The following is a 72,089-nucleotide window of genomic DNA, read 5'->3' on the forward strand; positions in this document are numbered from 1 at the left end:
ATCTCTTTTTCCTGTTGCTGAAACACCAGTTTCGGCCATTGCTGAAACACCAGTTTTTGTTGTTGTTGAAACACCAACTTTTCCCCATTTTCCCCGTTGCTGAAACACCAACTTTCCCCATTTTCCCCGTTGCTGAAACACCAACTCTTCCCCATTTTCCCCGTTGCTGAAACACCAACTTTTCCTCATTTTCTCCATTGCCGAAGCACCGACTTTTTCCATTTTTCCGAAAAAGCGTCAATTTTCCCATTTTTTCGTAATTAAGGCATCAACTTCTCTCAAAAGTGATCAATATATAACACTTTCCAGTTGAGAGAATCAGCCATTCATCCTGATGATTGAGTTCCTTCACCATTACCTCCTGTGAATAGAGAAAGCCTTTTATATAAATACCCTCATATCTTATAACCCTTTCCAATAACCATTGGTGATCCACTAAACGACGAAAATATACTTTCAGCACAACAATCGAAGGTAAAACGTGAGGTATGCATGTTTATGTGTAAATATTAAACTATAGTTAATGAGAAGATTCTGATATGATTGCCAAAATCACTGTACACTCAAAAATTATCATTTTAGCCGCAGTTGGGGGGAATATCAAAGTTTTGCAATCATTACTCGATATGCCAATCACCGTCATTTTTTTAACATGATTGAGTCTCGTCACCCCGTCTCTGTTTTATTATGTCATAACCCCATTCGCAATATCTTACTCTATCTCGGCTACGGTAACTCGGCTCTGTATTGTGCATTTTACCGAGCCAGTAACTATGGGAGGTAACGCTGTCCGAAATGAACCTGGTTCAACGACTCTATTGGAACTTTACCCAGAAGCATATCAAATTTTTCTGCAAGCGGGCTGGGTGGATTACTTTCGGAGGCTCCAGGAATTTGATTCTCAGCAAGTCCTGGAATTTGCACGTAATTTAAAGGAAGATTATTCTACTATTCGGGGAGTGCGAATTCCGGTAATAGAGGAGGATATAGCGCAGGTTTCAGGATTACCGGCCAATGGCATCCGCTGTTTCAGCCGTAAACACATAATTCTGAACACACAGCATGATTTTCTTCTGCTTGGGGAGCGGGTCGAACCTAAAGGCAGAGGTGTTGCACTGCGTTCATTACCACCTCCATGGCCAAAGGTTGTAGAGTTTGTCAAGCACTATCTTATCTGCGAAGGACATTACCAGGTAGTGTACCAGCATGACTTTGTGTTGTTGAATCATTTAAGACATGGTCTTTTATTAAATATGCCATACTATCTGCTTGGGTGTCTAAAGAATATGTCACATTATTCCAAGGATGCAAAGTACCTACTCCTCTCCATTACTCACCATCGCATGGTTCAGATCTTAATCCTGATGGGCTTTGCCCTGCAGAACCCTCCTCACCTTAACAACCCACCCCAGGATGCTCCTGAAATCCTTCAACCAGCAGCAGAAACCCCTTGGAAGCTGCTGAATTTACTCAACCAGTAGCCGAAAACCCTCAAGAAACTGCTGAAATTTCTCAAGTGGCAGCCGAAAATCCCCAAGTGAATGCTGAAAATCCTCAGCCATTCATGACAGCCAGTCCAATGGACCCCGCTAGTGCATCAACCCCGTCCCATAATTTACCTGAATCATCCATTCCCACTGTCCATATCCCCAGTGGTGATTCAGACGACGACATTCCCCTGGCTAGGCTGAGAAGGAAAAGGAAAAGGCAAGAAACGGTTGTTCCTTCATCAAAAAGACAAACAAGGGCCTCAATTAAACAAGCTATTACCTCTGATGTTCCTCCTACCCCAAGGAAGGCCATCCATAAAAGAAAAACCATTGTTTTTCCTGCCTCCTTACCTCGAAGACGAAGGAGGACGTCTTCTATAGCAGCAACAGAGATCCCCACCCCAAATTCCCCACCTATTATCCTAAAACCCCATACCCCACCAAACCCTGAATCCCTACCTTCCTCACCCTCGGGTACCGAAATGCAAAACGTCCAGGATTTTGAGACATCATTCCTTTCAAAAGACACAACTGCTCCACAAGAACTAGCTACCGACTCAACATGTGTTACACAAGAACCACCTGCTAAGGAGCTAAAAATAGACGACCTAGAAGTAGCTGCCCCACAAGAACCAGCTACTGACTCAACACCTACCTAGGAACAAAAGATAGATGACATAGAAGTAGCTACCCCACAAGAACCAGCTACTCACTCAACAGGTGTTGAGGAGCAAAAGTTAGATGACCAAGAGGTAGCTGTCCCACAGGAACCAGCTACTAGTCCAACAGGTGTTACACAAGAACCACCTGCTGACGATCATGATCTGGAAACACATCAGGACATTGCAGCTATTGATTCAGCAGGTGTTACACAACAACCACCTATTGATAAACAGGAAACGGGTAATCAACATACAGCTGAATCAGCTACTGTCTCAGCAAGTGTCACACAAGAACCACCTGCTGATGACCATGATCAGGAAACAGAGCAAGACCTAGTTGCTACTGACTCAACAGTTGATACACAAGAGCCACCTACCAACAAGAAAAGTGTAGATACCCAGGATACTGCTGCTACAGAAGAACTAGCCACTCAGTTGCTTGATATGCAGAATTTGCATGTTCAGGAGGATATAGCTGTTACAAAACTAGCCGATGGTCCAGCAGTTGTCACACAAGAACCACCTACTGGAGAAATAAATAATGAAGCTACCACCAAACAACCATCCTCCCATCCACTTGAACCAGCTACAGAGACTGCAATTGCTACAGAAGGCCCTGTCACGTTAGCTTCCCTTCAACAAGAGAATGAGTTTCTGAAAGCCGACATTGAGGCTTATAAGAAGGAGTTAATAATAGCAAGGGAAGCTTATGAAAAAGAACTTAATCTATATACTTTAGCTCAGGTAGCATCTGCAGCCGAGAAAAGTGCAGATAAGGATCGGTATGAGGAATACATGTGCAGCCAATGTGGTGACCTCTATTCTCGAGCTGGTTATAAGGTAGTCGAAGTACCATTTTCTGGACCCACTCATGCAGTTACTCCTGTTGTAGTTAAAAAGGAACGCCCTACCGTTACACAAGAACCAGTAGGGCCATCAAAGATTTCTGAAGAAGAAGAGAAACCGCAAGTACCCCGGCCTACCACAGTTGTTAAAGCTGAGAATCCTGCACCAAAATCTGCAAAGATGATATTTACACAGACTAAGCCTCTTTGTGCAAAGACTGTCTTTACTCAAACTTTAAGCATTCAAGAACTCAGTGATATATGGAAAAAAGAGTATGTCTTGTCGCAAGAAAGGGCATTTCAGGCACATAAATCAGTATGGCAGAATCATGCATATATAAATTGGGAAGTCTTGGAACAGTTCCATGCACAGCAGAAGGAAAATAAAAAGTTAAAAACTAGACTGTCTCTTATCTTTGAATTAGTTCAAAGACTTTTGGCTACTAGGAAACCATCCTTTAATTATTCCGTGTTCCTAGCAGAATGCCTAGCATTCCTCCAGATATAAGCAGTCAAAGATGGATGACCTCACGAAGTGTCTACACCCCAGCAGTTTATTGAAACTTTTGCAGCAGCGTCAGTCAGTGAACAGAATCTCTTATGTGAACTTTATATCCGTAATGAAGCCATGCCGAAAGATAGAAAGCTTAATTTGATTCCTGTGTCTGGTGACATTCAGATTAGAGCCTTGGTCTCTTTTATGGCCAATCAGCTCACGTGGAAAAATGCTTTTCTTTCAGCAACAAATAACGAAGAAAATTGCCTTCTGTGGATCCGAGTTGAACCATAGAATGCTGCTATCTTCATTGCTGAACATCATAGTGTTATAAAAGAACTAGGAATGACTGAGCATATCAGGGAATTACAGGCAGCAGTGTTAGAAGAATGTCAACAGTATATTAAGAAGAAAGGACCTCTTGCCATACAAACAAACAATTTGTTTTGGGAACATTTCCATAAGGAGAGAAGGGAATACCATCCTTTTAACCCTCTCAATCTTCATGCAGCAATTTCACGAGTGCCTAATTATGTTAAATGTGTTCAGCGGTGTGGTAACAAATGGTTGGGTTATCATTTTCACTTCCCCCTTCTCTGTTGCCAGTACAACAATATAAGGCCTACTTCAAAGTGTCCAAAAAGGAGGAGCTTGCAGCATGGCAGAGATTACAGAGTGTCCAGGGTTTCAGAGGTTCGAATGATAGCACCTTTTATACTTATTGTATAAGTAATTTGCATTGTACATCCCAGTATTCCGATTCAGAATCAGAGTAGATGTTGCATGGGGACATGCAACTACTTCAGTTGGGGGGGATGTTAGGACCTCATGTTGTCCCTTTTTGACCATATATTTTGCTATGATACCATCCCTTTCAACTTACATTTAAAAGCCTTTGTTAGTATTTTAACCCAATTATCTCAAAGGTATGTAATGATTCTTCTCATCACTATACGTTTAATTATTTAGCATATAATCATGACATCTTCATAGTTAAATCTCTGAATTATTAAGTGCTAAACAGTTAAAGAATGGTGTGCAGTCTGTGATGCTGAAACAACCTGGAAGACTATTTTTGCAGTTGCTGAAACAGCAGAAACGGCACACGAATCGTGATGCTAAAACAGTTGGGATTTGCATTCTAAATTTGACAGCAGCAAAGGAACCAGAACTAATCACCGAGGAAGCTGTTACACTGGATGTAACACTTATAATCTAAAGACAGCATTACTGTAACAACATTTTGTTGACAGGGAATTGATTTCCCTATTTTTGTATAATGGGTTAAAAAAATGTAAATCTTTTGTAATAGATGTCTCCTCTTTATAAAGAGGAGACATCTACATTAGGGGGGGGTGAACAGACTGTGGAAAAGGCTTAGCTGAAGGAACAAGACTGGAATTATTTTTGTAATATGACATATTGATGGATGAATAAAGTTTTGTTTTGAACATCTTTTTCTAGTTCTTGTTTCCTGGGGAATCTTGTGAGAAGGAAAAGGCCCACCTTCATCACAAGATTCACCCATTACATTTCTGCAGTGTGTTAAGTGTGTCTTTTATTCATGCCTTGTTAACAAGTACTATTTGCTGAACATTGTTTATAATACCTTTGCTGAAACTCTGTTTCTTTCTCAATTGATTGTTGTATGAGTGTTTCATCGGTGGTTAAATTACAGAGTGAATTGGCAAGCTAAGTTAATCAGAGGCAGGTGCTGAAGATTCCTGCTCTAGGGATAGGGTCCTGACTCTCTGTTACAGCACAACCATTGTTTTCTTTTGCAGATTGATTCTTTCCATTATCTGATTCTTTGAGTGAAATTAAACATTTTCTGATAGTTATCTGCAATAGAGTGTAATTGTTGTAATGCATAGTGGAGCTTCAGTTTGTTAATATGAGGCGTGATTTTTTTGTACTACAACTTCTGTTGCTTTTAAAATTGAGTGCATATAGTACGCAGTTTCCTTTGAAATAACAAGACTTCCCTGGGTTGACAATTAATGTCGCACTTTGTTGTTTAATTCAATAAGAAATTAAAGTGACCAACAATGTGGTACCCATATACATGTGGTATTATGTGCATGTCGTATTATGGTGTACATGTGGTATTATGCAGTACTACGTGTGTGCATTGTGTAGTCGTGGCATCAGGACATGTGTATTTGTTGTTTTATACTCTGTGTATATATTGTATCATGTTGTAAACTGGGTATAGATGCATGTATCATGTTTTGTTGTACACCAGATGTAGGTGCATGTATTGTGTGATTTCATACGTTGTGTGTGGATTTATGTGTTGTGATGTACATTATGTATGTGTACATGATGGAAGAGAAGAAAAGGCACAAGGTGCTTTTCGGGTGTGGAAATTGATTTGGTGTCTGTACAGAAAAAACAAAGGCAGAAGTAAGGATTGATGAAAGATAAGTATCAGTATGTCATTTAGTTTTATTATACATATCACCTATGATTCTGATTTATGATATTTATATGTGATCTATGATTTTGGTTTATGATGATTTTATGCAATTCATGATTTTGATTTATGATGGTTGTGGTTTGAGCTAACCTGATGTGATATGTTTATACATAATGCTTTGATCAAATATTCTAGTTTTACTCATTGTGACAAGAAGTAAACAAGATTGCAAGTGTACCTTATTGATGAGCTACTGATGAAGTATGATGCGAATTTATTTAAATTCACATGAAGTGTAGAAATGTCCGGTTGAATGGTCAAAAATTATGGCAAGCATTAGAAACAACAACAAAAGGAATTGGAACATGACAAATTATGTGCTTGGTACATGAAGCGTAGAAATGTCCGGTTGAATGGTCAAAAATTATGGCAAGCATTAAAAACAACAACAAAAGGAATTGGAACATGACAAATCATGCTAGTAAAGTATTTAGGCATAGGGCCATTGTGGGACTCTGGTACCCAATAGTGTCCATAGATTTTCATGAGCATGCTATGACCGTATGATGGTTTGAGGTAGGCATATGCCTTGGTTTCTGGAAATTCTGATGCGAGGAATAATTGCCAAGGGATGGATCGCCAGGGATAAGGGATGCCAAGGAACTTGGATGGTGAGTGACTGCACTGAACGAGGTGTCTGGATTTCTCAAGGGATTGTGTAGAAGAGAAGGGAAGGTCGGGGATGGATTTGTTTTGGTCATAAGCATTGTCACATGGAATTATATGTACATTAGGAGTGTGCCCTGGAACAATGAGCTGATAACTATTCACTGAGAGGGAAAGTGGCACAAGATTGTAGCACTAGGCATTGGATGCAACTTCGACTTTGATAGTGGATTCTGGACTTCCTAGGAAGGAGGTGAACCTTGGTACTACTTTTGATGGTGGAGGTGTGAGCCTCTAGGTTCCCTTGTTGATTGATACAGACATCATATCCTTTTATTTGTTGATTTAGAAAATGTGTATAAGTGTATATGTGGTTGTTATTGTAAATATTGTAATGAGTTGTGTTATAAAGCTCTAGTAAACCCTATGATTGTCATATCTCCAACAATGATCATTATAAATATTGCAATGAGTTGTGTTATAAAGCTCCATGGGCAGTATGTTTTGTTTTTTGCTATCTTGCTGGTTATAGGTGTCATTGAACACCGAGGATGGTGTTCCCCCAAGGAGAGGGTTCTGTAACAACCCTGGTAAAAAATCCATGTAAAAGTTAATAAAGGAAAAAATAAGACCAAGGTCATGGGACACATATTCCAAGCTGAATGTTGAGAAATATATCATAGTGTGGGTGTTTATTTGGTTTATTATGGCTAAGGAAATTGGCAAAGAAAATGGAAGAGGCTTTGAAAAGGAAAGAGGCATTAATTCGAATTTTATGAAAATAATGGAAATTAGGAGAAAAGGAAGGTGAAAGGTCACATGTTGCATGTGAGGAGGAAATTGAAGGAAAATAATGGAAAATGAAGAAAATAGAGGCCTCATTAATAAGAAGGATTATGAGGATTAGTTGGAAATATTTTTGCTCAAAACTTTTATCAGTTCAATTTTGGAGCTCTCTCATTATTCTCTCTCTCTCTCTCTCTCACACTCTTGGACACTTAGAGTTATCTTGGATACTTCTAGCTTTGGAGCAAGGAAGGGAAAAGCAACCAGAGGCTCATTATTCTCTATCTCTCTTTCACACTCTTGGACACTTAGAGTTATCTTGGATCATTCTAGCTTTGGATCAAGGAAGGGAAAAGCAAGAAAGGGAACAAAGAAAAGAAAGGAAAGCAAAGAGCAAGCAAGGAAGAGCATGGTCGAGAAGCTTCAACAAAAATACTAGCAGGTAACATATTGCATGTGTGATTTCTTAGTTGGTTTTGACATGCATGGCTTTGCATGTTGTTATTTAGTTCTTTGGATGTCGTTGGAATGGCCTTGCCCGGTTATGATAGTGTTTTCAACCTTGCCTTGCCTTTGTCTTGATAACCATGGTGTGATGGGATTATTTTTCAATTTTGAGCTTTGGAATTACTGGATGGTTTTGGAATCTGGGGCAGATGTGGTCTCAGGAAAATTCCTAAAGGCCTAGGAATCCCTTGATCAATTTTGGTGGGATAAACGGTAAAGCCTGAGCGTGGAGTCTTAGTTTAGGGCCTAGTGATCCGGTGTGGAATGCGGTAAATCTTGAGAGACAAGGAGACAAAAAATTTCTCAAGGATAATGATGGATTCTAGAGGCATTCCAAGCTCGGTTTGGTTTTGTGATCTCGATGCCAGTTTTGGTGAGATCGGGGTTTGGTGACAGTGGAGGTGGTTTAACCTCTGGATTCCTCTTGTTTTTTCCTGATTTATTTATCCATGAGATCCCACATTCATGCTTGGAATATGGCATGGGGGTGACTGGATGAAAGAAATATTTGGTTCAGCCATGTCTATGGTCAGGTGGTACGTGGAAGTCCTGAACCTAGTTGGCTCTTGCCTATGTTTAATAAAAGCTAAGTTCTCTTGCTTTTGTACTTGTTATTATGTGTCCTTAATGCTTGCTATCTCATTGTTATTTACATGGTTTAATGCTGGTTATAAGCATGGTTATATGACTGGTTATATTCATGGTTATTTCATGTATTTACTTATAACTGAAAGGATAATTGATGCAAGACCTAATTGATGTCAAAACAGTTAATGGAAGTGGGTGATGGTCCTTCTTTTCAAGTCTCATATGAGTTATCAATCATTTATGCTCTATCTTGTATTCATGTCCTGTAGATTGCATTGATAACAAGTGTTTGACAAAATATCAGTCCCAGTTGGGCATGGTAAGGCCTAATCCTGGAGCCATTTTTCGGCTTGGAAGTATTGTTTGTGTGTAAATTATGGATTCTAAAAGCTATAGGTGTTTCTAGGTAGTGATCTAGATTTTGGCACAAATCCTAGAGTCACAGGCACAGGTATGAGGAGAAAAATCCCCAGATGAACCCATGCCTTGCTGTGGGAGTGACTGGAACCTCCCAGACACACCCTTGTCCATATGAAGGGAGCGTCCATGGGTTTAATGATATAAAACTTAGTGGGACCTAGGGACTAGTCATGGGGATGACTCAGAAGGCTTCTAGGAGTTTGTAGCATGTATAGAAGGTTTGTGTTGTGTGTTTCCATCAATTCCACTTCCTTAAGGCCACCTAGGAGTTCGAGTCTTTTCATAGTAACCCATAATCTCATTTTTACCCCGGGTAAGCTAGTGAAAGTGGGTAGATCTAAGGGCAGGCATTGTTACAAGAAACTACACCTAGAATTTACCCTAAAGAAACAAAATAAGGACAAGAAGAAAAAAAATCTCATGGCCACAAATTTGAGAAATCAAGTGTAAAGAAGCTCAAAATATGGATGAGAATATTTCCTGCACATAAGTGTAGAAGGGGGTGGGTTTGAATATCCTTTAAGAACAAGAAGAGAAGTAGATGGCTGAACTCTTCTATATAAATATACATGCTAAGAAGATGAAATCGATGCTCTATTCAAATCAACATCATAGGAAAATATATTTTCAGCAGACATGGTCAAAAAATTGGGATTAGAAGTTCATGATTATCTAAGCCCATATCCACTAATATGGGTAAAAAAGGATGCAAAAACAAAGGAAACAAATAATGCAAAATCCAATTTGCTATTAGTGTTAATTTTATTGATGAAATAGAACTGAATATAGTTCCATTTGATGTATGTGGAGTGATGTTTGGAAGTCCTTACATGTATATGCATGATGCAATATTCATGTCAAGAGACAACCAATACTAACTCCTCAAGTATGGAAAATCCATCAACATGAATGCACAAGAGGGCAAGTCCAAAGTTTCATTAGTAAGTGTCTAACAAGTCAAGAAACTAATCAGTTCTGGCAAGAAGCATGTTTTACTATTTTTAAGAGAAATTCATTCTATATAAGAGTAAGTGAGAGAAAAGGGTTGGAAAGAAAAGTAATATGTAAAGGGGTGTGCTGAGTAATATAAACAACAACTTGAAGAGTTGTTACATGCATAGAGGGGTGTGTTCCAAGAGACTAAAGGGATACCACCTAAGAGGCAAGTGGAGCATGAGATCTAACTATTGTTGGAATCTTTATTTCCAAATATTGGATTGTACATGTAGTCTATTATTAAATAAAATGAGGTGAAGAATCGATTGTTAGAACAAGGTGTCTTTCAACCAAGTACCTCACTATGTGAGTTACCCATCATAATTGTTCCAAAGAAGGATGGGACTTGGAAAATGTGTATTGATTACATGGCATTAAACAAAACTATGCTCAAGAATAGGTGCCCCTTTTGTAGGATAAATGATTTTTTGGACCACTTGCAATAATAAAAATACTTCACCGAGATGGAATTAAAGTTGGGATATCAATAGGTTTGAGTTAGAGAAGAAGATACCAGGAACAATGCCTTCAAAACTAGAAAAAGTTTTCATGAGTGGCTAGTTATAATTTTTGGTCTATGTAATGCAACACCTACATTCATGAGATTAATGAATGGTATATTTTTCCCTTTTCTAGATTCATTTCTTATTGTTTATTTGGATGATATATTTGTGTATAATGCTACTTAGGAGGAACACATATCACATTTATTACAGGTTCTAGAGAGATTAACAAAGCACCAACTACTGAAAAATATCAATAAACATGAGTTTGCACAATAGTTTTTGGTGTATTTAGGATATGCGGTAGGTGGAAGAGATCTAAAAATTGATCCTTCCAAGATGAAGGCCATCATGAAGTGGTCGGTTCCTACCAATAATTCTGAGGTAAAGAGTTTCATTGGGTCAACAAAGTACCTATGGAAATTCATAACCTCATTTTTAGTAGTAGTAGCATCACTTCATGCCAAAAAAATGAGCGACAAGAGTTTCCAATTGGGAAAGGGTTAGTAGAGAGCCTTTTAGGAGTTATAGTAGAAAATTAGTAATGCATCGGTTCTTTCATTACCAAACTTGCAAAAATCATTTGAAGTAGAGATAGATGTGGGTGGGTATGCTAAGGGAGCAATGTTGATGTAGGGAGGAAGTCCTATGTGCTACCATTCTAAAGTATTTCATGGGGTGGTTCTTAACTTCCCTTCCTATGACAAAAAGATTTATGCTGTAGTGCAAGTTGAGAAAAAGTGGAAACCCTATTAATGGGAAAGGAAACATTAATCCATAAAAATCACCAGCCACTACAGTACCTATAGGCCTAAATTAAGTTACAATAGACCAAGAATTACAAGTGAATGGGACTCTTACAATAATTTCATTTAGTGATCAAGTACAAGAAAGGTGGCACAAATAAGTTTACCAACATGCTTTCAAGGAAACCCACACCATAGATCACAACTTTTGGAACTATGATGTACATGGATCCTTTCACCCATCATGTATATATAGAGGCATACACAAAGGATGATAATTTTAAGAAGGTGTTTCAATAGTTTCAAAGCTAGAGTCATCTGCACGATGGTGACAACACAATTGACTATTATCTCTAGAAAGGGTTACTCTACAAGTTGGACAAGTTATGCATTTTAAAAGGTGAGTGATTGAAGTTAATCAGAGAGGTTCATACCTCGAAGTTTGCATGGAATTTTGGTGGAGGGAAGATAATGGTAAACTTACAAAGGTATGTGTATTGGACCAAGATACATGAAGATGCAGCTAGGTTCATAAAAAGATGTATGCTTTGTTGTACCATCAATCCTACTAATAGGAAATAGGATCCGTACCATCCCTTACTAGTGCCTACTTTTCCTTGGGAAAACATTTGAATGGAATTTGTGGGAGGTTTACTAGCAACCAAAAAAGGGACATGAATACCTATTCACATTAGTTGATAGGTTCATTAAGATGTGAATTCTCATGCCTTGTAAATATACTATAAAGAAAAAAAATATTTCTTTGGATAGGTTTGTGTGCACTTTGGAAACCCAAGGATCATCAATTTATACAAGGACACAATATTTATTAGTGCATTTTGGACTACATTATGGGAGAATATGAGCAATATGTTGAACATGTATACAATAATCCATCCATAGATAGATGGACAAAGAGGAGTGGTCAAAAATACTTCGGTGCATCTTTTGAGGGGTTATAATCAAAAGCATCCAAAGACTTGAGATGAAAATATGGTATCTATAAAGAACTCTCATAAGAAAGTAGTCCACACTTCTACTAGTAAATCCCCATTTGAAATTTGTTTTGGATATTTTACACATTCTCCTTTGGATATTGCAGATGAAAAACAAGGAGCGAGGGAAGATCTTAGAGGGGATTCCTTAAGGGAAGAAAAAATTGATGAGAAGATCAAGCATATCCATCTATATGTACAAGAGATGTTGCAGAAGTCATAGGAAAAATACAAGGCTATGAATGATAAACACAGAATAGAGAATTCATTTAGAGTGGGAGATAGACTATGGTTATAACTAAACAAGGAGAGGCTACAAGGCATTGGTAAGAAAATCAAGGCTTTGTGATAAGGTCCCTTTTAAAATATGAAACTCTATGAGCCTTCCATCTTGGATAAAAAAGAGTAACATGTCCTACCTTTTATAGAGGAATTAGAACCAGATGCTCAAGAAGAGACAAACGATATAATTTATAGAATATGTCTAAAGCTACAAGATGGGTGCAACACGAAATTTGGTAGATTGGGTTGAATAGATAATTTCCAAGTAAGGTTAAGTGGCAATCTAGGGCAAAGGTAGAGGAAAATTTCTTCACCTTGTTTAGTAAATTTTTTTGGGGACCAAAAGCAACCCAAAATGGGGAGGTATGATTTGGATTGGATCATTATATTATTTTTCATCCATCTTGATGATTTAAGAGTGGTAAATTGGAGGAATCAACTCACATGATAATTTTTAATGGTAGGTCTCAATTTGGTGAATTGGGGTTTTAAACCCTCCAAATATTATTCAAGGCATTTCTTGAAGCTTTTAGGGTTAAAGAACTCTCTCTTTTTCTAGGACCCCTAGTGCTATTTTACACTCATATACCTTTCCATTGACACAAGAAAGACCTAAAAGGGAGTTTGTATGAAAAAATGTATGCCACCTCGTCTTATATTTTCCACCATGAATTGAGAGGATTCCATGCTAGCCCAATTACTGATGGAAAAGGGGCTAGCCACATGACCATGGTGAAGAAGAATCTATAGAAGTCAAGTTGTAACTCATATTGAGGGTTGGATGGGTTAAATTTTGCCCCTACTAGGCTATTGGATGTGTTATAACTATGCCACTAGGAGGAAAAGAGGTTCCATTCTATTCGAGTGCATTTTGTTTGTAGTTGAGAGTGGATAGAGAGAAAGAGAAAATATCGAGCGTTTTTGTTTTGTAGTAATATGGGCCATAGGTCTCACTTCTTTGTATTTGCATCCATTTCCATTAAGATAAAGAGAGAGTAGAGGGGCTTGACCTTCTAGTTGGGTTTTCTCCCAAAAGGGTTTTTGTGGCCATATATTGTGTTATTATTTTTTTGTGATCTCTCTCTCTCTCTCTCGCTATATATATATATATATATATATATATATATATATATATATATATATATATATATATATATATATATATATATATATATATATATATATATATATATATACACAATAAATAATAACTTAAGAATTCCAAAAATCTAAAAAAAATTATCCCTCATATTATATATTTTAGCGTTTATCTAATTTTATGTATCAAATCTATTGTAACAAATTATCCAATAAAATATCGATGATAGTTTATGAATCAACTGTACCATCCCACATAAATATAAAGTATGAATAAATAAGACAATAACAACAATTCACAAAGCTTCAACATACCTCTATTGAAATTATTTTTTCTTTTTCTCAATCATTCTTTCTTTGTTTTGTGTTATTCACCTTTAAATATTATAATTATTAGTTTTTACCACTTAACATATATGTGAAATAGATAAGAAGGAAAAAATCATTAGATTAATTATTTTATAAATACAAGGTAATAATATTTTTTTTTTTATCAAAATAGATGTGTCCCATTAATTTAATCATAACACTACTTGTAACAATAAATATGTGTCCCATTAATTTAACCATAACATTACTTGTAACTCCATATGTAGAAAAATTGCATTTCCCTTATAACAACTAATATAATAACATAATCACCATATTGCAATAACATGATACAATAAGCCTGGGACATTCATGAATTATTTTTCAAAAATATCAATGGAACTCCTTATTTCTCCATACATAAAAAAAAATAGAACCATTAATCTTTAAAACATATTACATGTCAAATTAAAAAAGTATCACCCAACAATTAAAAAAAAAATAAACCATTAGTCTTTAAAACATATTACATCTCAAATTAAGAAATATCACCCAACAATAAAAAAATAGATGAGTGGCACATTTGTCTCTTCAACCATTTTATTGTAAAACTAATACTGTGAAAGTTTAGGGAACATGTTTAGATGATTTTTTTCTTAGTTCCTCTTTCAACCTTTGGGTAATCTTTTTTGGATTTTGTTGGTGTTAATTGAGAAGATTTTGAACTTGGTGACATGTCAACAACTTTATTTCATTTATTTGAATCAATTATTTGGTTGAATGCATATGAATTAATTTCTATTGCATGTTGGTTCATTTTTAATTGTTATTGTGCAAACGAATGTGTGGAGAAAGTAGGCACATGTGGTTTTAATGTAGGGGAATCTGTAATTTTCATTGACTGAGAGGTCAAAATCATTTACTAGAGGAGTTGGTTTCTCAATAAGGGATTTGATAGAATAAGAATTATTTTAAAATGCCATGTAATTATTTAAATCAAGAAATTTGTTGCAGTAGTTATAGTTTTTATTATTTCCCATAAAATGGTCTTTTGATCATACATTCGTTGATCTAAACCAAACCATTGTAATATTTTTATTACTTGAATTTTAATAAAAATGAGTTCAAGTGGTGTGACCTAGAGTTCTTAATTTATTCAAACGAGTCTTTCGTAATCTTTTATATATATATTACACAATGCACGTGATCTTGTAGTTTCCTACACTAGCTAAATTGTTGCAGTCACACACACACACACACTATATATATATATATATATATATATATATATCTTGATTGCAAGAGGAGTGAAAGAAAGGCCGAACAGAGAGAGCACAAAGATAAATTGCTCAAGAGAGTGGCAAGGCCATAAGAGAGTAAGAGAAAGTGTTTAGAAAGTGCATAGAGCTGAGAGGTATAAAAAGAATTGAGAGGAACTGGAGTATAGAGCCATAGATATAAGCCAAAAGCGCCAACACAACCATTTTTTCATCACGGTGAAGTCCACTAATTATCAAGATCGGGAGTGGTAGTTGACATAACTCGTAATGGGAGTGGTGGTTGACATAACTCGTAATAGAAAGAACCCAAAGACTATACTCGTAATGGGAGTGGTGGTTGACATAACTCGTAATAGAAAGAACCCAAAGACTATACTCAATGGGAGTGGTGGTTGACATAACTCGTAACAGCAAGAACCCAAAGACTATACTTGGATGACCTTGTTAACTCATCTATTTCAATGCACCAGCTGTTGTGAGCAAGTGGGTCTAGCCCGAAGGTTTCCACCTGATAGATCTTTGCGAGCACCCTTTTTTGTTGCTCCAGAACATATAAAGAGGCTCAGAGCTATCAATTGTGGGTCCTGCCTAGAGGGATTTCCCTAGCAATCCTTACCAATGGCCTTTTCCATTGCGCCGAGATATATATAGATCATCACAGGACTATTAATGTGGGTCCCGCCTAGAGGGATTACCCATAAGACCTTTGTAATCATTTTTTCCAATGTGTTGGGACTTCAAAAAAGGGTTGGAAGTATTGTATGGAGACGATGCCGCATAGGCCCAATTCAAATCCATAAAGAGGGTCATGGAGGTCTTGCAACAAAACAAAAGAATTAGGAATTAAAGAAATTATTTGGCCATACTCGTGTAGAGTTGGCCATCCTTCTGACTCCCTCCCACTGTTAATAGATTTTCCTATGCAATTCTTAGAGGGATCTCAATCTAGAAGTAGTTGAAGGGAGTGTCGATTCTGGGAATAAAATTTGTGATTAAAGGATAAAGAGGGGTCAATTTTTAGCAAATTTAATTTATATTGGCATTAGGGTTTTTATTGTTACTAAACCATTTTTCACTTTCACAAACAACTTAAGATTGGTTGGTTCTCATCTATCATGAATTGGTTCGGGAATAGGCTTGGGAATGTCCAATATGCTAGGGTGAGATTGAAGGGGAGAATTTACAAGCATAATAGGTTAGGGAAATGTTGGTTTCCATCCCAAGAAAAGGTGATCAATTTGGGATAATTAATTGAATTCATCCAAGTTTGCTTCAAAATGCATTAAAAAGCAAGTCCTTTTATTCCCTCTGGCCATCTTATATTTCCTCTTCACCTCCAACCTCTATAGGAACTTGTTGATCTTCTTCTAAAATGAATCATGGCTACATTACAAACCAATCCCTTTCACATTTAAACCATGCTACTTAAAAAAAAAAATCTTACATGTAAATAAGAGAAACAAAACTTTTATTAAATATTTATTGTTTATTGTTTTACAAATCTCTAATCAAGGAGATAGTATGGGGAAATAAACTACATGTATGACTACTAAAATGTGTGAATAAGGACTCTCTTGTTTATGCCAATAAACTATTTTGAAAACCAAATCTTGGCTATATATATATATATATATATATATATATATATATATATATATATATGGAATGGGCATTGACAAAGGTGACAAATGAAAATCATGTACAACAATGCAAACACTATTGCTACTATGGTTTTATTTTATGAATGGTAAGTTCAACAAGGGAAGTTACTTCAAATACAATTTACCCATGATTAGTAAAATTGAAAACACTTAAAAAATTACCCAAATAAAAATCTAGGTCTGCATGAGCTCTCATAATTCACATTCTTTTTAACAGATTATTTCACATTCTCATGTACAAATGGGCTTCATGCAATCATAATAACATAGTTATCAAATTGAATAACACATTTTTACGTATAGCAATTTGAGAGATAAAGAAATCATAATTGTAGATATAGAGGGTATAGGTGTAAAAGGTCTTTGAAGGGAAAAACACAACCTTGAAAGTTTGACCAACACACTCATTCCACACATTTGAGTGTCATTCTGGCCTAGTAAGGTAGTTTGGTATGATGATGAACTATAAATGACCTTAGAAAAGTGCCAAAACAAAGGAAAGATCGATGGATTCATTTGTAGAGATAGGTATGAGAAAAAAGAATAATAGAAACCCCATTTCAGAGTAAAGAAAAACACTTGGAAATACACAAGAAATAACTAAGAATGCTTCCAAGAAAATGCAACAAAAGATAATGGCTTACCTCCTTGGTGCTATGATTTCTTCCTTTGGCAAAATGAAACAAACTGAACTCTTTTCAAAACCACAAATCAATTGCAAACAAAAGTTTGGCACCACCAACTCATATTTTCCCCAAGAAAACTCAACAAACCTCACAACAAGCTTTCATAATCCAAAATTTCCCTAGTTCTCTTCATGGTCTCTCTCCATCATGCCACTATAAATGCTAGCCACTCTATAGGAATTTTACTTTCAATTCATGTTTTTGTGCTTGGCTATCAATGTTTGCATTATGCTCTTATTTATTTAAACCACTTAATCAAATAATCATATGTAGTATGTCTCCGAAATGTTATATCACTTGGAAAAAAATAAAATACTACTTGCAGCACTCAAAACATTTGTAATCACCAACAAAAAATAATATCATCATCGACCCCATATATACTCAAGTGCATTACTCCCTAGTGGGACCACTACTAGTTATTCATCATTATAATTATGGTTTTATGGGCAAAGCCATAGGATATTATAATATTGTCGAAGGCATTGCAACTCTTTGATATATATAGGTCAACAAATGGTGACTTCACAAGGTGGTCTACCTTATTAGACTAGGCCTTAGAATATATTTATATATATAAACATATATAAACAAATTGTGACTTCATAAGGTGTTCTGCTTTAGTAGGCCATGCCTTAGAATATATAGTATTTAACAAGTAAGTGCATCAAGGTCATTCAAAATGCAATCATAATAGGAAATGCAATGGTTTATTAAATAGGAAATGCAATGGTTTATTTATATACAAGAATATTCCCAAGTTAATTATAAATTATTATGACTTTGGATCAACATAATGTTTAAATGTGAACCATTATTCTTCATCTTTAATTATGAATTATTTTCAATGACAAAGGAAACTGCACATGGATCTAATCGTAGTTTTTGAAATCTTAATTGTTTCCGACGTGAGAAGAATTTGATAACATAAAGTTTTTTACTAGGATAACTAGCATTTGCACCTAATGTTGCAAAGGAAACGCCGTAAGGCATACACTGTGGAGGAATATTGAAATGTGAATGGGCATTTTTGAAAGCAAGGGTCAATGATAATGAGTTTCAATTGAGGAAGTCGTGCCTAAAACCCTATTCGGGGGTTAGAGTGGCTATAAAATGGAATAAAAATCGTCATAAATAGCCATTGAAGTTGTTTAAACACCTTTGTATCTGGATAAAGATTGCCTAGTTGAAGGTGAAGGTAAACAAATGAATCCAGGTGAACAGGTTGATGATAATGAATTTCAATTGAGGAAGCCATGCCTAAAACCCTATTCGGGGGTTAAAGTGGCTATAAAATGGAATAAAAATAGTCATAAATAGCCATTGAAGTTGTTTAAACACCTTTGTATCTGGATAAGGATTGCCTAGTTGAAGGTGAAGGTAAACAAATGAATCCAGGTGAACCAAAACTGGGTATCCATATCGATTTGGATAGGGTTATTTAAGAAATCATTATTTAAATGAAAAATTTAATTAATATCAAGATATATTTAAAACATGTATTATATTCATTAAAATAAATTGATTTTTTTTTTTAAATATGTTAAAACCCATTGATAATGAATTGGTTGTAAAGACATAAACTATCAAAATAGTATTTCATCTTGAAACATATTTTTTCAAGTTTCAGTTGGAAAATACAAGTAGTAAATTGTAACGGAAGAGGTTAGAGAAGAAATATAATATTATGAAGAACATTGTGGTTGTCATTCCATATTTGAAGTTGCATTGAAATTTGTTGGAGGCAACGAAGACCTGAAGAAGCAGTAATGAACCTGCAAAATGTATATTTTGTTAGGATTTGCAATATGTAAATTAAGTGTGGAAATTTATTTGTAATATTTTGCATGTGAGTTGTTTTAAAATGAAATTGGAATGAATGGAAATGAAGTTACAAGGGAGAGAAACAAGGCGCGGTCTAAAGTTTGGAGGGGAAATGAGATATGAAATCTTTTATAGGAATGTACCTATGTAATGATGTATGGAATCTAGATTGTACATAAAGGTGCATTGAATATATAGACATTATTACAAGCCCATTCAAACCCAAGTGTGACATCAAATTCAGATTCCCTAAACCCTCAGATGAGTTTGTGCTAATTATAGCCCATGTTGGATTGGTAATAAATCTAGGTTTTACTTGGATTGAACTTACTACTAAAATAACAGAGGTTTTGGTCTTTTGTGAATTAAAATTCATGTAATTTGAGTGTTTTTGCAACGTAATCTGCATTTTCTTTAACATTGTACATAAAAAAGGTTTGGTCTTTTATGAATTTAAAATTCATGCAATTTGAGTGTTTTTGCAAAGTAATCTGCATTTTCTTTAACATTGTACACAAAAAAGGTAGTTGCTCTATAACAAGCCTGGGAAAGATGTCCATGATTATTAAATAAAATGAGGTCAATATTCAATGTCATTGAATAATATTCTCAGTGTTAATAAATCTAAATATATGCTAGTTTATTTCATGAACGGAATAATCAGAGCTAAAAACAGTCACCAAGGGCTTGCAGACTACTTCCTCAATTTATCCTCTGCACTCTGACTTATTTGTAATGTAGCCTAGCATGTGAAGAGTGTGCTAGTTAGCAGAGTAGGGTAAAGTCTAAAAAAGGCTTAAATACTCGTTATCATCTCATTTCTCTAAACCCTCTCTCCCTTGCTTCTGCACTCCGTTCATTCAATATTTCAAGTATTCACTGCCTGTTATCTTCCTTAATCGCTTAATCCATTGAATTCAGTCCAAAACATAAATACCAATATGCCTACAACTATTGCTACTGATTCGAGGAGGAACATCCCCAAAAGAGGGCAGGTGAAGGCAACCATTGCCTCTTCCCTCGCCCAATCCATCAGATCAGTGTTAGGATCCCCTAAATCCTTCAACCACTCTGTTGTTTCCTCTTCCTCTTCTCTCGCGACTGCAAATCGTTTGAGAGCACAATGAATGACTTGCAGATCAAATGGGCTTGAGTTTCTTTAATTACAAATTCAGTGATGCAGAAATTAAATCATTATGGATGAAAGCATGGGATCCATAGATCTATTTTCCAAATCATTTGCTCATTTCTCTAACTCTTTTCCCTAGATTTGAAGCCCTGCAACACCAATGGAGTTTTCTCTTTATGCTGTAGTGAGTCACCAAATATAAAGAGGGGAAATATTTTCTACTATAGCATCTTTTCCTAGTTGCAGTTGAAAAGCTCTGAAATACAAAGTTTGTTGATCAGAAATTTTGAGTTGAAATATATGGCACTTGATTCCCCTTGGCATGTGTAACTGATTTTGATCCATTAGTGGTGTTTATAAACTTCATCTATGTATTGGATTGATAGAAATACCCATTAACATGTAGAATAGACTTGAATCCTGTTTTTTACATCCAACAACTAAGAGTTTACTAATTCATCATGCTTTTGATCCATAAGTGAGTGGCTATAAACCTTAACTCTGCATTGAGTGATGAATCATTTGCATGAATGTGATTTGAATGTGTGGCTAATTAGCATGAATGTTCTTTGAATGTGTGGTTAATCAAATATGAATCGTTTGCATGAATGTGTGGTTAATCAGATATGAATCGTTTGCATTAATGTGTGGTTAATCAGGTACTCAACACTCACTTTGAATGTGTTATTAATCATTTGAATGTGTGGATGCATGAATGTGCTTTGAATGTGTGGTTAATCAAATATGAATCGTTTACATGAATGTGTGGTTAATCAAGAACTCAACACTCACTTTGAATGTGTGGTTAATCATTTGAATGTGTGATTAATGAAATATAAATCGTTTGTATTTTGGTAGTGAATGTTAATGATTGAAGTTACATGTAGTTGAAGTTATTAAAAAGTGAAAACATTTTCTATTGTTTATCTTATAACTGTTTAAACTAGAAGTAACTGTTCACATAGTTGAAATTTGGAGGAGATTCTTTCATTTAGGTTAATGAAATGAAACTCTGAACAATTTATTTTGATTTAGGTTACTAATGGTCAAAAAATTATTTTGAGCTTATAATTGCTCACCTATATGATGCATTCATTTGGAGTTAATTATACCATTTAGATTTATTGTGACCAAAATCTAATGTGAGTGTCAAATATGTAGGATGGAGAAAGTAGACGTTATGTGTATTCGCAACAGAGCCAAAATTCTGGGAACTGTAATTTGTGTGGGTGGAGCAATGGCTATGAGTTTCCTTCAAGGTCCTACTCTAGCCCAACTCTGGCCTCTGTGGGGACAATCAACATCAGTTTCCAACACTAATACAGTACACCTAGTGGAAACCATTCTACACGAGGGAGATTCAGGCAACCAGATTAGAGGGTGTATTTACCTTATCTCAGCATTGATAATGTTATCCACTATCATGATATTGCAGGTATCCCTACCACCTTGCATATTAAATTGATACCCAATTATAACCCTTTTATGTATTTAGAAGTTTCAAAGCTCCCCACCCAATCAAATGTATGATTATAATTTCATGTGCAGGTTGAGACATTGAAGAAGTTTCCAGCCACACTATCCCTTACATCAATTACTGCCATTCTAGGCTCCATCCAAACTACTCTCCTAATAGCCATTCTTGACAGGGGCATCATTCCAACATCATGGATACTAGATAGGGCTAATATTTTGATTGTGTTCACTGCAGTAAGTCTACATACATGAATGATGTTCTTCCTCAATTTTCCCAGCCATGAACAACTTAAATTTTTGTTAGGTGGTTAAGCTAATTTGTGGAAGATTAATTCAATTTGGTAGGGAATCATATTCAATGTAATGGCATTTCCATTACAGTTATGGTGTTTGCAGAAATGAGGGCCGGTATTCGTTACAGTATTCAACCCAGTGTCTACTGTGTGCTCAACAATTTTATCATCTATAGTTCTGGGAGACACACTGCGTCTGGGAAGGTGGGTGGTTTGTTATATTCTCAAATATTCAATTCGGTGGTTTTTTATATACTCCAATATTCAATTTGTGTTAGAGTGGTTCAGGTAAAATTAAACTTGATTAGATAAAGTTATTAGTTGTTCTTGGGCTAATGAGAATCTATGGTTTTGTCCATGGTATTCATATGGAGTATAGTATATTCTTAAGTCTTCAATTTCTATTAGAGTGGTTCAAGTAAATTTGATTAGGTAAAGTCATCAGCTATTTTGGGGTTCATGAGAACCCATAATTTTGTCTATGGTATTCATGTGGAATATAGCCTGTTTAAAAACAGAAAGACTCCATAAGTGAAAGAAATTAACATGGAGGCTTTTGGCTTTTAAATAGGTTATATTCCACAGGAATATCATGGGCCAAACCACAGGTTGGAGCCAGAAAACTACTTATAACTCGACTAAATCAAGTTTACCAGAACTACCCTAACAATTTACATTAAATTTATTATTTCTTCTCTCATTTTGCCTACAAATTTACAAAATTAAAATTTACAAAATTAATTAACTGAAATGCTTGATTTTCCTACACTAGAACAGTTTGATGGGTGTGATTCTTATATTCATTGGTCTCTACCTTTTTCTGTGGGGCAAAAGCCAAGACGATGCTACCCAGATCAAAATATCTTCTGACGAAGAAGCAGATATAACCATCACAGCAGAAGGAGAAGAAAATCAGCACCCACCTCCTGCTTCTGAAGTAGTGGATTTGAAAACACCTTTACTACAGTAACATTCTTGACATTTTGTTGAAAAATTGCAATGTTTGTAATAAACACTTAGTCAGTTCGAACAAAGATGGCAACGCTCCCAAAAAAAAGGGCTACCTAACATCAGAAGTTCCAAATTGCTTAGGCACACAATAGTACTAGGTAAATCTTTGATGTTTGTACGGAACAAATTTAACTTTTTCAAAGACGGTTGACTTCCAACCTGGGAAGGCAATAACTCCATTTGGAGGCAACCAGATAGATCTAAACATTCAAGAGTGGTGATATCTCCAAGTGTGGAAAGAGTAAAATTCAAACAATCACTCAAATGTAGATGTCTAAGTTGCAATAGATTTCCCTAAAAGCTTGGAAGCATTTCCAGACATTTACACCTAGAAAGATTTATGTATTGAATATTTTTTAAATTTTCGAAGGAACTTGGAAGCATCTTCAAACTTTTGCACAATGTCAGATTCATGGTTTGGAGATTTCTCAGATTTTGAAACAAATCTGGAAGCATCTTCAAACTTCCGCACAGTGTGAGATTGATATGTTGGAGAGTTGTTAGATTCCCAAAGGAATTTGGAATCATCTCCAAATTGCTGCACTTAGAAATATTGGCGTGTTGGAGATTTACCAAATTCCCAAAGGAATTTGGGAGCATTTTCAAACTTCCATAGTCTGTCAGATTGATGTGTTGAGGATTTGTTAGATTACTAAAAGAATCAGGAAGCATTTCCAAACTACTGCACTTGGACAGATGGAAGTATTCGAGCTTTTTTAGATTCCCAAATAAAATTGGAAGAAGCTGCAATTTCGGGCACCCTATGAGGGTTAGATATCTCAAGGAGCTCAAATAACAAAATTCTTCTGATAGCATTGCTACATCTGCGTATGTCAACAATCGCGGACAATTCAGTACAATCTTTTCTAGGTGCTTCAACGACCTTAATGACTTTGGAAACTCGGAAAATGGAGCTTCAATATTTAATTCCCGTAAGTGGAGAGGTGCCTGCAATGTTAAGTACATTTCGATTATATAAGAAATTGAAAAGATAGGAGAATTATTGCTCTGCAAATTGCTGCATCTATATGTACGTACCTCAAATCGAGATTGCCACAATCTTTTCAATTCCCAACCGAACACTTTTAAAACTCTTAAATCGCACAATGGAATCCAAGAAGGCAGTGATGAGTAGATCAACACATTCCAATGAAGCCATATGAGTTTTGGTGACCACACCGAAGTCAAGATGCTTTCAAAGTTGCCTTCAACTTCAAGAAGTTGCAATTTCCTGATTCCGCAGAACTCTTGATTGTAACTTGTATTCAAGGGCAATTCTAATTCTGAATGGAACACTTCCTAATCTTCATCCTTCCCAATAAAGGTGTACCAAGGAGCCATCGCAAATCCGCGCACTTCTGTTATCACTTGTTTGTGGTTTGAAAACAATAAACTATTATTAACATAATGTGTGGTAGATTGTTTTGAATAAAAAATACCGAAAGTTCTTTAGACATTCAACAATTAGGATGGCTCAAACACTTATAAAGGATGATTGTTGCAAGAACTCATGAAGATGAAGATTCTTTATCGGTCGCCAAAGCCAACGCGGTAATAATTCTGGACAATCCGCAATAGCTCTTCCCAAATCTATGAGGTGATCACGCATTCTTATTCTATTTTCATCGTCCAACTCAACAAGACACTTGTCGAGCAGATTTTGAAACCCTACCAAACCATTCCATCCTGAACCCCTCCATATTCTTACCCATGTATCCTTGTCTTTTCCTATCGAAAAATAGGCAATATCTAAAAATATTTGCCGCTACTCATGATTGAGAGAGTCGTAACTAATTTTAAGGCTCCTTTCTATCTATGTAGGTAATGTTTGGTGAAGTCCATTCAGTTGCTCTTCCCAGTAAAGTTTGTCATGTCCACAAACAAGCGACCCAAAAAATTTCAATGATAGAGGCAAACCATGGCATGCCTTTAAAAACCCATCTACAAGATTTTCAAATCTTGGTAGTGGATATGGCTAGAAAAAGGCATGCAAGCAAAACAACTCTTGGGAGTGTGCTATATTGAGGCCTGGTAACTGATAAATTGATGACTCTGCAATTCGTGCACTTCTAAGGATATGCTTGACCCTAAACGTAACCAAAATCAAGCTCTTGGGGTGAAGGACATGCTTAATTGGCAAGAAAGGATCTAATTGATCCACACGACCTACATCATTTAATATTATGAGTGCCTCACAAGCTGAAAGATTCTTTTTAAGTATCTCCACGCCTTCTTCCCACCTCTCAATTTTGATATCTCTATCCTTCAAGTCCTTAATGAGTTTGCTTTATACATTGTTTAGAGACATTTTATTTGCATTTTTTCCTCACATCAAATAGAAAGCAGGATCTATCATAATCTGACCTCTTACGATTAAAAAGTTCTTTGGCCAGCATTGTCTTTCCAATTCCACCGATGCCCACAGTCCCCACAACCTTGACCTCCACATGCTCACCATGATGCGGTCCCAGTGTCCCTTAAAAATCTTGTAACTTTTCCGCCAAACCAGTTGGATATTTTGCCACATCAAATGGCATTGCAACATTTTTCAACACGGCTTGCACAACCTTCTCCAATAGCTCCTCTTCGTGCTCCTCCAAGAGTCTCTCTTCGCCCTCGTCCCTGAATATTAATTAAGACAGTAAAGTAAGTAATGACAAAAGCATACTTGAGATGTGATGTAGCTTCAATGCAACAGATTTAGAACTAATATGGATCAAGATAGTGGATATCCTTACCCATTACCCTCCTGCAGTTCAAAGTCACTTATATTCGTGACATGATGAAGGGCGTTTCACCAAGTCTGGATAGTCTGCAAGTTGTACTGCTGCTTCTCTTCGTGGATACGTAGGGCTTTAGCATATGATCCATCTTTATCTTTGCCCATCCACCTGACCTCCGAGGGCTTCACTTTATAGAAGACCGGAAGAATAATAGCTTTGGACTCCACCACGACGACCAGCACATCCAGGCACCACCTGGATTCGGCATAGGTTGCAGATAAAATGGCTATATGGACAGAGGCTACTCAAACAACAGCTTCTATCTGAGATGTAATATTTTGTCCAGCCTGCAGTTCAGGCTTGTCGAGAAAGACTTGCAAGAGGCGACGGTATTTGTAACCACTAGACCAGTGCGCAAACTGTTTCAACAACTAATTTTTTGCAACCATTCTAATCTAATGGCTGAAATCTTTGCAATCGTCTTACATATAATCCTATGGCATATAAAGATGACAGGTAGGCAGAGAGAACTAGTTTTTTGTAACCATTCTAATCTAATGGCTGAAATCTTTGCAATCGTCTTACATATAATCCTATGGCATATAAAGATGACAGGTAGGCAGAGAAAGGAGTTTATTTCAGAGGGAAATGCTTTACGGCGTAATTAATTAATCGTCAATGGTAAAGGTGACATACAAGGTGACATACCCATCCTCAGGTTTACCAATACGTCAAACAATATTTTCATATATTATTCAAAGTATAACACACCAATATACATGTTCAAAAATACAAATATCTGCGATTAATTTTACCAGGCTGACCATGACAATTCCCTCCGTCAGACACATTGACCATGACAATTCCCTCCGTCAAACACATTGAGAAAGGTCAAGCTTATTTACCATGCCCGATTGGGCTATATATACCCACTGTTAAATTTATATTAGAAAAATTTACTCCACATTTTTCTTCAACTAAAATTTTATTTCAGAGTGAAAAACTCGGACTCAATCATTTTAATAATGATCCAAAACATATTTATTTTTCCAATTTTACAATATTATTATTAATAGCAATTATTTCATTTTAATAATGATCCAAAACATATTTATTTTTCCAATTTTACAATATTATTATTAATAGCAATTATTTGAGATCAAAAAGTTTGTCTCTTACAAAAAAAGATAATAAAAATTTCCACTTCTTTTACCTACTCAATCATTTTAATAATGATCCAAAACATATTTATTCTTCCAATTTTACAATATTATTATTAATAGCAATTACTTGAGATCCAAAAATTTTTCTCTTACAAAAAAGATAAAAATAAAACTTCCACTTCTTTTACCTACTTTAAATATACTGTTCCAAGATTATCATCTCCATCTTCTTACAATATTATTATTAATAGCAATTATTTGAGATCCAATTTTTTTTTTAAAAGAAAACTTCCACTTCTTTTACCTACTTTAAATATACTATTCCAAGATTATCATCTCCATCTTCTTATACAATAAGAACTTCAAAACAATATTCATTGGACCCTAGTTAACCTGGAAAGCAATATTAGAAAGCAATATTCATCCCTTCTGCCTAAGAAAAGTGTTTAATGATGAAAAATCCTTTATCTGTGCTATCTGTTTAATAGGAAGTAACCTGACAGATCACCGTCCACGTTCCACCTTGCCATTGTAGAGCGGGGAGTAAATCTGGACGCCCACACGCCTTGATAATGCAGCTGTCTAGTAAGTAGACGACTGCCCAAAGCGTGTCCTTCCAGGGAACCAGTCTGATAATGACACCACACAACCAACAATTGTTCTCATAAGTCTCTACAGCGTCCCTAGCTGAGCAGTGCAGAGGGAACGCCATGTGTGAGGCACACGTCCTCCACCAGGAGCTTGAGTTACAATATTGTCATAGCATACATTGAGTTACAATCTTGTCGTAGCATACCTTGCAAAGCCGACCCTCTTCGTTCTCACACACAAAAATATATCTCTTATATATAAATTTGACATTTAATTTAATTCTATTATTATTATTGTCCACATGGGGTAGCTCAAGCGGCAAGGGACGTGGAAATGAAGTCTCACCGAACCGGAAGTCTTGGGTTCAAATCTTGGGCTACCCTTCCCCCGTAGAGGGGTACATAATGGACATGTAAATCAGAGAGTCCCACCCCAGCTTACAAAAAAAAAAAAAAATCTATTATTATTATTATAATATTTATATTTATTATTAATATATTTTTAATAATTTTATAAGTATTAATAAAATTATTATTTTTTTATATTAAAAATATATAATAATTAAAATTATACTATATTCAATTTTGAAACTATAGGTACATTATCCTTGTCATAGCATACCTTGAGTTACAATCTTGTCATAGCATACCTTGCAAAGCCGACCCTCTTCGTTCTCACACACAAAAAAATATCTCTTATATATAAATTTGACATCTAATTTAATTCTATTATTATTATTATTATTATATTTATATTTATTATTAATATATTTTTAATAATTTTATAAGTATTAATAAAATTATTATTTTTTTATATTAAAAATATATAATAATTAAAATTATACTATATTCAATTTTGAAACTATAGGTACATTATCCTAAAAACATATATGTCGATAACAAATACAAAATGTTTTGCCTTCAACGTGGAAAGTAAGAGTTACATTATACCAAATATCATTGAATCAGTATGATGGGGTATTAGCTTTCATCATCCTTTTAACTTTTCACATCTATAAATTTTTTACATCTATAAATTGAGTGATATTAGCTTTTGTCAACTTTTTAAGTTATTACATCCATAATTGAGTGAAATTCCCTTTTTCATAGCATACCTTGAGTGAAATTCCCTTTTTCATAGCATACCTTGCAAAGCCGACCCTCTTCGTTCACGCTGACAATAAAAATGACCAAGCCATTCACAATGGGTTGTCTGGATTCAAACCATGCACGAAAACTCTCGGAGAGCCATTATGAAATCCTCAAACGATAACTTGGAAAACAATCTTCACAACCTCGAAAAGAAAAACATCCCATATGTGGAAATGGAAAACCTGCAGAGAAAACTGTCAAGAACCAGCGGCTTGCGAGCATAGAAGGCAAAAGTCAAATAAGCATTTGTTGAGTAGAGGTAGACCGTCCAGGTATAGCCCTCTGCATGGAGTATTCGCTCCGCCTTTGAGCAGCACAACCATCACCCAAAACAGATTCTCCTCCATCACCCAAAACACATTTTCCTCAGACATGTACAGTAGAAGCACGCATGCTATGAAACTCATCCCCTGCGTATACCCCACCTCGCTGTCATACACCGCATATGCTTTCAACACATTGTGGAGAGACCTCTGCGCAAACTGGAAAATTAATAAGCCAGTCAGTTGAGCCGCAAGAGTCAGTTATGAGATAAGTCGGTTATTGAAAAGAAAAACATCCCATATACAAACAATTAGGGGAAATGGCACATCTACAGAAAAAATCGTCAAGAACCAGCTAGTTGCAAACATAGATGGCATGATCGTTTGCTCCTCAAAATGTTTCCTTAACTCTGGCAGGAACGCCGTAATATCATGGCCTATAATTGCAAGATGAATTCATCACTAAAATCACCATTTGTAGAATGAATAAACTATTTTATTAAATGTTTTATCATTTCAATAAGAAGTAGAATGATGGCCATGCAAGTGAGAGTTAGGTTAGCACAACTTGCATTTTTCAAACAATCCTCTAACTTATCAATATATATGTTAAAAAATATACAAGGCACATAACAACCTTACTTAACTACTATATTAATATTATTTTCTTTTAAATAACCCTCTATGTTCTTAAACTTAAATTAACTTTATATTACAAACTTAATGTAGTAACTCTCAACTAAGTGCAACGAGCTCCTTCTGGAAGCTTCAAATAATAAGAATGGAAACTTGGATTTACAATAATTCCTGCACATATTTTTTGGGCAATTTTGAAGGTTGGTTAGATTACGACATAAGAATTTGGTTTGGGATGGAAACCTTCAAAGAATTTGGTTTGGGGTGAGGCCTATGCCTTTGTATCAAATAACAATCTTGATTTATGTGGTTTCAACTAGTTTTTTGCCTACTTTGATTGTGAAGAGTTTACTAGTCAAAATTGTGATTTCAATGATTCCCTGACAGATTTACGTTGCGAAAATAAACCGGAAAACTTTTCAAAAAGTCACACTTGTAGACAACTCGATATGGTTAGGGAGCTTTATAAGTGAGACCTTTTGGAGTTTCCCCCATTATTTTTCCGATTAAAAGAAAATTGCAATTAGAAGTCCTAGGGCACTTAGATTGTGAATAGTTCACCCCTCAAACTTGGAGTTCTATAAATGAGACTTTTTGGAGTTTCCCCAGACTCAGACTCAAACTCAAAAACTCTTAGGGCACTTAGATTGTGAAGAGTTCCCCTGTCAAACTTGTGATTTCAATGAATCTTGAGGGATTCAGATTGAAAAATAAACCTGAAAACCTTTTAAAAAGTCATACTTATAAACAACGTGGTATGGTTAAGGAGTTGTCTATAAGTGAGACGTTTTAGAGTTTTCAACAGATTTCTGACGGGAATAATCTTGATTTATATTGTTTAAACTGGATTTTTGATTGCATATATAAATTCAACACCCTCAAAAGCGCTTAAAACACTTCAGTTTGACTTTTTAATTACTCCACCAAAACAAGATTTCTAAGACTAATCAAAAACTGCAATCCTAGAACCAAAACCAATGAACATAATGACCCACATATACTTCTAAAACATTGTAGATATTTGGAAGTGTCGATTGCATTCCTTGGATTCAATGAGATTGCTTGCGGTGAGCAATCGCTCTTTGGATGCAGTCCTCCCTGTAGGAAATCGTACAACTCATTCTTCTTTCCAGAGGTGCACGGCTGTTGGTAGGAGATTCGCTATTTGGAGAGTTGAATGACTTTGAGTTCGGTTAGGTATCAATAGAGATCCTTCAATAGAGGAGAAGGTCCCAGAAAAGCACATATGATTTTGATTTTTATTTCTTTACGGATTGCTGTTGCCTCCTCATGATCACTCTCCTTCTGAATACTGACTTTATCCTCCTGGCGCTGATACCACGCTGAGAAAGATGGTCATTCGTCCCTCTGGTATTGGACGCCTTTGAGAAAATAGATTTTAGAAATGCTTTACAAGCTTTCAGCTTGTGTGTGGGGAGTGTCAGTTGTGAGTGAGTAAATGCAATGGCTTCTTATACTGGCTATGAACGAATGCCGGCGGGAGTGTGATTGTTGTAAGTTTCATTAACTCGTTGTAAGGACCAATGTCAGGGAGTCCTTGAGGTTGTGGTATAAGGTTAAGTGTGGAGGTTTACTCTTCTCAAGTGGGGTAGTGCAATTCAGGATAAGACTATGTCTACTAAAGCTGGCTCAAGTTATTTTTTTTAGTTAAAAAAAATAAGAGTAATATTAAGGGCATGAAATTTTAATTTTTGGTTAGAAACCTTAATTCCTGGCTATGACAATTATTTTGGAGTTTTGAATTTGGTGTCTGGAATAGATTTGCAAGTCTATTCCAAGTAGTCTCACTCGTGTTTTGGAGGTGTCACCCATATGCCCCATATGCCTCTAGTGTAGGAGGATACATGCAATATGAAAGCAAGTCCCATCACCAACTAGGGCCTATGGGGTTTTGGTGTTTGGAATGGATTTGCTAGTATGAGATTTTGGTGTTTGGAATGGATTCGGTAGTAATCTCACGAGACATCACACCAGTAGTCTAAGAAGATACAAACAATATAAAAAGAAAACTCATCACCAACTCCAGCTAAGAGGATATAAACAATATAAAATGAAATCTCATCGGCAACTCCAGCCTCCAACTTGTGGAAGTTTTGGTAATTAAAGTAAATAATCCCACCTGTATATTCTCACTCCAAAAAATATGTGCTCAATACAGCAACAATAGCCAAAAAATAAAAATAAAAAATTGTTTCTATTTCAAATATTTTCGGTTTGAATCAGCGTATGCCTCCAATACCTTTTGTGGAGATTCAAAGGATACGGATTTTTCCAATTTCTCCACCATCTGAATACGAGGGGGGACATGGAAGGAAAGCAGCTGGCCTTTATAAAAGAGCTCGTTTCTCTACCATCTGAATACGAAGCCGGGGGCATGGAAGGAAAGCGACTGGCCTTTATAAAAGAGCTCGTCTGCGGGAGAACCAACGGAATCCAGCTCGATTGAGGCGGCCTAGACAGGTTTGAGTCCTCGGTGGGGTATATCAAACTCGAATTCTCTCGAAACCGCCGCATTATTCATATTCAGTCTTCTCTTGCTCACGCCATTAGAAGCCATAGCCCAGCCAATTGTGAATTTATCAAAAATAAATTCAACGATCTCTTCATAATTCAATACAGCGAATGAGTCTCATGTCACCTCTTTCACCATTTGGAGTCCTGGAGTCCTTTCGATCAGTTACTTATCTCTAATTTCCTCACACCTCTTGGAATACTCTATTCTGGTGGAAAATTGGGTTTTAAAAAACAGTACACCTCATTCCAAGTAAGTAAAATATTTTCTACTTTGGCAGTTGGCAGTGAGTACTCAAATCTAACCCATTAATAAAAAATTTATTTACATGTACTCATTGCTATAAATTTTATCATTTCCTTATCTTCTTATAGTTATTTCTATCATTGCCTCATACCGGCATTGCTGTATGCAGGTAGTGAGTAACGGGAGATAAAAAAACGTAAGAGCACCGGGCAGTAACAAACGAAGAGAGAGCCAGACTTTCTATTGCTCTGTTCTATAATGCGAGTATGGATTTTGTTTAAAACAGCTAGATATGGGAAGAAGATAAAACTTCAGATAATGGGCTCTTAGTCAATTTATGGTCGAGATTTTTGGGTTTGTAACTATCCATCAATATTCTACTACCGACACGCGGAGCAGTAGTATTCTCTGAGTCTGAAACCTCATTCTTTGGTGCTCGACCAGGTCTTGGCGTGGGTAGTGAAAGTTCCGAAGCACGAGATCTGTTTCAAAACAGGGGAACGCAAACATTGAAAGCATTTTTATATAAAACATTCAGGATCCATCCTTAGAGACGCATAAGAAAATTTATCAAATATGTGAGTTAAAGCAAAAGGATTTAACCCACAGACATCATCAATCACAATAAAACCCAAAATTTTACCTGATGTTATCCTTGATCAGTCTCTGCCTCGCAAGGAATCTCGCAATGGGGGCGTGAGCGCTATGGTAATGGCCCCTGCAAAAGAAACAACACCTTATTACACAACCAGCGCAAAGGCTCCTCCACCAAATTTTAAAAGTTTAACAGCTCTGAAGCTTTCCTTTCATGAGTTTTTCCCTGTGCATTTTTCATTAGTTTCCCCTGAATTTTCACCGAGAAGCTCCTTGGAGTGACCTTAATGATCCCAAGCCGGCCTTCCAGTTATACCTCTAACTACCAATCTATAACTACCTTCAGCGATCCGATGGAGGAAAATACTTTAATCCTCTAACACACAGTATGGACGGCTCCCAAAAGTACACGGTGTCACCTGGGAAAGTTGTTTTCAAAGAACAACGCCTTACGGCGTAAAATGCATTCTCCTCAGACATTTACAGCAATGGAGTATTCGCTCCGCCTTTAAGCAACACAACCATCACCCAAAATGCATTCTCCTCGGACATGTACAGCCTGACTCAGCAAAAGAACATTGTGTGGCAAATGTTTTCGTGCAGAGCAGGGAGCTCAGGGACATGTCCTCCAGATGCAACTGACCCTTCACCTCTTCCTGATCGGGAAGCTGTTTCCGAAAGCTCAACTGCCTTCAGGAGTTGTTGCATTTGGGTTGCAGCTAGATGTGCATAATTTATTGGGGCAACTGCATATCATCAAACACATAAATGATGATCAGATAAGATAAAAATTTGACCGATGGCATTTCCGTTGCAAACTAACAACAATTACAGTTCTTTTGAAGATTAACAATTTACCTGAAGATATTGCCGTTGTACTCTTTTGATACCTGCAACGAAACAAATACATAGTTGAAGAGTCAAAAGACAAAACCTCAATATTATTGGGTTGTAACATCAATTAAAACCATCAAGGATTGTTTCTTACACATAAGATAATACGTGCACCATACTCTGAATATCGTCCACACTGAAACTATTCTCATCTAGTAAAACGTGGTAACGAGTAGGCCGTGAAGTTCCCTACAACAGATAGTCATTCAATAAAATGTTAGGAAATTTCAACTTCCCAGGTTTGCATACCACTAGTAAAGTTATGTTTAATTAATTACAGTATAACCATATCAAAGTATGCTTACCACTGCGCCATTTTGAGGACACAAGTAGAAATCAAAGCGTCTAGGATGACAAATCTGAGTATCTACAATAGTCCCTGCATCCAAAGGGAAAATAATTTACACCTCTTTTCTTTTTGAAAATGCATAGGAGAGCATCAAGTTTTCACATTAAGGTCAATTCTTAGGAGGTTTTGAAGTCATTGGCATTCTGGTCAATGGGTCACAGCATAATTCAGATATGATGATGGATTTTAACAATGTCGTATTTTATCCATATGATAAGATTTATAAAGAATATAACCTGGCTGCACATTGCCTTGACCAGTTGGGAACAACTTTGTGTGGTGATTCTTCTGCGCAACAATCAATGTAACTTTGGGTCTATAACCGTCCTCTATATCATTACAGGCCTAGTGGATCAATAACCATTCACAACTTTAGATTGAATAATGTTAAACACATAACAAACCATATGAGAACTGTCAACCTGAAATTACAAACCGAACGAACTAGGAAATAAGGCTAGGATAACCTTGAGTATAGCTCGCAACTCAACATTCAAGACCTGCTCAAATTGTGTTTCACTAACTCCGTCTCTGCAATATTGAACTCATTAGTGACTCCAAAATATTCAAAATATCAAAAGGTTGGAAAATTAGATCAAAGCATTTCAAACATAGCTAAACATAAATATACATCACATCACAAGGAAACTATAATTAAGGTTAACTTTCAACATTGAAACTTGGGGGTAATTCGTTAATTAATGGTAGTGATCCTTGTTCTGATGTGGATTAAATGAATAAAATCCATATGAACTTTTCTAAACAATTGACAAACCATTTCAACAACCTATGTCCAAGAATTCTGGAATAAGAATATGGAAGTTGACATGTAACCGTAACAATATTCATTTCCATTAATTTACATTAACAACAAATAAGTTTTACTTAATTGGCCTACCAAATTTGTAAATACAAAATGACAGCATTGCTTGCTGAGTTTCTCACATCATAGCGAAAAGAAGTAAAAACAAATGGCAGCACTAAACGAAATAACCTGAACCTCTTTTGCCTTAGTAAACAGTTTTCGTTTATATAATGCATTAGCTTCAACTCACAAAAATGGGCGACAAAAGCAATATTACATTATGTAGATAAGATAAGATAATTTAATTCATCTAAAGTTAAACTAGCCTATTATCTTTAGTCCACATAGCAACAGATAAAGAAAGAAAGCCCTGCATTTTAATAACTACTACTCACATTGATGCATGCTTTAGTCCACAAAGCAACAGATAAAGAAAGAAAGCCCTGCATTTTAATAACTACTACTCACATTGATGCATGATTTAGTCCACAAAGCAACAGATAAAGAAAGAAAGCCCTGCATTTTAATAACTACTACTCACATTGATGCGTGCTTTAGTCCACAAAGCATACTACTCACATTGATGCATGATTTAGTCCACAAAGCAACAGATAAAGAAAGAAAGCCCTGCATTTTAATAACTACTACTCACATTGATGCGTGCTTTAGTCCACAAAGCAACAGATAAAGAAAGAAATCCCTGCATTTTAATAACTACTACTCACATTGATGCATGCTGCCAAAGAGGTCAATCTCCTCACGCTATGCAGTTAAAATTAATAAACAAACAACACAAAAAGAACAAAATATACCTCTCACATTGTCTGTATACCTGAAAATGATCATTTGTTGAGGTTTTCTTTCTACTTCTGGTGGAGGCTACTTGCCTGAAAATGAAAGGGCAGATCTAGCCTGCAGACGCACGCCTGCTATGAAACTCATCCCCTTCGTATACCCCACCTCACTGTCATACATCCCTTCGTATACCCCACGGAGATCAACGGTAGTAAAGTTTTTAATCGTCTAACACTAAATCTAATGGTGAATAACCAAGACAGCGCGGATCACAGGAGAGTTCATTTCAAATGGAAACGCCTTACGGCGTAAATATATTAGCTTTTTAATCAAAATACTTTGTTGTTTGCTGCCTTTTCTTTAAATTTCTCAAACCATATTTTTTTTAATTTTCAAGGGATATTAGCGTGTTAAGTCTCTACGAAATATTAGCTTCTAAAGCTAAAGCTTTAGTAGCTTTAGCTTGTATGAGAGAGGTGAACTCAAGTTCAATAGGCAAAACAATTTATTGATTATATAATAATCGAAAAGGAGCATGGCTAGTGCTACACTGGCAATTTCCCATAAGGCATATGCCAACAAAGTGCGCCATTGACCAGGTTTGTATTTATAATTCTTTTAGGTATTTTGATTAGGTTATTATTAGTATATTCAATTTTCCCCATTTACTTGAGGATCATGATGAAGTTAAAAATTTTACACCAAATTTGTTACAAATTTATGTTAATTTTGTTGACATAAAAGTTGGTCTTTTATGTATAATAATTTTAATTCGCAATGTAGATCGAGAAAAAAATTAGTTTCTAAACGAGAAATCATCTACTCATTTTTAACATGTTTTCAAAGGCATTTCTTCAATCTAATTTATTAAGTAGTCCATAATAGTTAGGATAAAAACATGTCCTATAGAAGGAAGATTGATAGGTGTGAAAAAATTTAATCACAATTTTGAAAATAGAAATTTGGGATAGCCTAGATCTAATGGTATGGTAGATAATTTCTCTCTTCTAGAGGCATTTTGACATTCCTCACAAGTTTGAACAACCTTGTGGGAATCTTCGAAGATGAAAGACTAGTAATAACCTATCATTAATATCTTGTGAGTAGTAGCTTTAGAAATAAAATGTGTGTAACTCTTTGATTTCCATTTAATAGGTTTTTAATAAATCGACTTGGATGGGATACACTTGCATGTTAGAGGAAGAAGATAGGTAAGGATGCATTGCAAAAATGAAAAATGAACAATTTTCATTGTAACTTTCATTTTCGATTCTAAATATAAACATAATTTCCTAGTTCGTGCATGAAAAATAAATTGTTGAAGCATTCTAAGAACTATAGAAATCCTTTAGCAACTTGCTCCATATAGAAAGGGCCCACTCCGAAGGAAATTGGTTCCTTCTCATTTTATGCAGAAAGAAAATCTTAGTTTGACTTTGCCTAGGTCTAACTAGAGAAAAATTGAATTTCCATTTCAGCAGAAATATTGGAGGTGGTTAACTGAGGTGACATGGCACGTGTCACTCTGTTAACTCAATTAATTCGAGTTGGGGAAGCTTGAGTTCAATTCAATATGATTGATTGCTAATTTGCAGCAATATATTTCAGTTAAATTGAGTTATGGCCAATTAAACTAGCTCTAACTATTGGAGGAACTAGTCGAAGGTCACGTTTTAGAAGTGTAACTTCAACCACGGTTAATGATCAACCAGTTAACTAATCAATCAACCCAAAATAATTTATGCATGCAAATAATTTGAGTTACCTAGTTGATACAGATATCCCAAGGTGGTGTACTATCGGTTGTAGACTATTCCAATGTGTACAGGTGGTGCATGCAGTCAAAGGAAGAGCCTAGAGGAATTGTGCAATGCAATTGAGGGGATTTCCTAAATAATAGGGGTTAATTTCTTCGAAGAACAAAGAAAGGAAATAGGAGCTTGGAGAGCTTGAAAATTCGCTAAGTGTTGGTTAGAGTCAGTTAGTCAAGCAGAGAGATAAATTATACACTTGCAGGTTGTGCTCAAGCTTGGGCAAGTATATGTATTCATCTTTATTCTTATTTTAATGCAATACATATTGGAAGGGGTTTTGAGCATATGTGTTCCCCTATATAAATCTCTATGCATGTGTTATGTTTCCTTTTGTATGTCTATGATTTGCATTCTAGATTGTAAATTGAATTCCACAAAACAATAGAGTAGCTTTGAGTCTTGTGATTTAGTAAATTTCATGAGAAGTTCTGGATCTACAACCTAATCTCTACATGGTATCAGAGCAGGATTCACAATAGAACAAGAAATTCGAAGTTGGGTCTCATAGGTTTGAATTTGAAGATCAGTGTAACAGGATTTCTTTATAGCTGAGAAGATGGCCTTCAATGGACTAAGGCTAGAGTATGCCTTGGAAGGCACCTCAAATTTTGTTGCATGTAAGGACCACATGGAGGAAGTATTGGATGAAAATAGGTTGCTAGAATACATCAAGATATATGTGGTAAAAACTCAAGCATGTGATGCCCAAAACCTTGCTCAGTGGAAGAAAGATGTAGCCAAGGTGAGGATAATAATCTTGGAGGGAGTAAGAGATCATATTGTCTTGAATATCCATGGAAAAGAACTCCATTCACAATGTGGAAAGAACTGACATAACTGTTTCAGAATAGTACTAACCACAAGACGCTGGTGCTCAAGGATAAACTTTGAAGTATCAATATGTAGAAGAATGACACAGTTTCACAGTATCTGAGAAACTTTACACAGTGTCATGATGAACTTGGAGGGGTCAGCGTTAATGTCCCTGAAGAAGACTTGGTAGCTTTAGCCCTTCTAGGCCTTCACAAGAGATGACATAACTATCATGATTTGGTGAATGGGAGGGAGAAACTACCGAGTTGGGAGTGCTTATGGTCTGACTTGGTACATGAGGAAACAATGCGAAATGCCAGAGATGGGACTTCATCCAAGGGCGAGGATGAAGAAAAATTTGCATTAGATGGAAAGGTAAAGAAGGGAAAAGGGAAGAAATCCCAATCCAACTAGAATCCAATCAAGGGGAAAATAAGAAAAATTTGTCAAAAATTAAATTCTTTCATTGTCATGAATTCGAGCACTATGCCATGAAATGTCCACACAAGGAGACATGAAAGAAGATCTTAGGAGGAGAAGCAAGTGAAGATTTGGATTCAGAGTTTGAGCTTGAATTTACCATCATTGCATGCATGGCCAACACAATAATGGGGAGAATTTGGTACTTGGACTTAGGGGCCTCATTCCATATGACGGGGAATAGAGATTTTTTCAGTGACCTGGAGGAAAAATATCTGTAGGTGCACATTGAGATTGGGGGTGATGGAAGCTACAACGTGAGTGGGATTGGTACAATCACCTTTCAAAGGGAGTCAGGCACAAGGATGTCATGTTTGTTTCGGGCCTAAAGAAAAATCTCATCTTTGTTGCAGTTTTGGAAGACCGTGGTGATAATGTGATATTTAGAAAAGGAAAGGAATTCCTGAGACGCATATCCATGGGACAGGTGAAGTAGACCGGGGTTTGTGTGAAGAACCTATATAAGCTAGATGTGGATAATTGTGTTGCATTAAGCACAAAGGCGGAGAAGGTGTAGAGCCACAATGTTTGTAAACTTTGGCATAGAAGACTTGGATATTTTCATCATGGTGCTTTGAAGATCATGCAGCAGACAACCACAAGACTCCCCAAAGGAGCACTTGAGCAACATGTTGTATGCAAAGGATGTACCTTGAGAAAGTACACAAAATCCACCTTCCATGATGAGGACAAAAAAGCACATTAAATCCTTGAAAGGGTCCAATATGATGTATGTGTACATTTCTCGATAGCCTCCATTGCCAGGAACAAATATTTTTTCATTTTTATTGATGACTTCTCATTGATGTGCTGGATCTTCTTCATGCAGAAGAAGGATGAGACATTCTCCAAGTTTGTAGAATTAAAGGCACTGGTTGAGAAAGAAAAAATCAAGAAGATGAAGGCTTTGAGACATGTTTTCGGTGATAATCACATCAAAATTCATTTATCGTCACGTTTCGAATCAACAAGTGTGGTTCATCATCCTGAAGATGAACCACACTTGTTGGTTCGAAATGTGTCGACAAATGAATTTTGATGTGATTATCGCCGAAAACATGTCTCAAAAACTTGATATGGATTACAGAAGTCTTAATTCAATAAAGATGAAGGCTCTCAGGAGCGATAATGGAGGTGAGTACTTGGAAAATGAATAAAAAAATTTCTATGCAAAAGAAGGCATTCGATGAGAGTTGACAACACCCCACAACTCACAACATAATGGGGTGGCTGAGAGGGAGAACCGTAGCATTGTGGGAGTAGTGAGGGCTATGTTGCATCATCAAGGCCTACCTCTGTGTTTGTGGGCCGAGGCATGTAACACAACATTCTATTTTCATAACCGATGTCCTCATCGGATTCTGGGTGTGCTTACACCAGAGGATGTTTTCTAGGGGAGAAAGTCGGATGTGTAGCACTTCAGGATTTTTGGAGCTTCTGTTTACTACCATGTCTCGTAAGAATCAAGGAAGAAGCTAGATATGACAATAGAATTGGGGGTATTTATGGGTTACACAGAAATTCCCCACAACTACCTTGTGTACATGCCATCCCTCAGAATTATAGTTGTGTGAAGGGATGCAAAATTTGATGAAGACAAAGCCATGTGGTGCTCTATTGAGAGGGAGATTTAGATCCCACAAGAAGAGGAGATTTTAGCTCTAAAGGAAGAACCTCATGAAGTTGTGGAACACCCAAAAATTGAGGAGTAGAGAATGGAAACAACCACTCAAGCAAATCCATCCAGAGAAGGTAGGAAAAGGACCAGGGAAGCTAAGATACTTTTGCAGGATGCGAGGGAGAATATGGGTTCTCCTTCAAATCAGCGCAGGCAGAGAGGGTCACTAGATCGATACACTAGCTACATGGCTCTAATGTCTGAGCTTGTAGAGATTGAGCCATCATCTTTTAAGGAATCAGTAGAGAAACCCATATGGGTTGACGTAATGGTGGATGAATATGAATCCATTGTAAACAAAAATGTTTGGGAAGTGGTCCCAAGACTAGTAGATAAATTAGTTGTGGGTTCGATATGGATCTTTAAGGTAAAGTATGCAATATATAGAAGCATAGAAAATTACAAGACTAGATTTGTGGCCAAGGGGTACTCTCAAGTTGAAGGGATTGACTATGAGGAGACCTTTTCTCCTATAGAAAGGTACTCATCCATTAGATCAATCCTTGCTCTAGTTGCATATATGGCGTGAAAGATCTACCAGATGGATGTGAAAACAACATTCCTCAATGGAGTTATTAAGGAGGAGGAGTATATCGAGCAACCAAAAGGCTTTGACAATTTTTATCAGGAGTCTCATGTGTGCAGACTCAAGCAAGCATTGTACGGTCTGAAGAAAGCACCCAATGCTTGGTACACCAGGATCGATAACTATCTCACTAGTTTGGGCTCCACCAAAAGTGAAGCGGATGCAAACCTCTATCATAATTTGGTAGAAGGTAAATTGTTGATTATTGTCTTATATGTTGATGAGTTGATTTTAACTGGTGATCATAATTTGATCATATATTGTAAGGATGACCTTGTCAGAGAGTTTGAAATGAAGGCCATGGGTCGCATGCAATACTTCCTTGGATTGGAAGTATGGTAAGGTGATGGGGAACTGTTTGTCTCTCAGGGAAAGTATGTCAATGAGATACTTCAGAGGTTCCGCATGGATAGTTGAAAACCCATGGAGACACCTCTAGTGACCAACTAGAGGAAAGAGGATGCCACTTCAAGTGAGGAAGTGGATGCTACTATTTACCGGTAGTTAGTGGGTTCACTAATGTATCTTGTGAACACACAACTAGATATGTGCTATGCATTCAACCAACTAAGACAAGCTATGGTTAGGACAACCAAATTATTTTGGAGGGAAGCTAAGCATGTTCTATAGTACCTCAAAGGCACGACTCACTTTGGACTTTGGTACAAATGGAAAAAGGGAGTGAAGTTGCGTGGCTTCATAGATGCAGATTGGGTGGGGAGTCCATCAGACTGAAAGAGTACATGAGGAGGAATTTTCAGTGTTAGGTATGCAGCTGCTTCTTGGTACAATAGGAATCAAATATCTGTGGCACTCAACTCAGCGGAAGCATAGTTCATGGATTCCAATCAAGCAACATGTGAGGTGATATGGATGAGAAATATTCTTGTGGGACTCTTTGGTTAGATGATGGATCCAACTATGATCTACTGTGATAATAAATTTGCATCAAGCTATCTGAAAATTCTATTTTTCACGATCAATCCAAGCATATAGATATCCCGTATCACCATTTATGGGACTGTTTGTAGAGGCAGATAATGTTGTTGCAGTACATCCCGACAGAGGAACAAGACGCTGAAATTTTGGCAAATGCCTCGTCGAGAGGGAAGTTTGAGTTCCAAAACAGCAAGATAGGGGTGGTTGATAATCCCTTTCTTGCCGAGAGGGAGTGTTGAAAATGTAGCAAGAAAATCTCAGTTTGACTTTGCCTAGGTCAAACTAGATAAAATTTGAATTTCCATTTCAACATAAATCTTAGAGGTAGTTAACTGAGGTGACATGGAACTTGTCACTCAATTAACTCAGTTAATTCAAGTTGGGGAAGTTTGAGTTCAGTTCAGTATGATTGATTGCTAATTTGTAGCAATCTATTTTAGTTAATTTTGAGTTATGGTCAATTAAACTAGTTCAAATTGTTGGAGGAACTAGTGGAAGGTCAAGTTGTGGAAGTGTAACTTCAAACACACTTAGTGATCAACTAGTTAACTAATCAATCAACCCAAAATAATTGATGCATGCAGAGAATTCAAGTTACCCAGTTGAGATGGAGATTCCAAGGCAATGTACTATCAATTGTAGACTATTCCAATATGTACATGTAGTGCATGCAGTCAGAGGAAGAGCCTAGAGGAATTGTGCAATCGAATTGAGGGAATTTCATAAATAACAGGGGCTAATTTCCTCAAGGAACAATGCAAGGAAATAAGAGCTTGGAGGGCTTAAAAATTGGCTAAGTGCTGGCCAGAGTCAGTGAGTCAGGCAGAGAGATAGACTATATACTTGTAGGTTGTGCTCAACAATGAGCAAGCATATGTAATCATCTTTATTATTTGAATGGTTTTTAAGCATTTTCTTTCCCCTAGATAAATCTCTATGCATATGTTTATTTTCCTTTTTTATGTCTATGATTTGTGTTTTAGATTGTGAATTGAATTCCGCAGAACAATAGAGTAGCTTCAAATATTGTGATTTAGTAAATTTCATGAGCAGTTTCGAATCTACAACCTAATATCTACACTATTTATGTTTTTTTTACTGTATATATACTTTCTATATCTATTGGTTGAATTATTGTAGACACTAAATGTATTTTACAAGTATTATTTATAGTCTGATGTGTGTGTTGCAACAAGTACTAATTTCATCATTCATTAGATAATGGTTCATTATTATAGGTCTCATGCTCTATAATCTACAAGTACAAATCATTAGCTATGTTTTCCTTTCATCGTTCATAATTCGTTTCCTTTTAGTTAAATAGAATTGGATTTTTTGATATTTGTTAATAGCATGGTTAAATCCTCAAAATAAATAATTAACCACTGAACCTTGAAAATATTTTGCATGATACCTCACAATATTTACAAGCACTAAATTAAAAATTAAGTGCACTAGTAAATTGGAATCCCTACTGGGAATGCATAAGTTATATAATAAACCTAATATTTTTGGAATCATTGTTGAGAAGGTGTCAAAATACTTTGTGAATTTGTATTTGGTTAGAATGGTAAACACATGGTATGGGGATTTACATGGTAAGAAACATTGACATCTCTCTTTGTAATGTCTCATACAAAATGTTTTGCATATAAAAGTATATAGATGCATGAATAGGGATAGAAATTCAAGAACATGAGAAAGTGGTGCGATAAGAACCACCTGTGGTAAGCATAGGAAGACAAGGACAAGGAGAAAGTTTCAGACAAGATCCCATACTTGGTGAGCTCATAGGAGGAATTCCACCATTGATTTTATGCCATAAATTTCTTCCTACTTCATAAGTGGAGCTTAATAATACTATGGAAGGTCCAATATATAATAGATTTGATTAGTTGAAAAATCCATTCAGACTCAAATTCTTAGCTTAATATAGTTCAAAAAATAACATACTTTGAAGGATCAAATTATTCATGAGAATCAAAAGCATAAAAAAGGCCACTAATTACAAAGGGGTGAAGCTAGTAGCATTTTTTTACTAAGGTTAAGTAGGCCCATAGTGTGGATAAAAGAATCTATTATTAACTCATTTTTTGGTTACCTACCATCCACTAAATCATGGTTTTGAAGACGTGATTGATGGCCTCTACTTTCTTGATAGGTTGGGGATATTAGGGCGTTGAGTGTTAATTAAAAAAACCCAACTTGGCTACTAGTTCCATCATCATTTTGTTTTAAAACTGAGAACATGGTTTGTCACAATCATAATCACTACATTGAACCTAATGATAACATGGTTGAGCATAAAATACGTTGTAGTGGTTCCATCATTAGTGAAGGTAGGCGTTGCCTCAGTGCATTTGGTAAATTATTCTGCAACAACATTGAGATAGCTATGTCCATTGGATGAGGAAGGTTTACACTACATGAAATCAATACCCTATTTAGCAAAGGGTCCAATAACAACTAGACGATGAAGTGGAGTAGGGTGAAAACATATATTTTTAGTAGATATTTGACAAGGGTGGCATATTTAAACTGTAGTAATACAATGTTTAAATATCAAGGGCCAAAACTAATTGATGCATAGTAAACCTAGATGTATGACCACTAGCTACTCCAACATGGCATTCATTTAACACTCTTTCAACCTCTTCATGAGGAAGGCATCAATGCAATGTCATATCAATTCCATGTACATAGAGGGTATCATTAATAATAACATAGTTGGTATCCTTGTGGCATATATGCTAGCATTCATCATGAGATATATGAGATTGAAATATTTATGTTTGGAGATATAGTAAGACATATACGTACCAAGGGCTAGACGAGCTGATGGGGAATAATGAATCATTAAGAAGAGAACAAAAAACAATTGTTCCTTCAGAATCTTAGGGAAGATCGGACATTAACTCTGTAAAAGCTAAATATTTCTTCAAATTAGAAACAATAATTTCTAGGTCAAACTACTTCAAGAGAAAAATCCATTTGTAGTACTTTCCCCCAATGATTTTACGACTAGGGATGTGGTGCATGGGGTTGTAGTTTGTGATCATATTTTTCTTATGCATTACCATGTAATTCCATAAACATTGGACAACATAGAAAGCTGCCAAAGCCAACTTCTCAATGTGCGATTATCGATGTTTGGACCCATGAGGCATTTAATAAGGTAATAAATGACGTTTTCACTTTGTATCCTATCCTCTTGGATGAGAACCATACCAATGGTTGATTTAAAGGTAGAAATATAGAGTAGAATGTCCAAAGTATAGTCAATATGGATCAATAGTGGGTGTTGGGAAAATTAATTGCCTTAATCAAACAAGTCAATTGTTCACACATAAATTATCAACTAGTGTAAGTTTGTTTATTTCAAGGTTATCATGCACAATATATGTAGGCAACAATTGCTAATTAACATTGACTAGTTCCTAATTATCGCCAAGCTTCCTTCTACGATAACTTGAAACTTAATAAAAACCAAAGTTGCTTTAACTATTCACACTTGTAGGAATGAAAATCAATTCAAACAAAAGTCACACTATCAAGCCCTCACTTGCATAAGAATAACACTCTGCACACAATGTTGGGAATGAATCACACTTCCAAAATAAAATAACAATCATCTACTCTAAGATTACTCTTACAAGGAAAAGGAATAAAACTCCTTGAAATCAATTCCCCACTTGCACAAAATCATTCAACCACAACCATACACAACCATCAATTGAATAAAAATCAACCCAATTATTAACTGTGTAACACACTATATGAAATTTCACACCAACTAACTAATATTATGTATCAACAATGGATTATAAATCTATAGAAACAATTAGAAAACAATAGAAACACTAATTAGTGAGGATTGATATAGGAATAACTATGATGACACATGAGAAGCCTATATTAAATATTTTGCAGGCCATCCAAATGATAACAATAGTATATCAAACAATAAATCTGTAACAACTATAAATTGAAATGATAGGAAGTAAAATACCACAACCTACAAGTGAATAAAAATAACTAGGCTACCTCAACATATATAGCCATCCCTGCTAAAGAGGAAGGCCCTTCCTCCATAACAAGGAGATGGTAAAATCACAACTCACAAGCTAGCAAAATAGATCATAAATGGACCATGAACTCATAGAATATTAAATTAGATATGAAAAGTGAAATACAAAGATGCACAATTTGAAAATTATGATTCTTCCCCCCAAACCTACGCTCAATCCATACATTTCATACAGAGACAAGGGGACGAATTGGAACTAATTCCCCCAAATCTAGACTATCAAAGTTACAGATAAATTTACAAGATATTTTGTTTTCTTGTTTTTGGGAGGCCTTAATTGCAAAGCAACTAAAGATATGATTACATTGGATTAATCTATCATGAAACCATCTAAGGATAGGTTGGAGTTGTTTTACTTGCTAATTGGTTTCTCTGTTTGGATCGCTATTAGCCAACAACCACAACAAGAAAGGTTTTCTTGGAAGAACCATGTGTATCTCCCAATCCACGAACTTTTTTATAGAAACCGCTCTTATGTCAACTAACCAAGGATGTTCAAGAAAAAACCCTTGTCTCGAATTTTCTAGATTCATCTTCATTTCTCCAAAAATCATGTTGAAGGTTAGTTACTTGATTCTTCTTGGCACGAGTTGCATAATATGTAGATCATGATCTATATCCTAAAGGAGTTTACCTAGGTGTGTGTTAGGTAACAAAAATCAATGTCAACATCCCTAGGAACAAAACCCATGTTTTGGAATTTGTCCTAGACTTGCATAAGTATGCCAACCTTGGAGGCTATTACAATTATTGCATGAAACCTACAAGGATAGAGATAGGAAAACCATCATTAGTAAAACCAACAATAATCTTTTATAATTCATAAAAAATAAAGGAAAATAATTATAATTAACTACTTTAACATTTGTAATATTAATGCGACACATTCACGAAGAAACACAACAATATGGGTAATAAATGGGAAAGGAAGTGCGATAAAATTATTGAAAATGGTTGTTTAGATGGTGAAAAAGGTGACAATTTGGTGACCCAACATCTCCCGCACGCCTGTACTTTTGCATGTCCTCATGCAAACATGGTAAAGTTGACAACAAAGATTCAACTATCCCTAATGGAACCCTCATTATTTTCCATTCCACCCTTGGTAGTGATTGTTGTTCAAGTTTTTAGGACTACAAGTGCATCAAACTTTCTTATTTATTATAGAAACTGCCACTGTGACACAACCCAATACCTCTGCAAACAGTTTTCCCTTTACCTTGAATTCTCTGCATGTTGTTTTTACATTTTCCTTCCATGAATGATTCCACCCAAAAAAATATGATGACCTTGATCATTTCTCTTATGCCCTCAACAAGTTCTTGTGGAGCAACTTTCTCTTCCATATCCAATGCTGGTTCTTATGTGGCAACATTGTTTCATTTTATTCTATGTCCAGCACTAGTTCTTGTGTGACAGTGTTGATATTGTTTTTCCTAGGGAATTTACTGCATTTTTTGGGTATACATACATGCTATTATAATATTATTCTTGTGTTGATCTTTAAATCTTCTTAGAAAATACATAGTGTTGAAAACAAAGGTTAAGAAACACTGATGCTTCCAATTTTTAATTCATAGTAACCAATGCCACTTTTTAACTTATTTATTCTTACACTAAAACAACATTTCTTTCCCAATAGCACCTTAAAACTTTTTCAAACAATGGTTGTCCCATTTTGTGAAATTTCTTTTCTCATAAAAAAGGCCTTCTTAAAAAACAGGCCTCGATTAGCTAATCATGAACTTAAAGAAGTGATCTAATTTATATTGTTTCAATCCATAGTTACTTAGATCAATTTATCAGTCTTATGCTAAGTTCCCATAGCTACCATACCTTCAAAATTAGCCTTTTAAAAATTTTGGTGGAGTTGCAACAATATGAGCTGTAGCAATATGTACATGGAGTTGCAATTGATTCAAAGACATTGAAATTTTATTCAAACAACAATTCAAATTGAGGTGACTTTGGTGAGTGTTTTCATCATCATTTAATGTCCTTATCTACCAAAAAATGTAGAAAACCATTGCACATATCCTAAGATATAACAAATAAGCTGCTACAGGAATTGCAACAAACTATTATAGGTGTACCAACAAATTTCTACAAGTGTAGCAACAAACTTTGTTAACCAATTTATCACAAGGTGAAAATTGGATTTTGATGAAATTTTGTGAGTAGATTTTTAATATGTTAATGCTTCTGCACACCAAAAATTATAGCCATCCATTTCATGAATCTTGATAGATAAAAAAAATGGTTGCAGGTGATTATGCTTAATTTCTCGAAAATTATAAACTGGTTTTGCTTGAAAATTTACAGGTTTGTTCATATTACCTTAATGCTTACCTCCTCCAAGATTTGTGACCATTAGATGCACTATTTGGGGAATACCCATGAATCAATTTATCCATTTTATACGGAAAAAAGTGCAAATAAATGTGAAATTACCAAAAGTTTTCCCTTGTCCTTGGTAGCCTATTGTTCTTGTGGATGGATAGGACTTATTAAAATAGAAGATGGGATGCCATCTACAAAAACGAGTACCATTTATTCTTCCCCATGCTTTCAATCTTTCATGTCCTTATGGAAACAACGTATATTTATCAACATGAGAGTCAACCAACCTGCACTTACCTCTGTTCCATCTTCCATTTCTGGCACATGCTCAGAATTCCACCACTACCAATCCTCCATAGTGATGTTCATATGCAAATGCTAAAACATTTATACATGTTGGAATGATGCCATAAAAGGTTACCTAAGAACTAGCTCTAGTTTCCTTCCCCTATCTATTTCTCATGATGGCATAAAAGGTTGTTTTGATAGTTGACAAGCTTAACCATTCAACAACTACTATAAAATTATGAGTTGTTGCTCGAGGATTTTTTGTTGCTATTAATTTTCACATATCCCCCTATGTATAAGTTATAATAAGAAACATATTTGTACATATATATGTGGTGAAAGGATTAAAATTTTAACATTTTCTTTGTAGGATATGGTTGGCCGGATAACTTATATGAAGTTTCCTTCATTCAAAATAAGATGAATTACTAGCACCATAGATAAAAATGACTAAAAACCAAGTTTGCAGATGGAAGCGACATAAAAATACAATATTTGAATGAATAATTAGCAACAAGTTTGGGCCCAACATGTGTAGGGAAAGAAAATGGTGAGGAAACAATATACAATGAAGATAATGCATATTGGGGATTGAAATAAAAACTATAAGTAGTGAGGACTTATGCAAATGTTGAGGAAGAATTGAATCCTACTTGCTAAGTGATGCATATCAGTGGGTTGGTAGGAGATGAGGGATGAAATAAATTTGAAATATAGAGACAATATGAAACAAAATGAAATGCTAGGCTACTTACAATAGTCTCTTATCTTTATCCCCAAAATTTTTAACAAATAAAAGACTTTCAATCCGATTTTACCTCAACATTTTGATGTTTCTTGCCATGATGATAAAGGAAATTTGAATCTAAAATTGAGATGTTGTTGACCTAACCTAAAAAAAAACATTGATGTATTTCAACTATTGTGTTGAAATACCAATAACTAATGATTGTGTGAGGTTGACTATTGTGTTGTAATTGAGACCAAAATAATGAAGGATGCTGATAAATATTTGTTTTGTAGGGAAAATATGAAAAAAAATACTACTATTAATCTTGTAACAAGACTTGGAAATGAAAAATTAACAACACCTACAAAGTAATAACAATCATCGTAACAACACCTCAACATGGTTGTTGAATATTTTAAGGGGGTGAAGGCTAAAATTGTTGATGCTCTAGATATCCATTAGTTTGCTTCTTGCAACCACTGTTGATTTCTTCACAAAATCTTAAACGAAACTGAACTCATGGTACAACTCTTGCTAATGAATGGATGTTCTAAAGTTAAGCATGGAAAGAGATCATTAGATTACTAACCATTAATGTATGACATTAATCAATGCAAGACAACTCATCATTGATTTCAATGAGCATCAAGGAACCTTAGTACATATTGCTATGTACAAATAAAGGTTCTAAAGTCGAGTCACCCACAATATATAACAATTATGGGACATTGATGTATTCCCACTTTTGTCATCGAGAGAAACTGTGATTGTTGTATGCAAGCCTTAAGGTATTAAAAGAAATATCTAGCCTCGAACCCAGAAAATGTGTTGATATCCATGGGTTAAGAATCATTAGTAGAAGGGACTTAATGCATCCCATTAGCTAACAATGGCATATATACAAAAAATTGAAGATTTTGTAGAATATTAACAACATAATGCATAAATTATTGAGAACTTTGCTAGCCAGTAACTTGGTTTTCAAACAAAGCCCTTTTCTAGCTGCACTAGTGTACTAGTTTTCATAGGTAGACTTATTTTATCTTTACTATTTTATTTATTTATTTTTATATACTATACTAATCAACTTTTAATTGGAAGCATCTTTTTTAAGTGTAGGAAGATATCTAATGAAGCCATGTGCATAACATAATTGTAAGTGAACTCATATTCAAATTTGGAAGATATTCTTTGAATACCAGACTATGAGGATTTGACTGCTTTTGATGATTTTGTGCAAGGAGATTTTCAATGACGAAGAATTATGTGTGCTGACAATCATTTAGAACCAAGATTCAATGTGATCTATGTATCCCTAGCTCTCTAGTTGATTATAAATATTTGGCATGTCCTCCTTTATTATGCCAAGAAGATCTTTTGAGGTTTGTTGATTTCCCTCTTGAATGCATAATGGATCTAATGATAGGCATAAAATAGATTCCTCGATCCCATGTTCAAGCATCTATTCTCCACTGACGATTTCTTCTGACACATTGATCTCTCCTTTAGATTGACAAGGATGATCAAGGGAAATTCCTGGGTTTTCTCCCCAATATTGCTTATGAACTTCCTGATCTACCCCTTGATGTTTCTTATAAGTATTTTTCTCTTCTCATGCTCCCTAAGATGCAAATTTATTTCTAATTGTGACCAAGTCATCCAAGATGTTTAGAATAATTGTTTTATCTAGACAATCACAATTTCAATAATTTCAATAGTAACAACAACATTGGTTATTATAGGAGTTTCAGCATGAGTGTCTAATGATTTCTGGTTTGGGTATTGTTCCTAGGGTGAATTCCCTTCTTCATGCTATGTGGTAACAAGGGAAGTTCTTGAATTCACTCCTCTAATCATTCTCAAATGTACGTCGTTATGTTCATTAGGGGAGATATAGTAGGTGGAAAAGGCAGGTGCTTTCACTTGTCATGTTTCCTTGTTGTTTCTATTCGGGTTATGATACATAGTTGGCGTTGCGGATGAGGATTACTTGGTGTTGCATTGGACAAGAGATGTAGTTGTTGCTGCTGCACAAGAAACTAAGTTTTCATAGGGAAATTCACTAGAATGGAGGCTCCACGCCATCCTTGAGGCCATGAGAATATATGACTCATGGGAGAGGGCCATTGTGGCCATAGTGTGGGGTAATTAATTAGAGGAAAAATAGGAGATCCATGAAACTATAGGATTATAAATTTACTAAGGAACCTTATAAGGATTTTGCATGTTATTCCAGATATTAAAATATGATTATGAGTCTTGAGCTATACCTGATGATCAATCTTGGCATGGCTTCTTATATCCAATAAAATATGCCATCTATGTCTCCTCACCTAATTCCTTTAATATATATATATATATATATATATATTTATTATATATTAATTTTAATTTTATTTATTTATTTTATTTTATTTTATTTATTTTATTTTCTTTTTCTGAATTTGTCTACTCCTATATTGATACAAAATATTTTTACACCGAGGCCATGGCCTCGAGAAAGCTAGCCCAAAGATGCGGCATGTTTACATAGCATAGCTGAACATTGCCCAAAAAAAACCTGCTGAATGTTGCCCTGAAGGACTGCTAGGAACCTAACCATGACTAATACCATAAAACATGAAGCCCCCATTATTATCCTTGAAACTAAAAATTGAACAAAGGCCATTCAGCAACCGTAACAAGATGACTAGACCACGGCAAGTGAACCAAGAAGCACTGCCTAGAACAAAAACTGAGGACAAAATTCAGAAGCAACTGAGACTGAAATCGAGACGAAAAACCATAGACTAGAAGAGTGCCGCCCTCGCAGGGGAAACCGGTGATTAGAATTGATGCGCTTATTATGACAGTCAAGTAGGTGATGAATGAGTACCCTCGAGCATACAGAGTTTCAAAAGACCATAGAGTGCAGACCTGCTTAAACGTCATGGGAGGTGGAGGGCTGCTCTTTAATGATGCGGCATCCATATTTGTAGTTGTCTTCATCCTCAGAGGGGTGGCCCTCTTTGCTTGTAGAGCCGCCGCCGATAGGGACACTTGGGCCCGCCTAATCCTCCACGACCTAGGATGCTATGCCTTTACTCGAGCCTGAGGCCTTGCTCTGCTTGTAATCCATCTGAGTGGTACCATATTTGTCTTCCGCCAGCATTTCCCTAGTCACCCCAGGGGAAACAGCTTCCTGACTAGCAGTAATCTCGCTAAGCTCTATGGCAACAGATGCCATGAAGGAGAAATTGCCATGAGTTCAGGGGAACTGGAGCCGAGTGGTATTAGTAGCAGAATTGAAAGATCTCGCTGCAAAATTGTGTTGTCCTCTACCCCGTCCCCGACCACTTCTTGTAGCAGGGTAGTGGTCCAAGCGGAAGTCCGAACAAAAAGTCGAGGAATCCGTCATGGAGGAGAAGACCTGGCGGACAGTTTTCCCCTGGGAGCTACCTCTCCTGCAACTCATCCTCTGGCGAAGTTTGGGCATGGTGGGAAGAAAAGAAGATCTGAATGGGCTGCAAAACTAAGGAGGCAAAAAAGGATTAAAACTAGCTTGGCTTCAGCACACAGATGGGCGAAGGGAAGGGTAGAGGACAAGTAGCTATCGAATTTGCAAATATGGTAATGAGAAACCTGAAGCCCCAACCAGAAATCCACCCAACGAACTAGAGCCCAACGTTTCCCCGGGATAGTTCGAGAGCGAGTCTCTGCAGCGGCAAAGGAGTGACTTGAGCGCAAAGGAGGAGCACAAGTGAGACGAGATGAGGGTGCCATGATTAGAAGATGAACAGGCCAGAGAGGAGGGACAAGCTGCATTAAAGCAACATTAAATCTGAGTTCAAGGGAATTAAAGACCGGTTCTGTGAGAGACCGAGAGGCGGTGGAGATGAGCCACGTGCCCACCACATCTAAACAACCGGATCCGGGAGCTAATTCCTTTAATACTACTTTTAATCCTGGAAGCCATTGGTAGTGCTTTGTTGAGTGAACCTACTCACAAATGCCACAAACTTTCACATTGTTAAGGGGGAAATATCTGAGGGAGTGCTTCTTCCAACAATTAGAGTTGAATATTGGAAGTGCTTTTTCAAGTTCAACATGCTTCTATTTTTCCTGCAAAATATCCAATTATGAAGACAAAAAGTTGGTTTTAATGTTTAAAAAAAAATACCAATTTTTTCCTTCATGACTCTGCCATTGGATGATTTCTATATCTTAGCGGAAATGTCTCGCACTAAAGTTATATTCCTTGATAATACTCTCAAAATACTCAAGAAGAGTGTGACTATGTCATAATAAGTCTCCTTATCTCATTATATTTAGCGTGTCCACATAGTCATCTCTCATTCCTTGAATCAAAATTGCCTTTAAGATATATTTATCGAGATCAACATGTTTAGAGATCTGCAAATATATTAGATGCATTTAGTGTAATATCCTAACCTTTCTTCCTCCTTCTGAGACATTGAAAATTTCTTCCCTTTTATATCTTTCTCTACAATAATCTTGATATTTCCCCAAAAAGGTTTTCTTCATGTCATCCTAGGAGAAGATAGACTCACCATTGATGCCCATAAACCACCACAACACAGTTCCTTTCAAAAAAACATGGAACAATTTAAATTCTAAGCATATGTAGTATAATTGTCACTCTTGCAAATAATGTACAAGTTATAAATGAAAATGTCTAGATCTTCACTAGTCATGCCATAGAAGTTTGGAAGAGATAAAAAAGGATTGTTTTTCGTAGTCCTAAGTATAGGTTATCATTAGGATTTGAGAGATTCCTTGAAGTATTTTTAAGCCCTATACAAGCCCCATTTTAACCCAAAATCTCCTTACTATGACCTATCTATTGAGAGATTACATTTCTATTGTTATATTGTTATGTAGGCTAGAATCCTTCATGGTCCAATTTTATTATAATTGTATCCTTTTTCACTCTATATATACTAAGGAGACTTAGAAATAATATAATCAATTATTGTGTTTTTCACTAAATTTTGTACAAGGATTTCCCCCCTCAAAACGAACAGTAATTATTGGTTCTTATCATTGTTAAGGTGCAAGGATCGTAACATTTGGTATCAGAACTCTTGATCTTAGGTTTTGTTGCTTTAAGTAGGTCATTGTGGAATTTTTACTATAACTTTTTGTAAAGGAGGTTTTAGATGACGAAACCTAGAGAAGTTGAGAATGCATCCTAAGAAATATTTGGTTTAAGATTTAGATATTGGTTAACTATGTTTGGGGTGATATAGTCCAAGGAAGTTAGGGATTTTGAATTCTCCTCAATTTTGTCTCAAAAAGGTTAGTTCAGAATTTTTTCTCTAGATTTAGTTTTTTATGAGGCTTTAGATTATGAAACTTCGACCATGTTGAGGAGAATTCATGGTGAACATCTGGTCGATTTTTTTTTTACCTTGGTTCGCCATATTTTCAGAGATATGCTCCAAGGAAGTTAGGATTTCAGTATGCTCTAGAATTTAGTCTTAAATAAGTTAGTTTGGAATTTTTACTATAATTTTTTTTTTGTAAGGTTTCATAAAGTGAAACGTGTACCATATTAAGGAGAAATGTTAAGGAATATCAAGTTCCATTTTTAAAATTTTGTTCACTATACTATGGGAGTAATAACCTATGGAAGTTAGGGTTTGTGAATAATCATGAAATACATTTTAAACATGCCAACTTGGTATTTTGGCTATATCTTCTTTTTTGGAAACTTTTAGACTGTGACATATTGAAAATTTTTAGGAGACATATAGACGTTCCTTAGGCACAAGTTCCATAATTATATTTCAAGAATTCAACACGTGGAACACTATACAATTTTGCTTGTGGGAAGAGGCCAAAAGAAAATAAACAAGTTTTGTGAAAGACACTATAACTTTCTATTGACACATCAGATTCAATTCACACTCATGGAATTGAAAAAACTACATATCAGAGTATCGCAATTTTTTATATATATCTAGAAAGGCACAAATATCAAAGATATATCAATAAATCATTAGCCATTTTTATATTCTCCAAATTTTGATATGTAACTTACTATTTACCTAACTTATAATTAAAAGATCTCTCCCTCTTTTTGGTTGTAATAAAGAGGAGGGTTATTATTGTTTTCCAACGTCCCTCCAAAGAAAGATACTACAACTATTAATATACTGAAGGCTTATCATTGAATCATGAATAAAGTGAAGACTTAAAATTCAGGTTGTCTCAACTACAGATGAAAGTTATGAAATGGATGGTAATATGTTGAAAAAGGTGGATTTCTTAGGTTATCAAGAAAATATTAAAAGAGAAATAGAAAAGAAGATGAATGAAATTAAGGAAGGAATATATAATAATATAGAAGAAATAGAAATGAAGATAGAACGAATATAAATAAAGATGAACAAAAATAAGGAAGAAATATAAAAATCTATGATTGCCATGTAAAATATTCTCTTGGAGAGGTTTCCTAAAAGGGATTGGAGATCCAAGGATATCATGAACATAAGGAGAAGCATTTTGTTGAGAATCAATATCATATGGGGAGTATGGGAACATAATTAGAGGAAAAATTTGAATCATAGAACCATAATCATGAATTTTCAATCCAAGATCCACATCATTAGGGCTTCAAGTTAGCACAACGAACTACTACATTCCAAATATTGATATGATGAAATTTGATGCTAATTATCATTTAACATGGTTATTTCATATGGAACAATACTTTGATCAACACCAAGTGGCATCCCTACGAAAGATAAATATTGCATCTTTGTTCTTAGAACAAGACAAACATGTATGGTATCAATGGCATCGTGAAAAATATAATTTTTTATATGCTGGTCCACTTTTACAAAGGAATTGATAACACGCTATGGGGATAACACATTCTTTATTCAATTGGTAAATATTTGAAAAAAAGGTCTTATTACAAAGCACATTCAATAGTTCCAAAAGTTGAGTCTAAGAGTATAGAATATTTTAAAGGATAATTTGTTAAACCTATTTATGGATACTTTAAAGGAAATAATCCAACATGAGGTGTGCCTTTTTAAACCTAAATCTCTATAGCATTATTTAAATCTTGCAAGCAAGGTTGAAAGTAAAATATGGCCACTAACAAAAGGGTCACCGATAACTATAGAGAGAATCATGCTTCTTTTCCTAAATCGACAAGGTTGACTAAAGCAGAGGGACTATGTTTCAATTGTGATAGAAAGTATAGTAAATGGAATAAATACAATGAGAAGAAATTATTCTACATAGACTGTGAAGATGCAGAATATCAAGAAGTGGAAACTTCATACGACCTAGGTAGAAGAAACTACTCCAACAATATCTTGTCATGCATTGGTCGACTTCAATACTCCACAAACCCTCAAGATAGAAGGATATATGAAAAGGAAAAGGGTAATAGTATTGATTGATTCAATTAGTACCCATAATTTCATCAATTACAGACTGGAAAAACTTCTTATTTGCTTTGTATATCCAATACTAGAATTTCATGTGATGATTTCAGATGGAGTTTATTTATTGTTTAAGGAAGTGCAATAATATTATGTGAATATGGGGAAGTATTTATTGGTTAGTCCCATGATTATAATCCAAATGGTTTGTTCTAATGTTGTATTGGGAACAACGACCCTTAATTTCCAATATTTTTCTTAGAAGGAAAGGAAATTGTGCTTAGAGGTATCCAAGGGAAACCTAGTAAAGTGATAAGCTCTAATAACTTGAAAAATTTGCTAAAACGGGGACACCAAGGTGTAGTTTCGCAATTGTGTTGATTAGATGTTCAAACATCTCTATCCTCTATGCTAGTGGATCTTCAAAAAGTTATCAACAATCATGCTAAGGTGTTGGGAGAAATGCCTAAGGGTCTTCGACCTATATGAGAGCATGACCATGCTATCCATTTGCAACTGGGAAGTGTACTACCTAAAATTAGGTCTTAAAGATATCCACATGCACAAAAGAGTGATATTCATCATATGGCTTAAGAAATATTGGAGGAAGGCATCATTCATCCTAGTGAGAGTGCTTTCCCATTATCAGTGGTGATGTAAAAAAGGATGGTTCATGGCATATGTGTCTAGACTACATACAATTAAAAAAAATGACAATCAAAGATAAGTTTCCTATTCTTGTCATTGATGTTGTTAGATGGATTGACTTGATCATTTTTCTTTACTACGTTGGATATTCATTCTAGATATCATCAAATCAAAATGAGGCAATAAGACATTCTCAAAACAACCTTTATAACATGTGAAGGTCATTATGAGATTTGGTTTTTTCATTTGGACTTAAATGCACCTTCAACATTTCAAAGCTTGATGAATTCTATATTCAAACCCTTAGAAAATATATGCTATGTTTTCTTTATGACCTACTAATTTACATCAAATCTTGGGAAGAGCATGTGACAACATGTCAACAAGGTCTTGACACTATTGAAAGAGAAAAAACTATTTGCAAATCCTTCCAAGTGTGCCTCTAGGGTTCAAGAAGTGGAATATTTGGGTCGTATTGTATGACATGATGGTGTCAAGGTGAATCCTAACAAAATCAAAGCTATGAGGGAATTGCAAATCCAGAATATCTTGAAGAAACTCAGAGGATTCTTAGGATTGATAGGATATTACCACAAATTTGTTAATAATTATAGTCAAATAGCAACAAATCTAACATATTTTTGAAGAAGGAAGCATTTCTTGGACTAAAGAAGTAACCAAAGCATTTGAAAAACTTAAAGAGGCTATGTGTACAACTCCTGTCATGGTGACACTTGACTTCACAAAAATACTTATTATAGAGTGTGATGCCTTAGGACATGGCATCAACAAAATTTTGATGTAGGAAGGAAGACCTATTTCCTTTGAAGTAATGAACTTAAAGGAAATAACTTTCTCATACCCATCTAGGAAAAAGAAATGTTGGCCATACTACATGTAGTTAAGAAATGGCATCCATACCTAATAGGAAGACACTTCAAAGTAAAAATAGATCATGATAATATGAAGTACTTCTTGGAGCAAGGATATTATCAGAAGAGAAATAAAAATGGGTCACAAATATGTTGGGTTATGACTTTGAATTTATCTAAAAAAAGGGAAAACAAAATATTTTTAACAATTTGAATGAGTGGAAAAAAAAAGATAGAATGGAAACAATATGAGAAGATATGTAAGATCATTCAACAACCATAGGAGGAAACTAATGTAGTAGAAAAATCTACATGGAAAAATGGTTTGCTATGGTATCAAGATCACTTATACTTATGTTAGAATTCTTAACTCAAAGGAATGGTCCTATTGGAATTACACACTTCTCATATAGGAGGACATTCATGTTTCTTGAAGGCATACCATAGGATCAAGATTTTTTTTTGGGGAAGGTTCGAAAGAAAATGTGCAAACATTTATGACATAATGTGGGGTATGCTAACAAAATAAAGGAGTGACTATCAAGATCCCTGTTATACAGGATTTACGATTGTGAACAAAAGTATCTCCCCTAGGTCGGTGGCTCACATAGAACAACAAAGAGAAGGAACACAATGATTTTCGTTAAAGTAAATAGATGATGAAGTGAGGCCTACCTGGAATCCTTCGCACACTTCTCTCCTTATTTAGCGTGGAAGCTCCAATTCCAGCTCTCAATGCCAAAATTAGAACCTTCACAACTAGATAACACAAGCCAAGAAACTACTAGATCTATGCAATATCATCTAAGTACTTCATTCAATAGATCAACATCGTATTGAAATAAGTGAAATAACAACATCACATATAGGAAAACAATGAATTCTTTGCATTAATATAAATGGAAGGATATTAAAACCATAAATAGCATTTGATCTTGTAGAAGAGCTCCTCCAAGTTGTTGACTTGTCCTTTCCTTGTCACAATATGAACCTACAATCACCCTAAATACATGAGATGATGACCACTCACTTCAGCAACATAAGGGCAGAATCACTCTCGAAATTCCAACCCTCAACCACATAGAAGGTTGAGAATATATAGAGAAGCAGGGTAATTTGGGAGTTCATATCGAATTACCAATGTAGGGTAAGAGATCCACCTTTGATGGAGGGATAATATCAAAGGATAAGTGGTGAAAACTCCAATGTTGAGAAGGATATGATCCAAATGTTTCATCCAAGGTAAGTAGTTGAAACAAGTTAGGAAACTCTTAGAAGGGGAAGCTTCCAGAATCCCGATCATTCTCTGGAATTTCTAGAACCAACGTAGGTACAAAGGGGAGAAACATGTTGGTGACCAACACAAACCATAGTGGAGCAACCTTCTGGTGAACTTACCCTAATAGGCTTACAGGGAGTGTTGGTTCTCAAATTGGCTCGGATGATGTAGTTTAGGGATGAAAATTTGGGGGGTGAAGGGAGCATGCTTAGGGATTTGTGCAAGATGGTGACAAGGAGGAATTGAATGTTGATTGATCCCATTAGGAGGCTCACTTATTAGATGTGACAAAATGGCCTATAATAAATTTCCCCCTAAAGCGCAAAGTCAGAGATGATGACTGATGGTTGAAGTGGTTTACCTTGTGACAAGTAGGGATCAAGGACAATCGACAAGCTTTATCTATTACAATACATTTACAACATGACATCTTTTTTTGCTAAGGGAGGCATATTCATACTCAACTCATAAGCTAGAATAACATGTATAACGATCAAAAGACATGTCCACAGATGAAACTAGTGGAACCATGATAGAATGACTGACTATATGATCATGACCATCATACATTGCGATCTTTGTATAATCCTGAAATTGCAGCCCGAATGCAGGAAACTAGATCCGAGGTCTTCTATCCCATTCGCACAATCAACCAATGTACGAGTCTAACCATGTGAATCAATGAGCTAGAGTCAAACATGGTAGACACCATCAAATTACCAACCAACGATGTTAAAGTTGTTAACAGCTGTGAGAGAAACCACCGATGATGTTAATGGCTCTCAAGGTACTATAGTACAATATGTATGGTGTGAATGAATGAGTTGATGCCAAACAACACACAAAATATTTTGGTGGAAGGCCATTGATGTAAACATGTCATTGAGAGTGAGGAAACTTTCCATTGATGTATGCAAGCACCAAGGTACCAAGAGGTGTTTCTAAGTCAACTTCCTGGATAATGTGTTGATGTCGACAGGAAGTGAACTTTCGCAGGAGGGCCTTGATGTATCCCCTATAAATGACATAAAACAAGTATGATGATTCAGACAGAATGATCAGAATGATGCTGACTTGGAACTGGATCAGGAAGGGCAAACATGAAATGGAGGCTTAAGAGTATTGTAACAAAGATCAATTGAATGACTTCTCTTGAACACACTGGTGACACCGAATGTAGTTTGCAACATTGACCTAAAACCAAAACGGAGGCTCTGAAAAAATGATATGATAACCAAAAGACAAGAACATTACCCAACCCAAAAGCCATGAAGATAAAGTGGAAGAGTGTCGCGTTCAAGTGTGACTCACTGCCATTAGGAAAATGGAATCCTTGTTTTCCCAGTTTCCCCAACCATATTGGTCAATACCTATTTATTTTTTAACAAGCTTGAGGAGGATAAGATATGATTAATCTGTAAGTTCATCCTTCAGATGAATCCCTCCGACTATATTTAACGAACCCTAAGAAGGAGTGGTTCGGGCTTGTCATGTTCCACAATTCCATCGTTGTTTGATGTTTTAACGAGCCCAACGAAGGTAAAACTTGACATATTTTTCATGTTTAGAGAGTTTGAAAAAGAGGCAAAAAAGAAAACTCCAAATGTCTCTTTTCATAGGTAGTCCCTTAGGTCTGAAAAGGTAGAAAACAATACCCAAGAGAACCTCTTAGCAATGTTCAACTAAGGTATTCCTTTTTCATAGTTAGTCTATCTTAGTCTGGAAAAGAGTTAAACTTATACTGAGTAGACGTATTTTCATTTACTTTAACGAGTTTGAAAAGACAAGTACTCGACAATAGTTTCATGTTTTGGGAGTCTTAAAAGAGATAAAAGAGGACTCCAAGGGGTTCCTTTTTGTAGTTTTAAATAGCCCTAAAAAGAGATGAAAGTGTACACTATGGTCAAAATAAATTGTTCAAAACATAATGAAAACCTGCTAACAACTGTCAACCTTCTCAAAACACCACCAGAAGGATTAAACATATCTGTTTCATAGTAAAAAAGAAGCATATCTAGGTCAAAAGACTAAAAATAAATAAAATAATGAGAAAATGACCATAAATATTCAAAATGACTTCTCAGTTTTACCATTTCACATTTTACCTTCAACAGTGAGTATTTGGAGCCCTTTTCCCCTTGATCTTCTTCAGCTAATTGTGGCCAATCGAGGGAACAATTTCAAGTTCCGTCACTTCCATGTAGGAATTGAAACATTTCTCTATCATTCTACAGTCCATTTTTGTGTTTTAATGCAAAATTTGTAAGGTTTTGAGGCCCTTGGGGTTCATAAAAATGCCTTGGGACCAATGCACCCCCTGTGTCAAAAATTACGTTGCACCTAGGCATAATGTTTCAGGTACCCATTAGCACAAAATGGCATTCATTTGGCTAGAAATAGAACATGAGGAACTATGGCAAATGAACCTACTACCATCCAAGTACTCAAAAATTGTGGGTTATTGAAATTCTTTGGCTTCCTAGTATGAGGCAAAAAATGGAGTTTTTTAAGTACCTTGTCTGGTCATGGCATATTCAGGCACAAGCGTTTAGGTTTGGAGAGAATATTCTCGAGATACAAGTGGAGGATATTTACTTTTGACAATATTGTTAAAGAGAGGTTCCCCTGTCTCTCTTTTAGGTCGGAGAAGTGGCAGCGAGATGGTGAAAGACTATATCGCTACCTATTGCAGACCTCGAGCCATTCCTACCAGGGATGGAAATATCATCATAAAGGATGTAACCCAACTACCTTTGAGAATGATCTTTTTCATTATCGCAATATTGATATGTATCTCAACACTACATGTATTAAGAAAATCATACATGCAATATGGGATAGAGTGTCTAGAGCCAACATTATTCAACTGGAATGAGGGCGCCTTGGTCAATTTGAAGGAATAACTTACTAAAGAAAAGGAGGGGAAGTTGAAGAACTTCGGCTATGGAAAAATCTTAGTCTCTTTTTCTTTATAGTGGGTACCATTACTGCATCTCAAGTAGATTGTAGTTGATCCCATCAATCTGAGGACCCCATGGATGAGGACGTGGACAAACCATATGAGCTGGCATGTAGGCCCATCAACAATCAAACTTTCACGAGCCTTCTTTGGATGGTTGCATAGGTAGTTCATAATCATTAATGATTATCCTTACACAGTGATGGATTTCCATGATGACCCTGAGCTTGAGTTTCCTAAGGGTGAGCAATGGGATGCTTCATGTAAGATACTTCAACCATTAAGTTTTTGAAAGTTTTATCATTTTTTTTGTGTTTTTAGATATTCTTGAGACTAAACTATTTGATGTTTCCATGTAGATATCAGACCTGTTCGACTAGTAGGTGATACATATCTCCATTGCCCAGAGAGACAGCCACAAGAGGAGGCAGTGAGACCAGTACAGATCACTATGGTAGGACGGGATGCACCACAAGATCCTGATGTAGTAGAGATCCTATTAGAGGTGAAGCACCACATGGAAGGACTATCGCACGATATTGATGAGACCGTCGTCGATCAAATTCCATTGTGACTTCAATGACACACAATCAAAGTGCGTAGTCATATTGGTCGATTACTATGCAAGATAACTTGTGCAGTGTCATTTTATCATGAGCACTATTGATTTTTTCTACTTAGATGTTTTGCATGTAGTTTTTATATGGATGATGTAGCCATATGTGATGTGAATTGAAAGTTATTTCCATTCTTTGCAAATGTCGATCTAAAACAAAATTATCTAGGGCATCTTCTAATGTGTTTAGATTTGTAGAAATATGTTTGTATTGTATGAAATTGAAATGTCTTTCTAGAAGATGCACTCTCAAAACCACACGAAGGATGGTGGGATTTCTCACTGAATAAATATTCATGAGTTGTAGGTACGAGTTGTTAGTCATGCTTGATGAATATACAATAGATACCATGTGAAATGACATCAAAAAGTAGCTCAACCATTACGCTATACTCAACGATGTTGTTAGTTGAGCGACTAATGAAAATCCCTTGCATACTCACTAGCTCGCAATTCAGAGCAAAGATATCCCACGCCGCGAAGGATAGGTTCCAAGTACTACGACTAGCAACATCGGCATAGCCAATATACAGTTCGAGAGAGGTTGACATATGTAATCCAAAAGTAAACAGGATCAATAGAAACCATGGGAATCAAAAGTAAACATGTCTACATTACAATATGCACATGTACCCATGTGAGACAAAAATGGGCTTGAGTAAGCCATGCAAGGCATCACTAAGACTAGGACAATTGTGGGAAGACTAACTCTTAGACATCCTCTTGATGATCGAGGGTGGAAAACTAATTCCAAGCTTGGTAGTTTGTTATGGTGTTCGCGTGCTCTGTGGTGACATCCTTCTAAAAGCGAACTCTTTCCTGCGTTGCATCTGGGTACATTGAATTGGCACCTCTGTCCAACTCATCGAATAACATGCACATCATGGTCTTGAGTGTAGCCAGACTAGCAACATATTGATGCATAGTGTATGCACTCATCTGCAAGTATGCACTAGTGGCTACGTGCATCAGCTGATCAAAGTACATGTGTAGCTCTAGTCGGACTTAGTTCTTTGTTACCTTAGTGAGTGTGCCAATAGATGGGATCACATGCATGCACACAATGACATCCATGCTCTTGGAAACTCGTGCATGTGAAGTCTGTAAGCTGGTGATGAGCTGCAAGAGTTCCTCATAGTTCCAGATCTGACTCCAGATGCGTGCCTTCAACTCCACCACCTTTGGATTCATCATCTTTAGCAAGTGCAATGGGGCTCCCTTGTACCTCATTGTCCATATTTGCACGTGATCGACAATACTCTGTATGTATGTTAAGATGTGTGCTCTCCCAGCACAACGCTGCTACAACCATTAAGATGGACAACTAACTTATGCTTGGTGACGAACCCAAAATATAGCTTTTGCATGATTGTCTTGAGAGACGATACTTCATCAAGTATCACTTTCCTCAACTCTTCTCTGGCATATGCTGTAACTTTCTCTTCTCCCTCCTTTACTTCTTGTAATTCCTTATCCATGTACTCATTCTCAGCTATCAAGAGTCTAACACTCGAGTTGGTGGCTTCGGCATATTCCCTTGTAGTATCGGCCAATGCAGATGGATGTTTGCACACATCGGACATGATCACTTGCTCTTCAAACTATGTAGGAGATTTTGGCATGGCATTCTGCATGACTACACAAATCTGTGTTGTGACTCCTCAAAGGATATATTTTGCACATCCACTTTCGGCTTGTCCTCAAGGATCTCAATATCCCTGGATAGGTTGGGACTTGATCGGCTCCTGGATTTGGTGAAGATGGTGGGGTAACCTCTTGGTTCTGAGGCATGAGGTCAATGTCCTGATCTAACTCTTGTTGGACCATATCCGTGTCCATCTATTCCAACATTTGTTCAATCTCCTGAGAAAATTCCTTCTCCTACGACCGCTCACCCTGTCTATTATGTGCCAGGTGTTCGGATGAATCAATAACCTATATAGGCACATTTTTATCAATATGTGCATGTTGCGCCTCCTGCTGTTTTGTTCCTGCTGTGCTTCCTTCTCTCTTTTGCGCAACTCTTGTTCTACCCTAAGTTGCTGCTTCAACTCCTGCAACTCCTTTTCTGCTTCCTCTAGCTTTTGCTTCTCTCTTTTCCTTTGTGCGATCCTCCTGTCACGTTGTCGCCTCTTTGACTCAATCTCCAAATCTAATTTCAACACAAGTGGATCTGCTTTGAACTTTTGGTGTCGCAGGTGAACCTCTTGAATTCCTCCATCTCAGCCACACCATGATTGAGATTCTGGATCTCATACAACCTGATCCCCGCAAAGGAAGAGCGGGCCAAGGTGCCTTCTTCTTCCTATGCAGTCTCGCTGACAACCCTATCGAGATGTGATATGCAACTTCTTGTATGACCAGCTTATCCATGGAAAATTTTGGCAAAACATGTGGAGCCTTCTCCGTGTTATACATCCGGATGAAGGTGCCAAGGGTGAGGCATACCAATCTACTATGTTAATCAATGCCTCGATCAGTGCCTGTGACATGCAAGGCGGATCCTGCTCAAAGATCATCCTATATTAGGGTGACGAAGTGGTCTGATAGTTGTATGAAAACTCCATGGAAGCTGCACTCATAGAACAACCTACAATAAGTGTGCATAAATATTTCTGAAGGTGTCCATGCCAAACCCAAGCCTCGGAACTACTAACGGGCACATATTGCATCAAGTATGTAAGTAGACATTAAAAGCTTTACTTACTGACCCTTGGGTGGATGTCATGCATCTGTTACTTGTTCCTTCAATCAGAGAGCCAACATGTTGGACCAGTTGAAAGGTATTCATTCGTTCACCAACTAATCCAATACAATCACCCAACTTTGCAGGAATGTCTCTGTACTCTCTTGGTCGTATAAGCGACATGTGAAGATGACCAAGAGCTGATAAGACTTCCATAGTATCCTTGTATTGTACACTTGGTTGGGTGTTGTCTTGAACTTAGTTGACTCCTTCACCCATCTCTTTAAGATGTCTCTTGATTTTGTGCTACTGCTAGGTCTGGTGAAGGGTGTATCCATTGTGATCATCGACTACGGTAAGTGATACATCACCTGAAATTCCTTTGTCATGAAGGTAGAAAGTTTGTTCCACTAACACTGCTCAACACCATTGTCTCTGGATCAGTATGCGAGACAATCTAGTGGATCATATCGTGCATGGAAACGTAGGATACCTGCATGCAATATAGTACAAGCCAAACTTGTGTATGTTGACATAAACCCTACGGTTCTCTAGATTCTCCTCAATTGTGCATGAAAAGATGTCATTTATGTCATGTCATTTCATCTTGATCTCCTTGTCTATGAACAACTTAGTGTCTTCAAAGATGGGCAAACTCATATACACTTGCTCAACTGCATCTCCAGTTGCACTCTCAACGGTGTCGTTTGACCCTGCTCTCTTGGAAGCCATTGTATCTATACTGCTGAGAGACTAAAGAACACCTATGATACCTGGAGATGGAGAAACACTCATGGAAAGAACAATGTCAATTGAAAAACAAACAACTTGAGGACTGACATGCAACACGCTTGGGTGACTAAAAGGAATATTTGCGCAATTTTAACTGGGAGGCTGGGAGACTGACTGCCAAAAATGCATAGAACATAGTCCAGAGTGTCAGTGGGCTGATTGAATGCTGAAACTATGCAGAGCATAGTCCAACTGGGCTTGTTGAGGACTGAAACTGCACAATGCAAAGTTTCAGCCGGCTTGACTGCAACTCGATAAAACTGCATCTGTGCAATTTTGGAGGTAAACGTGGCACTACCTCTCAAAATTGCATAGAGAAATCCTGGGAGGCCAGTGTTAGGCAAGATTTGTGCAATTCTTGGGAGGAAACCAAGGCCTTCAATCCTAGGAATGCGTAGTGCAAGCCAGGTAAGGAAACGTCCGGGCCAAGGCAGCGCAAACCTGCCGACAGGTGACTAAAACATGGTAAAGGCTAAATGCATGTGAGAAACTAAGTGCAAACATGAGTGAATGGACATGCATGAAATCAGTGAGTGCAGGATTCAATAAACATGAAAATAAGTAAATGTGTGAAGTGAGTCTCGACAACAACGACTATTAGTGCATAAACAATTTCATGCATGCGACAACAAAGAGATGTAATGAAAAACTTGAAACAATGCTTCTACAATACAGCATGCATTAAAATAACAAAAAGTGTTCAACAAACCCAAGTAAACAACACTCACACAAATCGAAATACAAAAAGTGATAGAAAAGCAACAAATGACATGAAAAGTGGACTTACTCGAAAAAGTTGAGCTAAGTGTGCCAAATGATACTATATGCGATGGGGGACACTAGAGATCCAAGATCAAAGTGAAGAATGAGCTCTAAAGCATTGATAAATAGTTTTGATAAGATAGAGGCTTACGACGCGCATGCCACAAATCTAGGAAAAAGTGACACTTGGTGGGAGGTTTCTAAAACGGATTCTGCATGTAACCCGTAGCTGCTAAAAATAGATTCCTAAAATCTATGGATGATTTTTTTTCTTTTTTCTTTTTCGAGAAAAATCAGCCCATGCATGCAAAGCAAGATTGGTCAGTCTTGGAGGGAACCGGTTAACCCGGGAGCACATTCAATGGAATATAAGCCTCTGGATAACTTTTGCACAGTTTCTGGGCTGAGTGGCTTTGGCTGCCCCTCATGCTCTATGCAATTTCTCGACTGAAGCCAAGGCTGTCAGCCAGATTTGCAGAAATTTTGAGAGCAAGCCTAGTGATGGGCTGCTCTACACAATTTTCAAAGGGAAGGCAGTCTACTTGCTCTGCACATTTTTGGAGAGCAACAGGCTACCTTTATTCTTTGCACAATTATGGAGAGCAAGTCTGGTTTCCCTTCAGTTCTACGCAATTATTCAAGTGAGCAAAATAGCCAGTTAATGACCAAGTCACGGGATGTCATCTTGCGGGTGGAAGGAAAACAATCTAGCAAACAAGATATGATAAGCCACAAAAACTCAACTGAAGCATAGGTACCTATCATAGCAAGACATATTGTTAAAGATGGTTAGTAGGGAGGCTCCAAAACGAAGCTAAGGCAAAATTTTGGAGGAGTGTTGTAGGCGCTACAATAGGTTATCAACAAGACTGTACAAGAGGAAGAAGGCACGATGGTCTTCTCTTCCTTTCCGTATTGGATAGTATGAGATCTAAAGCTTGAAGGATGTAGATGCTGAGGCTGAGGACTTGAAGAAGTTTGAGTTTGGCAGCAAGATTTTCAATCCGTATGATCCCCACTGCATATGCAAGAACCACTATGTGAAGGTGTATTATTCATGGATCCATGGGACATGTCATTATCTAAAGCACGACCCTTGGATGTATTTCTAAAACTCCTCCAGTATTAATGAACCATTTAGCACGACTATAGAATGGAAAGAAGTTCTGTAGGTAGCAGCAGCACGAGAGGTAGCAACAATAGAAGCAATGAGAAGCAAACCGGTGCAGGAAAAAGGCAAGAGGAATATTGTCGAGAACCCAGTGGCTGAGAAAATATACAAGTTCAGAGAAGATCCTTTTGTTGAGAAAGTAGCTTTGGAAATAGAGGTGAAGAGGTGACAACATGAAAGGAGAGAAAGTTACAGAAAATAGAGAAAAGTTGAAAGAATATTTGGAGCTAAGGAGGAGAGAAAGGGAAGAGAAGCAAAAACAGGAAGAGGAGGAAAGGCAAGGCACAGTGATAGAGAAAATTGCGCCTATACAAGTTGAGGAGTCAAAGAAACCAACAGATGAAGAAGAGGCTGAGCACGTGCAAGTTCAAGAACTTGCTGAGGAGATTGAGTAGATGGTTGAAGCAATAGACAAGGAGTTGGAACAAGATCCATAGGACCAAGACATCGACCTGATGCCGGGAACATCTGAGGTTTCACCTCAGTCTCCACCAACTCCAGAATCAAAACTAGTCCCAAGAGAGTAAGGAGAGATTTTCCCCCTTAATGATGATCTGGTGATGGATGTGTACAATAGGTCATTTGACGAGTCACAACAAAGGATTGTACAAGCACGAAGAAAGAAACTCCTAGATGGTCATACGTCACCTGCACACGTAGAGGAAAGGGTGATTGTGTTAGATGTTGGAAGATATCTAGCTGCCATCGCTGATGCTTCTGAGGATTATGCAGAAGACAGGAAGAGGACAAAAAAGTCTCTAGGAACCGCTATGACAGAGATGAGAAAAGTGATATTTGCTGAAGTATCGACTCTTGAGACCACCATGCAGAAACTGTATGATAGATTTGTCACCGTGCATAAGGCGACTGTCCATATATATGGTTTTCAGTACTAGTTTGCAAATATTTTCCAAACTCTCAAAGACATACATGCTACTATTACGCATGTAGAGGAATGGACAATGATGTACAAGGGAGCTCTGCTTTACTTACATAAGATGATGAAGCCATATGTAGAGCTAGAAAAAGAACAGATTTAGATGTTGATCTAGAATTATCAGCAACTCCCTCCACTCATAACCAGCATCGATGCTTCCTATGCACAGTTGTTCAAGAGTTTGGATGTCATAATGAGGACACACAGGATACCTTCAATTGGATCCCTCACTCAAGTGATTAAGAAGAACCAAGTCCTACTGGAGGTCAATAGGTACATGGACCAGTTGATGTGAGAGGCCACCAACGATGACTTGTAGTTGAGCGTAAAAATCATGTAGACCTACATCGGTGGACCAACCACACTTCGGACAATGTTGTGCATGCTCAAGATGAGTTGGGCAGAGGTTCCAGAACCATATACCCAGAAGCCATGGAGGTAAGAGTCTGTTTCTAGAAAAACATCACCACAGAATATTGTGATGAGCCTTGGCTTCTCCACAACATAGAGTGAGTACATCTCTTTGGAGGAGCAGGTGGTAGTGACTGTAATGTTCCACTATTCAGGTTTGTGGCTGTCAATGGTGTATGTACTGAGCTAGCACGTTTTCATGCATATGTTGTTATTATAGTTCAACTATTTTGGTTACTTTAGCAATGTACGTTATTTAACTTACACATTTGTGTATGAACTATTCTACATGAATCTTGTTGAAGATGTGTTGTTGTATTAACCTGACACTTTGTATTGTGGATTACTTTGCTTCCAGCCTTTGATGTCATTCCAATCATGTGTTCCTTTCAGGCTGCATATTATTACATGATTCTAAGGGACACACTTCCTTTTCCCCTTTGTGTGTTAGAACACCCATGCATCTCACTTGACTCGCTGCAAGGTCACACACTTGCTTCCGACAAAAGTTATAATACTCACCTCTCCGTGCTACTGTAGTCAAGTCACTACTTTACTGCCCATTGCTAGGACTCCTACTCCAAACGGTTTGAGGCCTAGGTGGGACTTCATACCAGGGATATCTCTTGACATGTTGGCGGGTCCAACACCATTAACATTTCTAGCGCTAGAAGGAGGTCCAAATGACAATTTGGGCCCTCAAAGTTTGTTTTCAATATTTGCACATCATTCATGACTTACATTACAATCTCAACTCTGGCGTGTTTTTCTCATGCACATGATTTCGAAGCGTCGGAGGATGTCATCGACTAATTTTCAAAAATCAAGTATAATGGTGAAGGCAGAGCAACCCTATTGAGACACAAAGTTTCCTTCTTAGGCTTCAGTGAAAGGAATGAAGTCCCCTCAGACGACATTGCCTGTGGGTTTTTCGCCTATGCATTCGAAGTGTAAGTTGAGCAATGGTGTCATAAATTTCCCGTAGCCTCTATTTACTTGTTTGATCACATGATCAAGGTTTTATGCCGTGATTTCTATTATTATGACTGAAAAGCACTTAATAAAAAAAAGTATGAAATTATAGAAAGCTCCTGATGAATCTATTGCGCTATTTTGGGATCGCTTATGTAATCTTTCTTTTCAAATCCTAGAAGATGAAATTGATTGGAAATTTCTCAAAGAAAGGTTTCAGTATCTTCTTCACGTATCTGAAAATACACATGAGTTGGAATCATTCGAACCCTTTCCAGCGTACCTCGGTGTTAGAGCTTCCAAATCTAAGATGGGAAAGGTTGTTGTCACAAGTGACCCTTCATCCTATTCTCATCAAAAAATTATAGCTCCATAGGATGAGGTGGGAGAAGTTGCGAACCCATTTGTTGAACTGTCACCTCCCACCACCCCACTTACTCTAGATATATGCACAGATGTGGATTGCAACCTTGATGGTTGTCACATGGTCTCGTCTTCTCAACCTCTGTCCTTTGGTTCCTTTGATCCTTCAGATTGTACTATGTTGTGTTGATTTGTTCCAGACTCCACATCTATTGTTAACAGGGAGAAATTTGTCGATGGAGTTGGTGTTGAGAAGCCAACCTGTGCTGTTATTTTTAATGAGTATGTGTGGGAATATGAAGAAGAAATTATGGAGAAGGATGATCTCCTTATGTACACACCTCATTGTCTTTATCCTGACATCTTCTGTGATCCTATCATTTCTAATTTTTATTTCGAAAATTCATACCCAAATTATTCTGCTTCTGATCATTCACAGGACACACAGGATGTCAATCCATCATTTGATTGTGGAGAGGAAAAATCTTTATTTTTGAATCCACCCAATCTATTATCTTTTCTTTTTGGAAATTCACAGGGTGAAAATTTTTGTTT

The 72,089-nt window shown here is 36.5% G+C and overlaps 1 protein-coding gene across 1 annotated transcript; it reads right to left on the minus strand.

The window, feature by feature from the left end:
- Window positions 1-33,632: 33,632 nt before the first annotated feature.
- On the minus strand, window positions 33,633-52,636 carry LOC149157957 (protein argonaute 9-like). Its single transcript, XM_089433835.1, has 8 exons — window positions 52,583-52,636; window positions 35,949-35,995; window positions 34,779-34,842; window positions 34,548-34,656; window positions 34,268-34,341; window positions 34,057-34,151; window positions 33,927-33,958; window positions 33,633-33,814 (listed from the first exon to the last, which is right to left on the minus strand). Exons 1-8 carry the CDS (start codon window positions 52,634-52,636, stop codon window positions 33,633-33,635), a joined length of 657 nt encoding a protein of 218 aa, XP_089289961.1.
- Between the last annotated feature and the right edge of the window lie 19,453 nt (window positions 52,637-72,089).

The sequence above is a fragment of the Pinus tabuliformis genome, chromosome 5_2 (genome assembly GCF_031772625.1).
Source record: "Pinus tabuliformis cultivar Carrire ecotype Pingquan chromosome 5_2, CPIR1, whole genome shotgun sequence".
In the NCBI taxonomy this organism is placed as follows: Eukaryota; Viridiplantae; Streptophyta; class Pinopsida; order Pinales; family Pinaceae; genus Pinus; species Pinus tabuliformis.

Bases quoted from the DNA above. Each gene is read 5' to 3' on its own strand.
- LOC149157957 (XM_089433835.1), bottom strand. From the start codon at position 52,636: ATGGATGCCGCATCATTAAAGAGCAGCCCTCCACCTCCCATGACGTTT. The intron at 34,657-34,778 runs GTTATCCTAGCC...TTGATCCACTAG, and splicing joins AGTTGCGAGCTATACTCAAG to GCCTGTAATGATATAGAGGA. The intron at 33,815-33,926 runs GTAAATTGTTAA...GATGATATGCAG, and splicing joins TACAACGGCAATATCTTCAG to TTGCCCCAATAAATTATGCA.